Below are 72,089 nucleotides of genomic sequence, written 5' to 3'. Positions count from 1 at the left end.
CTAAATACAGCACGACCGACTCTTTTCTCCAACTATCAGCTAACATGACTCCAACCCAATGCACTTTTTGACTTAAAATCGAGCTAACTTTAAGGGATGAGTTGTCAATCCTGATACTTAGAAAAAATGTGAATAACGATTGGAAGGATTTTTAACACGAATACGTATCTCACTATTCCCGACCGGAAAGAACACCGGCCTAAAACTAAGATGGAATTTAGTGAAACATGAATTTAATCATGCTTCATTGATTTTTAAAGGTGATAAGGTGATAATGGAGGAAATTGGGGAGGAAAGGTACTTGGAAAGCAATTAGAGCAATTTTGAAAGAACAAAGAAATGTAAATGGAATCTACAGTAGGCTCATGCCTAAATTGGAAAAAAAACAATTCTATTCAATTCCAAATTGAAATCAGAATGTAAAATTGAATGTGTCCTTCCTAAGTACATTATGACCCTATTTATATACATGAAATTTACTAATTTTGCCCTTAACCACTTACACATAAAGTTAAATAAAAAATAAAATAAGATTTTTTTTATTTTTGGCTTTTACAAAGTCAAAAAAATCTGATGAGCCTTTGGCTTTCTCCACATTTTTTATTCGACTTCATTTAATTGATTGTGTTTCAATTTGGCCATTTTCTGCTCATTTTTGCCTCTTAGCATCCCAATTACATCCCTAACAAGATTAAAACATAAAAGAACTAATTTAGCAGGGATCAATTCAGAAATAAATTGAATTAAACACTAAATGTCATACAAATTAACATGTTATCCAGGAGCATCAAATTCACTAATTTTTATAATTAATCATCCAAAAACGCATTAAAAATGGAATTAAAATATGTTACTTTTATAGCTTACTAATGGTGCAAGCAGCAATCAATGAAATAAGCCACCAATGTCCACCAGGAAAGGGCTGAAATTTGTTGTGGTGCACTAACATAATCGTTAAGCACTAAACAGAAGAAAGCATGAAAAACCAAGTAGAACCCAACCTCAAGCAAGAAAAGGGGAAAGATAAAGCCCTTAGTCTTGTCACTCTAGTGACACTCCCCTCAAACTAAACAAAAATCGTTGGCAAATTTTGAACAAGGGATACCTTTGGCCCTAGGTATTGAGTCATCCATTCCTTAGTAGTGTTGTATTCATACAAGGGAGCGAGCAGACATACAAACAAGACCTCCGGGTTCGATCACGGCAGCGTTACTAGGATTTTCGTTTCTGCTACTTTGGCACGACCGCTTCCAATTAAAGTAGTTCTGGCCATTTTGAATAATAGAGAAAGAAAATGACATTTGACCTTTGAATGAAGTTGTGAACTGAAGGCAAAAATAAGCAAAGAGACTTTGGCAAAGAAAGAAATTAAGGCTCCAATGATGCAAAGACCAATTTTGGGGGAAAGTATGGAACAACCAATATTTATAAAGAAATAAGCGTCCATGGGAAGTTTCAACTTCTAAACCACTATTCCAATTATTTCATTACAGTTCGACACTATCAAGGCTAAGGTTACAGGTGTTTAAAAACACAAGAGTACCCACCAATTATACCCGCGAGCATGGGATTCCCCAATCAACTATCAGTTGACATTCACGGTAGTTAGAATCTTTAAAGTGTCTGCCACAGATAAGAGGTCTGTTGTGACTATGTTTAGGCATTTCGCCAAGCAGTATACCATGTTTGATCTAGGAAGTTAGCCACACATCATTTGTAATGGTGCTACCAGGTTAGTAAAAATTTTGAAGACGAATTTTCCATAAAGAATGGGAGAGTAGTCACACCCCAAAAATAGCGGATCCAAAAAGGTGAGTAAGGTATGTATGTAAACTATTTTGGTATACTATCATTTTATAATCCACCACCCTATTAACTTGCTGGCGAGTTAGCGTATTAGTGCATACTAGTGTTAAAGTATACATCCGTTAGCAGTATCTAAGGATTTATTTTTAGGGTATCTTCATGCGAAAAAAGAGTATGCCTAAAGGAGAGTACGACCCAGATTTTTGGCTGAGAATGAAAAGCCTACAAAGTGTATAAGAAAGTTGTAGAAAACTTAATTGTCTTTAAGACCACGCCATACACAAGTCACCGCCAAGGTATAGTACGCTTGGTTTGCATGAGCACTGTTTAAATTGGTTCTTGTAACAAGATTAGTTGAGAGTCAATTGAATTGATTGACCTTCCCCATGATTGAGAAAATAGTAACTTGAATCTTTACCGAATTTTTTTTTACCTACCCTCAGATTTGGTAAGGACATCAGGAGGACTAGGAGTATATATAAGGTGAAAGGGGAAGGGAATTTGGAGATGGTTTTTCTTTTTGCTCGATGTTATCGTTCTTCTTTCCAACCTAAATTTTCTCTTCATCTTCATTAAACTAGAGCTAAGATTTCTTTTAATCAATGGATGATTCCACCTTCTAGTAAGTCTTGTAGCTTTGTATGTTACGATTGTTGAAGAGTAAAATGTTAAAATATGTAAGACCAATAGGGTGTGAGAGGAAGGCCCTAAATGGGGGTCACATATAGTTGAAACATTAGTAAATTATCTATAATGAGGATTTTAATGGAAATTTCTTGTTCTTGTAAGCATTTGTTGTTGTTAGTTTAGGAAGAACAATTAAAACAGAAGATCCAGATCGAGGTATAGGTAGGTCCCTGGTAAGTCTCTATACCCAACTTCTGAATCTAATTTTATGATGATTCTTTGTACGGTTGATGTCTCTGTAGTTGTGCATGTCTTCTTGAGGAGTTGTTGTATGTATGTGTGTATGTGTTTTCAGTGAAGCATTTGTATATATATAAATGAAAGTTACAATGTGCTGCATGAATATGATGATGTGTGGTAAGCATGTATGGGATATTACATTTTGGAAAGTATGATTCTGTTATGGGTGTGAGTCAAATCTATATAAATGTGTCCACGACGTTAAATGAATGATGCATGAAAAAGTATGGTTGGAGAGAAGAGGGTTTGGGTAGATTGTCGAGAAAGTATTTAATATAACAATGGACCCCACTGTGGTGCTTTGATGATGTTTGTCGGAATAGTAAACACTTGAAAGGGCTAGTGTGGTAAGAAATATGGAAAGACCATAGCCATGGCACATTTTAATTCTACGTGACCCAAGGCGATGATGGGCAAACGTCAGGCAATGCTAACTTTAGACAAATCCATATCACTAAATACGACCGTTTATGTAGTGCCTTTGTGGCAAACCAAACAAGCCTTTGTGTCTAGTGATCTAAAAAGCCTATTGTATATTATTCGAGAAGCATTTGTGGCTAGTTATCTCGAAAAGCCTATGTGATGTATTATTTAGGAAGCCTATGTGATGTATTATTTGGGAAGCCTTTGTGGCTTGTTATCTGAAAAGGCTATGTGGCGTATTATTTGGAAAGCCTATAGCGTATTATTTGGGAAGCATTTGTGGCTAGTTATCTCAAAAAGCATATGTGGTGTATTATTTGGAAAGCTTTTATGGCGAGTCCTCTGGAAAGCCTATATACTAAATTTTGTAATGCCTAAGTGGCGAGTTGTTAAGTTGCCATTGTGGCGATATCTGGTTATGCCTTTGAGGCATTTTTTGAAAGAGTTCTCGGTAGTATACTCGACTGATGAATCCACCATAGTAACCCGCTAGAATAGAGAATTTGACATATTTGTAACTATAGGTAGTGTAAGTGTCTACCAAACTTGGGAATTCTCACATTATATGTCGAAGTCATCTAAGATTCTATTGAATGATCTAAAATATTGTATTCATCGAAAAAGGTTTGAGGTTTAGATCGACTTAAAAATACGGTGTGACTGGAATTCTATCAACCACCAGAACTAGTATAAGAATATGCCAAGAATAGTATCCACATGTGTATCACTTTGAGAAAATGTATCCAATTTCTATCTTCAAAAGGGATTATGAGATAGGATCCGCAATATGGTGTGAAGTTTGTGATCCGCTCATCCGACGGAATGTGTATAAGGTGGTTAAGTGTAGAGATTGGCGTATAGTTATCCGCCAAGAATTAGAAAGGTGTCAATCAAAGTCTGAAAGGAAGTCCAGAATCTTCAAGTAGAGGAATCCAACAACAATGTTAAAGGTAATATTGGTTGAGACTCACTAAATTCTGTTGAACTTACAGGCGTTTATCTTTAATGCAGGTTCTTGAAATTGAACTGTTGTGTAAGGAGGGACTAAGCCAAGAATGCTCCAAGTTATAAGTATATGAAATGTCTATACAAGACGTATTGATATGGAAAGAATTGTTGTTAGTTTTCCACACATAATATGTTTATATTGAAAATGTAAAGCTTAGTAACTCCAAGTTATAAGTATATGATAGTTATGCTTATTTAGACATACATGTTTTCTATATGTAGAATTGTTAATGCTAATATTACTTAAATTATACAAATACCACTGAGTATTTTACTCAGCGTACAGGTTTTTCTCTCGGTGTGTAAGTTGGATTAATTCAAGATTTTTGAGTATCGACCTCAACATCCAATCCACAATCCAGGCCTCAGAGTGTTCATTTGTTTCGGACTTTATTTACATTTGGCATGTACCTAATAGGTTAAGTTTTGTTGTATTAATGTTGTAGGTTATTAAATATATATAAATGAAAGTTAGATTTTACTTTGGCATGTTTGAGGAATGTATATTGTTTAACTTTATCTTATGAATTTATCATAGTTGCTCCAGTAATGAATGTGACACACTGTAGCTTTGACCCAATGATTGGGTCAAGAATAGGGTGTTACAGACCGTTTTTCCTTATAATTCTAGAAAAAAATATTTCCACATTTAGGTTTGAAAAATTAGAGGGGTTGACATTCGTCGGTGCCTCTTCCTCAATAGTTTGTCTAAATTTCCTTGGTGGTGTGATGCTATTGTTTTACTAAACAAACTACAATAATATAGCAATGTATTTTGAAATAACCAATGTAACAGTAGTGAAGAAAGAACCCTTAACCTTGTTACAACAGTTGCTTCTTGTTTCATTTGATTCTCGTTGCAAATGCTCCTGGATGTATAGCTTACTATCATGCTCATCAATTGGCTCATTTGATCTTCCAACTTAGTCAACGTAGTCCTAATTTGAATGCACTCAAATTGCACTTATCTCACTTCTATCCTCATTGATTGCATTTCCCCCTCTATGCGATCCAACCTTTGACCACATATAGTATGGTCATTCACATTGGTCCTCTCCTGAGCTTTCTGCAAATAAGGAGGTTTGTAAGTATGATTTTGCCAATTCTAAGTAGCATTACCTCCTTGGTTTCCACCCCATCTCAAGTTTGGGTGATCTTGTCATCTGGGATTATAAGTGTTTGAATATGGGTTTCCATCCCTATTCCTATGTAGTTCACTGTATTAACCGATCGTCCTGACTACTTCATTCATCATAAGTCTAGTAGATGTTGACTCTAACCGGTTAAGTTTATCCAATATTTGTTGGTACTTGTCTTCCTCATGGATAGCTTTGGCCATAGGTGTTCTCGGACCATAACTAAATATTTCGTCCGGCCATTGGCAAGACTTCATGGCCATGTTCTCTATCAGCTGACAGACACCCTTATACGTTCAGTTCATTAAGGCCCCTCCTGCAGCTCTATCTAGTCCTGACATTGAGTTCCCATCTAACCTATTGTAGAACATATGCAACCTTAATCATTCAAGCAGACCATGATGAGGGCATCTCTATACAAGCAACTTAAAATGCTCCCAAGCTTCATAAAATTTTTCTCCTTCCATCTGTTTGAAGTCGATAATGTCTCTTCTCAGTTGGACAATTTTGCTGATAGGGAAGAAATTGCCCAAAAATTTTTCCACAAGTTCGTTCCATGTAGTAATTGATCCGAGTGCCTGCGAATCTAAACAAGAAAAGGCATTATCGTTTAAGGAGAAAGGGAGTAACCGAATACGAATAGCGTCATCAATGATCCCGTTAAATTTAAAAGTGTCACAAAGTTGGATAAACTGTTTTAAATTTTGATTCAGGTTATCTGTTATCGCCCCTCTGAATTGAAGATTATTCTGAACCATTTGGATTATTGTCGACTTTATTTCAAAATTGTTCGCAGTTATTGTTGGTCTTGTGATGTTGCCTTGTATTGCATTCAAAGTTGGTAGTGCGTAGTGTCTGAGCATCCTTTTTTCACAAGCCATGGGTGGCTCTATTGGTAACAGGTGTTGTGATGGTGGCAGGTCTTGTATGGGTGGATCATTAAAAAACGGATTATCACATGGTAGATCAACCGCAACAGGCAGGTTATTTTGCATCTGCTATTATTGCTGCTATTGACGACTACTGTGTATGATTCTTTTTAGATTAGTGGCTGGCTCTACAGGTGTGCCCCTACTCCGAGTCACATACTAAGATCCACGAAGAAAGAGAAATAAGTTAGAAAGTTAAATAAATTAATAAAAATTAAAAATCATATCTATAATTTGAGAAATTTTCTAATTATCCTATTAAGCACAAAAATTAGAATAATCTAATGGCGAAGCTTCCCCAGCAACGACACCAAAAACTTGACCGCCTCCCGGAGTACTATCTTCGGGAGTGAGAATATTGTAACTAGAGATATGAATTTAAGTTGTGTCCTTAAGTATATGAGTCAGGTTGGAATATAGTTTTGTACAATGAAGTACAGGAAGTACTCCGAGGATCATGCCCAAAGCAGGCTTGACAAGATTAATACTAATTTCTATGCTAATAAGTTTAACTAGTACTCTAACCAAATTATATTACGATGATTCGTAAAGTGGTGATAAAAAAGAATTCTAAATAAAGAATATAAACTACCGATAGAAATAACTTGTGAATATTATCATATCTAATGGAAGATGCCTAACTCACTTCAGTGTTCATAGTTAACTCTTATTTCAGGTTTTATCCAATCAGCTAGTCATTAACCTAATAGGGCCTCTCAACCTTCCACTAACCTAATTAGTTGGCAAGCACTATTTATCTCTCAATGTCACAGGTCAAACTGAGTCAGGGTAAGGTTTTCACTATAAATTATACCGATTTCAGGTTCATATCTACCTACATGAATTCTCAAGATTGTCAAGGCTAGACTTTAAGTTCTTCCTTTCCCAACCAACTGATCCACTAAGAACCCTACATAGTCTTCAACTAATCTCACATCCACTTGTTTATCTTTCTAAGGGTTTAGTTTCTCATGGATTTAACAAACATCATAGATTTAAATTGAAACATGAACATATTGCAAAATCAAATAAAGAGGATAGAAAGATCCTGAATATTGTATTGAAACTTGAAGCGTAATCATTGGCAGAAAGATCCTGAATATTGTATTGAAACTTGAAGCGTAATCATTGGCAAAGTCTAATTAATTCACAATTTGAATCTCCCAAAGAACAAAACACTACCGAGAATAAAACAAATTAAAAGTAAAAACCTAAAAACTAAGAAGGAAAGTGAAAATAAAAGGGAGGTAAAAAGTCACCTAAAACGACTGACTAAACTTCATTAAATTGTGTTGTACGAACAAAAACACCTTTGCTCTTTTAAGTGGCCATGTCAAGCCAGTGTTGCAACACCCTTAATCTATGTCGTGACATCCTTGGCAGTTTACTTCTTCGTGTATTCTGGCTACTATGTTGCGACATCCAAGCTCCTTGTAGCAACATCGGGAGCAATCCACTGTCTTTTGCCCTAAATTGATGTCCTGCACACTCACCTAACATGTCAGTCTACCTTTAGGCCTAATTTGGCCCAATAGGCCATATAAAACACCAAAATTACTCATTTCATTCCCTTAGTACTAAAGATAAAAACTAAGTAAAAACATAACTAAATTTCTCTCTAACAAGCTCATTAAGTATAAAAAGAGGTTTAATATGCTATAATGAATTACGACAAATCAGACTGTAGATCGAAGCTTGTGACGATTGCACACAGTACGTCCCATGGAGGTCAACCGATTAAATAGGGCTCATTTGACCCATAGGGCTCATTTGACCCACTTGAGCTAGCATGATTCGTGGAACATATGGAAAACTAGATGGCTAATGGAATATTCCAGTAAAACTAGAGTTACCATGGTCAATGTTGTAAATCTTAAGGGATAAGATCGAATAAAGTTTAAATCCCTTAGGACTCTCGTCCTGCAATAGGTTTTAATCTTGGCCATTGATGTAATTAAAACTATAACATTGGATCTAGAGAAGTTCAACTATAAATAGCGGCCTCTCCCCTCATTTGTAATAATCCCATTCATAGTAATTGAATACTATTGAGAGCATTTACTCAAGCACTTAATGTGCTTAGTTTTTTATGGCTTTTTTGTTCACTTTTTACCTTTTCATTTGTAATTTGCTTCTGCTTTACTTTGGTGCCTTAGAGAATTTCCCTTGTGAATTTTCACTGTTCAAGAGTTAGGCTGAATTAGGTGGATTTGAAGCCAAGAAATCGCTTAAAACGCACAGTTAGTCAGACTAAAGTTCTAGCCTTGTGACATATGCACATGTCTACTTCAAATTCAATCATGTGGCAATGCAAATATAAAAAAAAATATCCAAAAAAATTAGATACACTTTTATAACTATTTGAATGATTAATATTTTTATAACTTAACTATTGCATTTATAAAAATAATTATACTTGTCATGCATATAAAGTTTTAAATCGATCTAACATATATCTCTATCATGTCAATTGATAATATCATTTTTATCTATCTATTTGGCTAAATAAACAACATTTCATTCCATGACAATTAATAAATTACAACAGGCAAGCAAGGCCTTAGGGTGGATCTCCTAACAAATTAGAAGAGTATTTAACTCCTAAAGTGGCTTTTGTCACCAAATCAGCCATAACATTACAATTACAACAAAACCGCGTAAAAGACACATACATACAAAAGGAGAGGCCTTACCAAATAGAGTGGATGATCGCTTCAACCTCCCATGGAATTGCAATTGCTCTCTTCAAAATTGTGATTAGTTTTAGGTAATTAGATTCACCAATCACAGTTTCCATTCATTCTTCGGGATAAGATCTCTTTCCATACAAATCGTTTGGTCTTACATGATTAAAGAGCTAGTAGTTAGAATTCTCTTCTTATACCATCCATCATCAAACCCTCTTTATCTAAGCCTACAACTGCTAAACCAATTTCCTTATTGTGATTATTGAAAGTTACATCACAGTTTAACTTGAGCACTTTTAGAGAGGGAAGGTTCCATTGAAGGGTAGGTATCCTTGAAGTTTAAAAGTGATTTAGGGGAGTAGAGAATATGTAAAATTTTCATTTACTTTAAGCTAAACCTAAAATGGATCCATTTTATTGCCTTAAAAAACTTCTTCTTTTTCTCTTTTTTGAATTTCTCGACATATGAAAGCCATAAGGCTAATATCATCATTTTGGTTGTGGTCGTTTAACATTTTAACAAAATACAGATCCACCGATTATGACACAATCAAATTCCTATAGGAAAAGGGTTATGTCTAAACTTGGAACAACCTTAATCAAGCTTAGCGAAAGGATAAAGGAAAAACAAGTGTTCAATTAATCCATCATATTCTTGCATCTATAGCATTTGTCCATCCTATCTTTATGTCTTTTTAGGAGATTCTCTTTTGAGGCAATGAAATTTCGACAACATCTCCAAATGAACATTTGTAATTTTGGTAGACATTTGAGCTTTTAGATATTCTTGCAAACTACTTGATTATCTTGAAATTTTCTTAAAGGATAGAAGCTTGTTGAATGCTTATCATCCTAGGTAAGTAAGGCATATCTCGACTTATTCGTATACATTACATATCTAGTGAAGCACTAAGCAATCATCAGTGCTTTCAGGTCCAATGGAAATTATGTAAAGTGATTATACATTATAAGGGTGGAACGTTATATCGAGAAGGTCATTGTTCATGAAGCATAAAGGTCTCTAGGAATTCCTTGGCATCTTATGATACTTGAAAATTTTCAACCTTTGGAACCCATTTATCATCGCTAAAATAGATGTATCGTCCATTACGGAAATTCCATCATATTCCTTTTTTAAGGCATTAAATACGTTCCCATTAACTCTTCCAATCTCAAGAAGCAACTTTTGGCGTCGAAGAATTAATGATGAAACCTATATGGAAGTTTTTTTCCTTAAGAATTCAAGCACATAGAGATGTTGGACTACCTAGATAATGTCTTGCATGTTTCACAAGCAAAATTATATTGAATTTATTGAAATCCTTAAATTCCATGCCTCTTTTTTTCCCTAAGTTTGGTTAAATTTTACCATGCAATCTAATAAGTCTTCTTATTATTGCTCCCTCATTTCCCCACCAAAACCAACTAATAAGAGAATTAAGTTTATTTTCCAAAAGAAACAATGATTTAAAAATAGTTCATGGCATACATTAATATAACATTATCCACTACTTTAATTAGCATTTTTTGTCCCATCATGGATAATAATTTGCCCTTGTATCTTTAGATTTTAAATCTTACTTTTTCGCAATAAAATGGATAGCCATTTTTAAACCTACCCTAAATGGTGGGAAGGCCTAAATAACAGGTTTCAATGATGTCAATAGATATAACGATTTTTTATTTGAAGATTTTTTTTGTATCTTTTATTGATATTTGGCAAGAACATTTTTGTTTATTTAGAAAATTTAGTTGAATTTTATGTTGCTCTTTGGAACATTAAGAGTGTTTTTAAAATTTGATCATAATTGCATAGCTTTTGAAAAAATTTGATAGTTATTAGCAAAAAACTAGGTGAGGAACTTTATGAAAATGTCAATTAATTTAGAAATAGCACAAGGATCCTTCCTTTTCAACCTTTTCAATAGTTAATGAGAAGGAATTGACAACAATCACGAAAAGAAAGGGGGAGAACGGATTACCTTTTCTTATTCCTTTTGATGGTATGAAAGTTTCTCTTATGTCTTCATTTAAAAAAAATTGCAAATTTCATCGTGGTAATGAATTCCATGATCTTATCAACTCATTCATCATTAAATCTCATTTATAAGAAAACCAAGTTTAAAAATCCCCCAATTCACTTTACCATAAGGCTTTTTGGGATCAAGTTTAACAATTATCATATGTTTCTTCTTTGTTTTCTTTTACTAATAATACCAAACAAGCTCATGATCAATAATCAAATTGTCTTAAATTTGACAATTTGGGATGAAACCTGCTTGAGCTTGCAGAATGGTATCCATTTTGTTTGCAAAAAATGCAATATTCAATCATGCACTAATCCTTTTTAGAAGCTTTCCAATGTGGAAGACGTCCTTTACCATACAAATATCATCGCCTTTAATTTCCTCAAAGAACATATGGTAGAATAAGCCTAAAAAACTGTCCAACCTAAGAGCCTTCATTATGGCAAGGTTAAACACGACTACCTTGGTTTCTTCATTTATGATCCTTGATTTAGTTTTTCATTCATCTCTGTAGTAATAACAGAACCAACACAATCCTTAATCATATTCTCAATCGTGTTTTTTTATTAGAAAAAGGTTCTAGAAATGTTTTGTAATGAATGTTTTAATGTCATCTTCATCAACAATCCAATCCCTATCATAGCTTTTAATTTGATCCATATGATTTTCCATCTGTTATTGGTGATGGTGGCACAAAAGAAAATAACATTTGGTCTCTTTGTTACATTTTAAAATGAGCAAATTTTATTACTTTACCAATTAAATCATGTAAAATTGACGAAAATCATTAATGTTGTAATTAATTGTCATTAGGTGCTCACTCTTGAAACTGAAAAATATTAAATTGCTCAATATCCATATTGAGAAGGACTAAAGAGGTCTTTTTACCCAACTATTCTCACTACTCTTCAATAAAGACAATTGTACCAATAGATGTACCAAACTCAAACTTTCATATTAAAAGCTATGCTCTTATTTGCTTGACTCTGGCTTTTCAACATTCTTCCAGATTCATTTCAAAAGTCTATAATGTTCTTATCGACTCATTAACACGCATAGTGCTTATGTCTTTAGCCACTTCAACGGTTGTCACTTAAATTGTAGACTTCTCTGGCAACAAACTTAGTATCTTTCAAACTATTTTCACCTTAAAATATTGCTCACTAAGAGCAGAAGTCTCATTATTTATGCCACAATGTTTAACATAAAATTCAGATATGGTCTTATTATTAGACATTCATAAAGATTCAAACCTGGTGGTAAGCATTTGGAGCTTTGATAGCTTGACTCTAGGAGTTCATGAGTGGTTTCTAGAATAGTCCACGTTTCACGAGCAAAAACATATTTTGAAATTCTTTTGAATTCTTGTTAATTTAACCCTTTTGAAATAACAGACAATTATTTCGAATTAAAATTCATTACTTTATGTTTTTTAAAGGTCTAGAGAGCTTCAAGCTTTGGGATATGTACAACATTTGTTTCACTGTAAGGAGGCTTTGTTCTAGTTAGAATCAATCTTCATGCTTTCTTATCAAAAGGTTTTATGAAAGTCTTCATCCATGGTTTCCTACAAACATAATTAGATCCATCCAATAGTGGTGGATGTATAATCGAACTGCCTTCCTTTATACCTCCCATTGTTCGACTACCAATTATAGGGTCTCATCAAATGATTTAAATGTGTGACTCTAATACCAATTGGAAATGCATAACTGGTAGTGAGGTGTGCTAAGAGATGTGGTACACCAATAAGAAAACATAAAAAGAATGAAAACTTGAACACATGAAGTTGTTAATGCAATTCAAACTTAACCTACGTCCATGGGGCCTTGCCTATAGATGAATTCTACTACTAAATCTCACGGTATAAGCAATGATTTAAGCTCAACCTATCCTAACCCTCGAATAATTGCAGGCTCACCCAAGTACACTTAGTATGAACTCTTCCCAACTCATTCTTCCTATTGAAGTTAAAAAAATAAAAACCAAATATAATTGTTACTTACTAATTTAACTCATTTGCTCCTTCTAAGTTGTATCAATCCCATGATAGAACCATCTATTTTTCCTTTTTCAACCCCATGACTAAACAATCTATTTATAGGCTTACAAAACTTCAACTTTAAATTTAAACAAGATAATAATATTATTTAGTTGATAATTTTAACGGTTTCAATTATCAACAAATGGCGTAATATTATCATCAAATTAAATCACCGTATTGTTGTTGAATTATCTTCACATCATCATGTAAAAAGAATCTTTAAGAAGTAATAAGTCAATATCGTTAATTAATCACGGATAATCTTCAAATGGTAACCACTTGAAGATAACACTATTAAATATGATTATCTTTAAATAATACTTAACTGAAATAGTCATCACATTATCAACCAAAGAAGTCTTGATGAAGTGTGATTTTGCGTTATTGAATTCTAGAGCTTTGTGTAGATAAATCTTCTCATTACACTAGTTGTCTTTTAGAGTAACACGTAAATTAGTGTAACTTTGTTGCTTAAATAAATTGGAATAAATCACTAGGTAAAATTTACCAACTATTTATAACAATATGCATACTTCCATAAACTATTATACCAACAATTATATATTTTGGTTTACTCAAAATTTGATATATGCTATCAAAATCAATCATATATAAAAACATTAAAAGATTAGGAAAATATTTTACAAGGATGACAAAAACGTAAATATCAAAGAGAGAAAGACTTTTGCTTGTTTTGATAAATGCAAAAATCCAACATGCATGCATACATATAATATATGCACTTTCCTTTTTATACTTTGCTACATATTCAACTCTTCACGGGGTCAAATGAGACAAAAACAGTGTGTGCCTCCATGTGCCTCTTCGTCCAATGGCTGCTTCAAGAGTTTCATTTAGTAAGAAATAAATATCCAACTGTATTAAATTGAATTCTGTTAAAATACAAATCAATTGTCGGTTTATAAAGCACTGAAACTTCCCTCTTTTTCTTTTTTTTTTCTTTTTTATTCAATGCTAAATGCAGTGGTGGTTTGGAATTGTAACTTAGACATGGAATTGTTGAAATTGGGTTGAATAGCCAGTCTAGAATTATCCATATGTACACATGGTTATGTATAGTAGATTAAGGATTGAAAATATATATTTATAAAAGTAGTTGAAATGATAAAAATATTAAAATATTATGATGTTTTGGTGTTCAAATCCCATCAAGTATTATTTTTAAATTTTATATGCTTTGAAATGAAAAAATTGAATTAGAACTCTTAAATTCTATGTATATTAGTAAAAGTGGAAGAAAATATTAGTAGCATTCAATTTGTTTGTTTATTTCTAACTTTTAAATAAAATACGAGTTCCATAAAATGCAAAAGAAAGAGGACAATTGATAGTTGAAGTATAAAGTGCCATATTATATCATAAAGTTTGTGAAAAGTAGGTATCGAAGATCATAGCGTACAATTTAGAGGTTGAGCAAAAAATGGAACATGGGATCCACAAATGTTTTTAACATATTGGGCACCAATCCAACAATTATCATGTTTTTTTTTTAATTAAAAAAAATAGTTTTAACCTTTTGATTAGCACTCAATTTCAAATAATTGAAGTGAAAATATCATAATAAATGGTAAATAGTTTAGGGATAAGAAGGCGCATGCAGCAACAAGAGTTGATGTGTTGAACAAATGAGTGGGTAAAGGAGGTATTGGTGGATACAACATTGTGGGGGGTCACTCACTCTGGCCCTTTTCTTCCATTGCTGTCGCTCTTCCCTCTTCAACCAAATTCTCACAATCTTTTTCTTTATTCTCCACCTATTGTTAACTCCTATCACTATTTAACTCCATTCCATTAATTTAATTTTTTCCAATTAACAAAGCAAAATAAATTGGGACAAGCAAATGGCCCTTCACAATCTACTTATGTCAAAATTATAATTTAAATCTTTTAAATTATTAATAATTTAGTTTAAACATTTTAATACAAATTTTTACTTATTTTATAATTTTATCTCAACCTTTCTAAATAAAATTTTTGGTTAATTATAACCAAAATCTCTTTATATTAATCCACACAACACTACCTTCTTTTTCTAATGATTTTTAAAAAATTTAATAGTATAAAACTATATATTTATAATTTCATGTATGAATTTGATACATATAATTGTTTAGGTCATGTATAAAATAATTATATATAACTTATTAACATATATATGATTTTAGTTTGTATTTCTAATACATATACTAAAAAATTAAAATATTATAATGAATAAATTAGTAACTTTAAAATTGGTAGGTTATCACAAATGCCTCACTCTACCTTAGGCACTTAAAATAAAAATCTCATTTAAAATAAGATGATATAAATTTTATTAAGTGACTCTCGTCTTGATAAAAATATTATAGAGATATTTGTATTAAGAGTTAGATAGTATTTTATTATTTTATTTAAAAATAGATAAATTAGTTCTTTTACACTAGAGCGAAAAATAAATACATCATTTTAGTTAGAAACTTTTTCATTTTACTATCAAAACTAGTTATTGTATGTTAAAATGGGATATACATTACGATCACATATAATTGTTTGATTATTCGTATTTTAATAATAAAAGATAAAATTTTAATAAAATTCTAATTTATTATTTGATCTATTGTACAAAAATAATTTACTTTTTTAAATAAAAATTAAATACAATCTTATTATTAATACAATATCCTCTATTATATTTTGCCCTCATCCTCGTTATAAAAAACCTTTTCTATGGAGTCTAATAATTTTTATATTTTCAAGTATTATATATAAATAAGTTATAATAAACTAATAATATTTTTATCAGGAAAGAAAAAGCCAAGTAAGCATTAATATATTTAGAGATAAAAAACAAAGCGAATTTCATAATGCAATGGCAGAAAAAGAGGGAATCTACTCTAATCCATCCATCTACAAAGCAGAAGCATATTTTCTTCTTCTAAATTCTAATATATATTATATATAAAAGATAAAAAGAAGAAGAGCAAAGGGCAAAGCGAAGCAATGGAGTTAAAAGGAAAAACCCTTCCCAGGAGCTAAGGTGAGGAGTCAGAAGAGAGTGCTTTAGTTAGTAGATTCCTGTGGGAAGGTGGCAGGGGGGGTGGGGGTTGATGAAAGCTAAAAAAGGGGTGAGGGTTTAGCTTGTGTATGGTTTATATGATAATATCACTTTGTTTAATGTGTAGGCAAGTCAGTGTTCCACGTGCTCCTGGGGACTCTCTCCCCCCTCCCCCTCTTCAATGCCATATTTTTTTTCCCCACTCAATTACACACTCTGACTCTCTGTTTCCCTTCTTTTGTTTGCATCTTCCTCTTCCCATTTCTCTCTCTTTTCTTGGCAGGGAAAAAAGTGAGTGACTTGTGGGAAAGCAAAAATAAAGGCCATATCTTTGATGTGAAAAGAGAGCAATACCAGTTACAAGGAACAAAGATTTTGTAGATATTTTTTCCTTCACAGTTAGTTTAACATAATGGAAGGAATCAAAGGTGGAGGAGGAGGTAGAGTTGGTGTTGGTGTTGAAGAAGATATGGGAGATGGTATGCAATGCAGTAATCATCCTTATAGAAATAACCCTGGTGGGATCTGTGCTTTTTGCCTTCAAGAGAAGCTAGGCAAGTTGGTTTCTTCTTCTTTTCCTTTACCTATTCGTGCTTCACCTTCTTCTTCTTCTTCCCCGCCTTCTTTTAGATCTGATACTGGTGCCATTGCTACTAGTTGTGGCGGAAATGGTGGCGTTAGTGGTGGTGGTGGTGGTGTCGCCACTTTTTCCGCTTCTTCACTGTCTATGTCTGTTCGTCCCATAACAAAAACTAGGCTTGATAATGGTAATAATAACAGTCATTATGAAGAATGTTATACAAGGCGGGCCAGGATCCCTTTCCTTTTGGCAAAGAAGAAGAAGAAGATCATGGTGGCATCATCAGATCATCATCACCACCACCACCACCACCACCATCATGCTAATATTGCTTTAAAGAGAAGCAAGTCAACTACAGCTCCCAGGAGAGGCCGGTTCTTGGATGGTGAAGTAGATAATGGTGGAGGCTTCAGTCCCAGAAAAAGAAGTGGTTTTTGGTCATTTCTCTATCTTTCTTCCAAGACCCATAGTTCCAAAAAACCAGACAAGGTTGCTTCTATAGCACCACCGGCAGCCACTGTCTCAACAGCAACAACAATGGGGGGACCTTCATCCTCAAGTGCGGTCGTGAATGTAAAACCAAAGGAGAAAAGCTTGGGTTCATCATTGTCGAGAAAAGGAGGCATTGTGGTAGTAGAAGAGGATGACAGCCCCAACAGTGAAGCCACTGCCTCAGCTGCATCATCATTTGAGCGCAAGGTTTCGAGATCCAGGTCCGTAGGCTGCGGAAGCCGGAGTTTCTCCGGTGATTTCTTCGAAAGGATCTCAACCGGGTTGGGAGATTGCACTCTCAGACGAGTTGAATCCCAAAGAGAAGGCAAACCAAAATCCTCCGCCGTCGGCGCCGCCTCATCATCATCAGCAATGAAAGAAAGGGTAAAATGCGGTGGCATATTCGGTGGTTTCATAATCACATCATCATCGTCTTCCTCCTCCTCATCTTCATACTGGTTATCGTCATCAGCGGAGGAGCATAACGGGAATGGGAAAGCAACAGGAGCAGCGCTGATCCATGGGAGGAGCAGGAGTTGGGGATGGGCATTTGCAAGCCCCATGAGAGCATTCACCAAACCATCCTCTGGTAAGAAAGATGCTACCACCGTCATTAGAGAATCAAATAACAAAAACACAACTCCCAATCTGGCTGCCATTCCTTCCTTATTAGCTGTTAGAAGCTAAAAATTATTCCAGTTAATACGCATTACATTGGCTTAATTATTATTACCTGTTTATTTCCATGTTTATTATCATCTGTTCTTAAGAGACTCTATTCCTTTAGTAATGTTACACCCCTTAATCCCTTCCTTAATTGTTACTACTACTGCATCACATATATCTGCAATTAATTATATTTTGGACTCTTTATAGTTTATAATTTCTAATTCCTTAAATAATGTGTATTGTTTGTTAACGTTTGTAGTGTTGATTTGGAAGTAGTGTAAGAAACGTTTTTGCCCTCATCACATGCATTCACATGGCTGTATGTCGGTCTTAAGACATATGCTTACCCCTTAAACAACCCCATTGACCGTTTGATTTTTCTGATCCTCAAACTACTTTAAGAAAACAATTAATATGTAATTCCAACCCTTTTATATTTATTTTATTACCAATCTCACCTGACAACACATCAAATGCTGGGATTCAGTTAATAAACTTAATTTCTTACATGTTTTTCTGCTTGCTACTTTTCACATTGTTAGAGCTATCTTAGGGATATTAATTTGGGCTATATTACCAATGACTTGTGAGAACAGCATGTAGCAGTGTGATGAGGGTGTTGCACTGTTGGCTATGGGATATGATGCAAACATAATGGATAATATGGTAGGGAGGAATTTAGGCTTTGCAATGGCCAGTCCAAAGATAAAAAGATTTAATATTTCTAGAAGAATAAAAGAATATATGTAATATTTTTTTCATTTGTGTACTTGTTAGAATTGAAAAGTAAGAGGAATTGCTTCTTATTTTCTTTTTATCACTCCAATTTGAATGATTTTTTATTATTAAGAATCTTCATTTTTTTCCCACTCAATTAAACACACCTAGCTAAAAAACAAAAGGACAACCTTTCTGTAATGTACTTCATACCCCCTCCCCTCCCTCTCTATTTGGGGTCCAAATCTGCCAAACTCTCGTACGAAATCAATAGGGCTTTGACGTTCAAGGAAACTTGAGAGAGGAGAAGACAAATGATTACATGGTTGAGTAACGTGAGCACCTATTATGATAAATTTTGACTAATCTCTTTATGAATCTTTTTTTTCCTCTTATCTAATTCAATTTTATACCGCCCTGAATTATTAAAGATTGTCCAAATTCTGGGTCATATAGTAAAAAGTTACAAATATTTAAGGTAAATTATATCATTAATCACTATATTATGAATAAATATTTGTATTGCTTACTCAATAAAAAAAGTTACAATTTGATTATTAAATTATTAAAAGGTTTTCATTTAAGTGATTGGATTGTTAAAATCGATGTTATATGTATGATTTTCTCTATTCGCACTGTTTACTCCAACCAAAAGCTCTTTTTCTCCTTTTCTTCTATAATTTATTTTTTTCATGAAACAACTTTAGATGTTACGAATCCGCAAACCAAAATTCAAATAACTTTTTTCTCCGATCTCAAACACTAATCGTCAAATCAACTTGAATTTAAAGTATGTTCTACTCGTCGATAGGTACTGACTCATTGTACCGATCATCCAATCGTTGCTTGGAGCTTGTTGGTAGAATTTTTCTAAAAAAATTTAACAGTCTAATAATTTAAATAAAAAATTTTAAATAGTTTAGTGATTTAAATAAAAATTTTCGAATAATTTAATGACCAAATTATATTTTTTAGTTAAATGACCAAAATAAAACGTACTCATAATTTAATGACTAATATTATAGTTTACCCAAATATTTAAACAGAGACGTAAATATCTTTCAACTTGATGGATCCAATTCGCCCCACCACTGTGGATGTGTTATTTAGTAAAGAAATTAGGTTTCGGATAGATTTTTAATTTTATAAGATTTATTAATATTTAGAATTGAATTGTTAATCAATTAAGTTAGACTATAGATTCAACCAATTTAATTAAAAATATTAAAAATTTATAATTATGGATTCTTCTTAATTTGTGTTGCATGGAACTGTTCATTGAAGCTTTTAAATTTTTCCTAAGCATATATACTGTTATATAAACATCTTAAATGGAACTTGGATAGCTATAGGACTCTAAACTTATGATATTGTGGGAAGGGAGGGGAGGAAATATCTTGGGAAGCGATGATAAGACATAAGGACCTGAGGGCAGGACTGCAGGGAAATATGAGAAAGGCTGCGGTGGCACTGTTAATGGAATCACTACATTAAATTTGTGGACCATCCGTACATAGGACATGAATGAACATCACCACTTCTTTAACCCACCATGATTTAGGGATGCTTCCTTGTGCTTTTAGATGAGATGAGATGAGATGAGATTTATAAAGAGAGTCGGTTGGTAGCTAGCTTTTGAGAGGTTGAGGGCATTGGGAAGGTGCAATTCTCTTTAAATGTAATAGGCTCTTCCTCACCCCTATTCCCCAAACTTCCTTTTTCATGTCTCCTTTTCATCTTCATCTGTACTTCCTCAAGGTTGAGTAGTTATTATCATCTACTCTCTCGTGATTACATCTAACTGTTCATGAGTCTGAATTAATTTGTAAACTTATTTTAAAAAAAAAAAACTTACTCAAACCCGAGGTGGATCGACCCGGTTCATTAGTGCATTTTATTGTTAAAAAAATACAATATTAAAAATGTTTTTATATCAATATTTATATTTTTATAATAAAATTTAAAAAATATCTCTTATTATTTAGATTGAATTCAGATATCGCCGAGACATAAAAATTCTTATTCATGTAGAACCAATCCAAGATGAGTCTACGAGCTGGGTGGGTTGTCTTACTCCCTTTCAACACAACCCTTTACTCATGCAAATCCCGCACCTGGCCCATGCGCTGTGTGGTCGGTCGACCTTCGCGCTGGAGGTTGTGTGTCTACTTCACTCCTACTCTTTCTTTTTAATTTCTCCCCTTTTTACTATTTTTTGTCTTGAACTTGGTGGGTATGTCGCTTGCCGTCGGTCTCCTCCTTAATGAAGGCCCTTCAACAAGACCTTTTGGTATCCCCTCGCCATATCTTGTCTTCGACTTCTCTTGGCCATGGGTCATTGGCCCTTTTTCCTCAAGGTTTGAAGTATTTATTGTGGTCTTGCACCTTTTTGTTGCTTTGATGCCCTTCTCTAGTTTTGTTGCAGGTTTTGACTCTGGATTCTATGAGAAAGCTAGAATGAATCTTTGCATTAAGGGGAACTTGGTTCACGAGAATGATTGACGCTCTTACAAACAAGTATTGATCCATCACGAGTTGTTGTACTGGAGGTTGCTCTCTATCAATAATTTTTTGCTATCATAGGGAGCTTTTTAACTTAACATCATGATTTCTATAATCACATTCCTAACTAAAATCACTTCTCAAAGGAATGAGAAAAAAGTGAAAACCAAGGCACCTTCTTAGAAGAACCATCGTGATCCATTTGGGTAGCAGGCCTTCAATATAGTTGATCCACATGGCCACCAATGGGAGCAAAAATTTTCACTCGTCAAACGCACTGTTATCCCTCTCGTCGTTTCTTTTTCCTCTTCTTTTTTTTTTTGTCATTTGTCTTCTCTTACTTTGTCTTTTGTCCTTATTGTTGTCTTTTAAAATTTTACATTCATTTATTATTTAAGATGTTAAAATAATTTAATGATAACTTAAACAATTACTTTAAATAAAATATTGAGATTAATACAAAAATTATTCATGAATTTTGATATAATTTGTAATATTATATATTAACTTTAATTTGGTGCATTTATATACATTGAATTTTAGATTTTGTGGAGTCCGCCTCACATTTTGAATGAAATAGAGTTGACGTCACCACGAGGAAGAGCTGACTTCTTGACGACGTGACACACGACGTGGCGACGTGTTCCCTACTAAACCGAGTTTCTTCTCCTATTTAAATTCTGTTATCTTTTTCCAATCGAACTCTAATAACTTTAGGGATATTTTAAATATATTAGCCCACAAATTTCAACCTATAAATAGGATTTTAGCAACCGTGGGGAGATTGATTCAACAATACAACAAAAGAGAGTTTGAGAGAATTTTGTGCTTTAGCCAGAGAGCTTTGTATTTTTCGGGATTTGAGGACTTGTTTTGATTTTTTTTTTCATTTCCTACTTTTATTCGATTATATTCAATCTTAGTAAAGTTTTCTTTGCCCGTGATTTTTTATCCTCTTTAGAAGAGTTTTTCCACGTAAATATTTATGTCCAATTTTCTCTATTTGTTCTTGTTCGTTACTTAATTCAGGTTTATCCCCAACAAACTAGTATCAGAGCTTGGTTTGAATTTGACATTCAACCCGTTTAGAGATGGCGACAATGAGATACGATATCGAAAAGTTTGATGGGATCACAAATTTCAGTTTATGGTAAGTTTGGATGACGATATCGAAAAGTTTGATGGGAAAGCAACAGTTTTGTGATCCTCCTTCACACTAGAAGTTTTATATGAAGGGGGATGCTATTGTTGTGTTCTTTTCCCCTTTCATATAAAACTTTTAGGGAAACCCTAATTTATGGTAGAGAGAGACTCTCGTTTGAAGACGTAAAGGGAAACTTATTGAGTAAGGATAAAACTGACAACTAGTTAGGTTCAAAGAACAAATTAGATGGGCATGCCTCAGTTCTAGTTGTAAAAGGAATACAACAGTATAAGGATTTGGGTCAAAGAAGATCTAGGTCGAAATCAAGGTCAAGGAACTGAGACAATACCTATGGCTACTACAAAAAGATAGGTCACATTAAGGCAGAATGTTAGAAACTCCAAAACAAAAACAAGAAGGCTGCCAAAAATAATGAGAAAGGGAAGCAAAATGTTGATATAGCCGACGCCAGTGTTGCTGAGGACAAATGAGATGATTTGTTGTTCATGTCTACGATTGATAGGTTTAAGCTTACGTCTGAGTGGATCCTAGATTTATGGTGTTCTTATCATATGTGTCCCAAGAAGGATTGGTTCTCCAAATATAGTCCAGTTGAAGGTGGAGTTATGCTTATGTGGAACAATTCACCTTGTAAGATAATTTGTATCGACACGGTTCAGATCAGGATGCATAACAGAATTATGAGGACCCTATCAAATGTTAGGCATGTGCCTGATTTGAAAAAGAATCCCATCTCCTAAGGTATCTTAAACTCGAATGGTTATAGGATCGTCATCAAGTCAAACGGTGTCAAAGTATTTCATAGAGCTCTTATTTTGATAAAATGACAGAAAACGGACAACCTGTACATTTATGGAGCTCTTGTTCAATATATTTCATGGAACTCTTGTTCAACGGTGAACGATGCGATAACATTTATAGAAGTAGAGACAAAATTGTCGCCACATCACAACGAAGACTCCCATGTCGTCGCGACAACACGATGAAATCCCTTCTTTATAGATTCTGAATCAACTCAGTTGTGGGACGTGACTCGATCATATGAGTGAAAAAGGTATGATTGTTTTGAGTAAAAGAGGTCTTCTCACAGACACTGGAGTTAAAAAGTTAGATTTCTGCGAGCACTGTATTTATGGGAAGTAAACACAAGTTAGTCTCGATTCGATAGTGCACAGGACAAAATGGACCATTAGCTATATTTATTTCGATTTATGGGGTCCGGCTCTAGTCGTCTTTAAAGGAGGTAGCAAATATCTTCTAACTTTTATTGACGAGCACTCTAGGAAAGTTGGGGTTTATTTTGTTGAAGCACAAGAATGAAAAACCTTACTAGAAAAACAGATTGGGAAGTCCGTAAAGCGATTAAGAATGGATAATTATCTTGAGTTCTGTTTAGCTGATTAATGCAATTGAGAATGAATTGAAAGACATCGCATAGTTGTTGGTACCCCACAATAGAATGGTGTTGTCGAAAGGATGAATAGAACTTTACTTGAGAAAGCCCGATATATACTTTCCAACGTAGGCTTAGAAAAAGGTGTTTTGGGTATAAGCCACTAACCTAGAAAGCTACTTGGTGAACTGGTCTCCACATCAAGCTTTGGATGGAAAGGTTCCTGAAGAGATATAGTCGGGAGATCCTCCAAATTACTTTAACCTTAGAGAATTTGGTTGTCGTGCTTATGTACAAGTTAGTCAGGGAAATTTTAAACTAAGGATTGTGATATGTATTTTTTTTTATTTTGTTGTCTGTGTTAAAGGCTTTAAGTTATGGTGCCTAGAAACAAACAAAACAATTATGAGTGGAGATGTAACGTTTGATGAAACTATGATGTTTCATCCGGGAAAGAAGCCATTTGTTTTTAATGACAAAACAAAACAAAATGTCCTAGGCAAGGTAGAGTCGAAGCCAAAAAGAGATGGTGGCGTTGCAACGTCACAAACAACAATGTCACGACGACACGACAAACAGAGTTGACGTTGTAACGAGGGATTTCGCGGCGTCGCACTGTCACGAAAAAATTGTAATATAAGTGAACCTGAAGTTGTTTCAAATCTGTAAAAGGGTACTGAAGTCACTTTAGATCAGTTAAAGGCTCCATTCGACTCTCAAAACTCTTACATCTCAACTACAAAATTATAAGTTAGCCCAGGACAGGAAAATACGAGAAATTAAGCCACCATAAAAATATTGTCACAAAAAATTAGTGGCATACGCTCTAAGTGTTGCGGAGAGCATTGATTCAATCGATCTCTCCAATTACTCTGAGGCAGTTCAGGCTCTTGATTCGAGCAAGTGGCTTGTCATTATGGAAGAGGAAATGGAATCTCTTCACAAGAACAAAACTTGGAAACTCATGAAACCAACCACCAAAAAGAAGATAATTTGTTGCAACTAGGTGTTCAAAAGGAAGGATTGGGTCTAGGTGACACCAGATATAAAGTGAGGTTGGTGACACCAGTGAAGGGAGTTGACTTTCACGATGTGTTTTCTCATGTTGTGAAGCATACGTCTACTCAGGCATTGTTAGCTCTTTTTGCATTATACAACCTTGAATTAGAGCAGTTAGATGTGAAAATTGTATTCTTTCATGGCAACCTAGAGGAGGATATTTATATGCAACAACCTAAAGGCTTTAGGATCGATGGCAAAGAAGACCATATTTGCCTTCTACAGAAATCTTTGTACAGCCTGAAGTAGTCTCTTTGTCAATGGTATAAGAAGTTTGATTCATTTAAGTCAAACATTGGTTTTGTATGAAGTATGATAGTTGTGTATACTTGCATCGTCTTGATGATGGATTGTTTATATATTTGCTGCTTTATGTTGATGATATGCTAATTGTGGCTAAGGATTCATCTGAAATTGATCGGTTAAAAACCATGATTTATTCTAAATTCAAGATGAAGGACCTTGGTGTAGCTAAAAAAATCTAAGGGATAGAAATTTCCAGAGATAGAAGCTTCAGAAGATGTTTTTGTCTCAGCAGAGATACATCGAAAGAATTCTCAAGTAGTTTAGAATGCAAAACTCCAAAACCGGTTAGTACTCCCTTAGCTGCACACTTCAAACTTTCAGCTTCAAAGTGACCACAAACTGAAGATGAAGAAAAGTATATGTCCTCAATTCCTTATTCCAATACAGTCAGAAGCTTAATGTACGCAATGGTTTGCACATGTCCCGATATTTCACATGCTATTAGTGTTGTAAGTAGATACATGACTAAACCCGGTAAATTACATTGGCAAGCAGTTAAGTGGATTCTCAAATACTTGAGGGGACATCAAATACTTGTTTAGAGTTCAAAAGAAGTTCAGAGGGTCTAGTGGGCTTCGTAGACTCAAATTATGCAGGAGATCTAGACAAAAGAAGATCCCTCACGGGATATCTATTTGTTTTTGGTAAATGCGTCATTAGTTGGAAAGCCACGTTTCAAGCCACTGTGGCTATATCGACTATCGAAGCTAGATATATGGCAATCAAAGAAGCTATGAAAGAAATCATTTGGTTGAGAGGCTTATTCGGGGAGTTGTTTAATAAACACAATGCGACTGTTGTATATTGCGATAGTCAAAGTGCTATACATCTCACTAAGGATCAAATGCATCACGAAAGGACAAAGAACATGGATATTCGATATCACTTTGTTTAGGAGGTGGTTGCTCAAAGATATGTTCAGATTTATAAGTTCGACATAGAAAATAATCCAGTCGGTATGATGACCAAAAGCCTTCCAGTTTCTAAGTTCAAACATTGTTTACACTTGGTCAGTATCCTGGAAAGAATGAGTTAGGCCCATGAAAAGGCTCGACAAATAATGCGTTGTGAAAATACGAATCAAGGTGGAGATTTGTGAAGTGTGCCTTGCATTTTGGATGAAATAGAGTCGACATCGCCACGAGAAAGAGCTGACGTCTCGACGACGCGACACATGTCTCGATAATAAGAAATCGATGTCCCGATGATGCGACATGTGACGTCTCGACGAGCTGATTAACGACATCATGACGTAGCGACATGTTCCCTACTAAACCGAGTTTCTTCTCCTAGTTAAACTCTACTATCTTTTTCCAATCGAACTCTAATAACTCCAGGGGTATTTTCATCATATTAGCCTACGAATTTCAACCTATAAATAGGACTTTTAGCAATTCTAGAGAGATTAATTAAACAACACAGCAAAAGAGAGTTTAAAAAAATTTTGTGTTTTAACCAAAGAGTTTCGTATTTTTCGAAATTTGAGGGCTTGTTTTAATTTTTCTTCATATTATACTCTTACTCAATTTTTTGCCATTTTAATGAAATTTTCTTTACCCATGATTTTTTATCTTCTTTAGAAGAATTTTTCCACGTCAATATTTGTGTCCAATATTTTCTATTCGTACTTTTTGTTGCCAACAATTTTGGTTCAATTTTCACATTTCACTAATTCCATTATCTATGTGGCATAATTTTTCTTAAATCATGTCTAAATTATTAACATGACATTTTATTAGGTTGAAAAACAATCCAATAAACTTAAATTATTTTCACCTATATTAAAAATTAAACAAAAAGGTTTTTATTTCCTTAGAAAATTTGGTTTTCTTAAATTTGTTTGCTTGCTTTTTAAGCTTACAAAATACCATGTCAATAATTTAAATGTAACTTAACAATAAAATGCTCTAAATAGGATTAGCAAAATGAAAAAACTAAATCAAAATTAAAGTTAATATATACAAATATACTAAATTAAAGTTGATACATAACATATATAATTTTAATATTTATTCTTAAAATATTTAATTACTAATTTCATAATTATTCAATCTTAATGTTATAATAATATAATTTATATATAAACTAACTTAGAAAAAAGTAAAATGGTAATTTAGTTAATTTTCTGCTTTAGCTTAAAGTTCAGCACACTACACTCTTTATACGAAAAAACTACCGACTATTAAGATAAAAGATTTTGAACTCAAAACCAAAACAAAATACAAAGGCACCCAAACATCTGCAAAACATTATGGCTCTGCTCTGCTACGGTGATCACATGCGGTGGCAAGTTTCTACTGTGATCTAACCCTGTGATTCAACAACATCTCCCGGAGCTCCGCCGCATCGATCTCAGCCCCACAATTCTCCGGCCGGTAATACCCCGTAACAGGGTCAGGCGCCCAAGCTGAAGAATAAGCCCTTGTCTCCGACGACGACGACTCTTTCATCGCATCTCTTCGTTCCACTTTCCCCATCGCCCCAGGCCTACCAAAGCTAGCCGTAACTGCCGCCGGCGGTGCACCCGAGTAACCTCTCCTTTAAAGACAACCCCAAATCATTATCAATAACCAAAAAAAAAAAATTAAGCCAAAAACCATATACAAAGGATTTTGAAAAAAACACACACACGGTTACCTTGATATGGAGACATAAAGACCATCAAAAACAGAAGCACCAAGGAGCTTAAAGGAAGAAACAGAGCGAGCCATATTTATTTTTACTTGCTTATATATGGAGTTGTAGGGTAAAAAGGATGTATAAAATTTATATAATATATAACGATATTATTAGCTACTGCAGAAGCTGTTCTGAAGAACAATAACTCCCACAGTAGCTTAGCTAGCAAAAAGCGATGCGGCTCTGCTTTTCTTGTTTTCCTGCTCTTTGTATTGATGAAGAAGATGAAGGTTAGGGTTTGAAGGGGTTATGTATTTATAGTGTAAGAGAGAGGTAATGATGTGGGCTGGGTTGGGCCTTATTAGCTGAGTCGTGGAGTCATTTTCTTGGGAGCGGACACGCGTTTCATCCAACTTCAAGGTGATGGCATTGTTTGGACCAATGGAATTAAGGTTAAAACGATAAGGATCTAAATGTCGATTTTCGTCGTTTTAAAGCAAACAAAAAGCACTTTAATGTTATCTTTAGATATTCTTTGCTGATTGTTATAGTAATAGTAGCCCTACCTCATTATTGTTTTAAAACTGCTTTTAATATATTTTTATAGTTTAATTCTTAAATATTTATATGGGATATATAATAATTTTTTTATTAAAATTTATTTCAAATATATAATATTATATATATTTAATTTTTATAATTTTTTAAATATTTAGAATATAATTTATATATTTAAATTAAATTATTCAATCAATTCATATTAATTGCTTAAAAATATTTAAATTTTATATTTAATAACCAAAATATTAATAATACATTTTTTTATATATTGTCAATCATCCATTTTACAGTTGAAGTATAGTCTTGTTAGAATCGGGGTGTTATTTAAGTAAAACTTTCCTAATAATATCGACTCCAATATTCGAACTTAATTCAAACTCTTGGGGGAAAAAAGTCACTCCCACTTCTTCTAGCTATCGGTTGATATTTTCTTATATTTTTACTGAAATATCATAATATTAATAAACTTAACTTCTTTTAAATACATTTTTTTTACTTTACAACATCATCTCTCAAATTGACATTTTATTTCTCAAAAATACTTTTTGACAATAACACTAAACACTTACACTACGTTTGGGTTACTGTAATAGAATAGAGTTGTAATCAGTAATTCAATTGTTTGGTTTAATGGAATAGAATAGAACTTAATAGTATTCTTGTGTTTGGTTGAATGAAATAGATGTTGTAATAGTATAAGGAAAAAAGAAGAAGTTGAAATGACCAAAGTATCCTTAGCGTAATTTTTTAGGTTGATGATTATTGTTATTAAATATAATTTAATAATAATAACAAATAATTTAATCATATTTTAATATAATTATTATTAAATATAATTTAATAAAAATAAAATATATAATTTAATAACATTCTTAATATAATTATTATTAAAATATGAATTAATAAAATAATAATATATAGCCTACTTTATTATTTTTAAACTACAATGCATATTTAATGTGTTAAAATATCATTAGCGAAACAAATAATTTAATTATCCTCTAAATTAAAAAGCAAAATATTAGAAGTAATAAATAGCTTGAGAATTATATTTTACATCCAAACACAATATTCACACATTAACTAAAAGTTACATGATGCTATTAGCTATATGTCATAATCTATATGTTAAATTTTACAACATCAAAAAGTTACAACAGTCTGTGGCATTCTATCATGTCATTATATCATCCAAATATTACATATATAAAAAGTTACCAAAACATCACCAACACAACGATGATTTTTAATAGGTAGAAATAAATCTTCTCACTCATTCCAATAGCAAAGAAGAAGGTAGACTTAAAAATGAGCACTTATGTTGGATAGTTTGGATTTTTGCTTAACGCAAGAAAGAGATCATACTCAGTTAATACTTCTGCTTCACCTAAGGCTAGATATAATTTTTGGACATTTTCTTGAATTAGCATTTTTTTCTTCTCTTGAATTAGTACTTCAGAGGCAATGGTCCTACTTAGTTCAAGGTCAATAGTCCGTATGTTTTCCCCTAATAATGTGGCAGCATCAATAAGTGAAGCACAAGAAATTTGTTCACTTACATCAAAATTCTTCTTTGAAAATGTGGAATCATCTTAGTTTGGCTTCAATAGTTGCGATTGTGTAGCTGAGACATCCATCTCATCCAAGCAAACATCAGCTTCGTATTTATGGTCATTGCTTTCTTCTTCAAGATTCTTTGAAGTAGCTACATCCTCAGCATCTATTTTTTCAACAATATCAGCAGTTGTTTGGGCATCTTTCCTAATGACTCACTCTTTTGCGTATATGGAAGTAAGTTAGTTATAATAAGGGAAACTACGATGTCTGAATTGACAAGCTTCTTTACGACTCTATAAAAAAGAAGGAATCCACATTAGATATAAGTTTGGTTAAAACAAGATAATAAAGATAAGAAATAATTCTTACACTTATATATGAGTTCCACACAACATGTAACACCCCAAAAAAATCTCTTATATTTATTTTTGTGTTTTTGTGACACAAATATTTGTTTGCTTCAGTGGTTAACTGTTCTAGGTGTATGTATGTGGTCCCAAGTTCAAGCCTTAACTTGGGAAAAATTTTGGTATTTTTATGAATAAACCCTTAACTGGGTTCAATAGGCTTATATTTTAAAGTTTGTAAATTTATATCAAAATGGGCCTGCTGGTCTGGTGGTTAAGTGGAGTGTCAGTGTGCTGGGGGTCTTGAGTTCGAATTCTTGTGCAAACAAGGATTTTATTTTGCTGCTGCCTGTGCCATGAGTGAGTTTGTGATAGACTAAAATTCTGATAGTGGAGAGGTTGATGGAGATAATTAAGGGATTTTGGATAGGAAGAGAGTGGTGGATGATTTTGGGGTGTTTGAGTTGTAATGGGGGAGTGTGGGAGCAGATTGAGGGGTTACCTGATTTAGTTCAGATTTTTTTCTCTTTTTGAAAATTTATTTTTCTCTCTTCAATTCCAAAATTCTGATCTTTTTTTCAGTTTTATCTTGCATATGGCTGAAATTTTATGTTCTTCCTCTTCGGCTTTGTTTTTCTTTTTCTTTCACTTTTGTCGAAATTCTACTTGAATCCTCTATTTTCTTTTTCTTTTTCCATTTTATTGTAATTATCGTTCCCTTCTTACAACAAGTATTGCATTGGTGCGGTTTTAGTAGGTAATTTTTTTCTTTCTCTTGTATTTGTATATCGCTTGAGTGGGAATCTAAAGTTTTCTTTGGAATTGATGGTTTAGACGAAGGTTGTGGAGTAGTAAGTTCGTTCTTGGATTGAGAAGTGGTTATAAAGGTCCTCTGTCGGTGGTAAGTCAAGTTTGGGCTCCTTAATCGATGAATCCGTTAGTTTTAAATCTTTTAATGGGTAATCGAGGTTGTGTACAATGATTTTTTTAGGGCTTCGGTGTGCTTAGGAGTGCTTACACGTCGAAAGTAATACAGGTGTGTAAACACAACTTTGGAAGTGAAAATCGACGAAAAGTCAAAAAAAAGTGATTGTCAACGCCACTCCAGTATGCGGCCACCCGTGTGATTGAACATGGTCGTGTGATCGACAAGGCTAGCCGTAAGCGATTCATGGGCCAGGCTGAATTGGGTCGTATAGGCCACATGGGTGTATGGGCCCTATATGAGTGAACCACACAGGCGTATGAGAATATTGGGCCAGGCCGTGTGATCCATATGGCCAATGCCATTTTGGGCTGTATGGGCTACACGGGCGTGCGGGCCCACATGGGCTTGCAACATGAGCCCGTAGGCCCATTTCGACTGTGGACCTGCTGTAGGGTCGGTAAGCTTACCTAGACCTCTAATTGACTGAAATGATTGTGTGGCTGATACATTTACATGTTATTGAGTATGATGATATTTTATTGAATTGACATTATCTGCATTGTTACCATGATATAACATGTCATAACTATTTATTGCATTGCATTGGGTTGATGATTGATATTGATTGGAGGAAGTGTACTGAAAGGCTTTTAGCCTAACTAATTGGCAGTTAGCTGCAACTACTGTCTAGTGCCGCATTCGGTACTACTTGGAGTGTAGGGTTAGGTGGGTTGATTATATCCCCACATGAAGTGTGGGGTTGGACGGAGATGGAGTGTAGAGGCTGGTTGGGTAGGATCTTATAACTGCATAACTGTCACTGTTACTGTACTGTGATGGGCTAAGGCCCTAATGCTTACTAATACTAAAATGGGCTTAGGCCCAAACTAAGATTATCCGTTATTGTCTGTTTGTTTGCATGAGGAATTACACACTGAGTTTACATAAACTCAACCCTTTTGTTTAAACTGTACATGTAATCCCCAGACATAGGCGGTTCGGTGCGGCGGAGGACTCAGCAGTGGCTACACTACCTATTTTATTTGACTTAGTACTTAATAATAATTTTGTTTTTATTTTGGGGTATTTTACTGTAATAATGGCCTATTTAGATTTTTACTTTTAAATTGGGGTTTTTATTTTGTTTTGACTTACAACTGCTAGTAGTAGGGATAATCAAGTTTTCAAAACCAATCAAACGTTTTAACAAAATACGTACAAATATGCAAACTGTTTTGAAAAGCTACCATAACGTACAATATTTTGCAAACTAATGAATGAATAGAAAATCACTATTTTAGGATTAATAAAGGACAACGACGAGATCTAAACGGAAATTTTTTAAGCAAAGTTATGGTTTTTTAACACGAGCATTAGTTTTCAAACACACTATCATGTGACATCGTCAGATTCGACCATAACGTCTAGGCCAGGTTTGGGATGTTACATTTAGTGGTATCATAGCCAGGTTGCAAAACTCGGCTATGGATTTGGGTTTAAAACTTGGTTTTTAGAGCACTGATTTTTGAATGATTTAAAATTTTTTTACTGAATGTGTGGCACATCAAGTCTCTGATGCCAATCCTGTAAGTCCTCTGAACTGATATCTGTTTAAAAATTGAAAGTGCTATATATAGTATATACTGAGACTACTATAGATAGACTGTACTGAAAACACTCAGGTTAGAGTATACTGATACTGTAGTAAAATTGTTAAATTCTGGTAGACACTGCGTGGTACGAAAACAAACTCTGAACTACTAAAATTGTTTTCATAAAACATCTGCTAATAACTATTGAACTGTAAACTGGTTCATAAAACTTTTAATACAGATAAGTGCAACTAGCCGATGAACACACAAGGTACTCGCGGATGAGGTACTAAAGGTCGAGGTAGAGGCTGTAGAGGGGCTCGAGCTGAGTCCTCTTCACTGGGCAGTATGCCAAATCTAGACACTAGCGAGACGTCGGTGTCGCCTGTTACTGAGACTGGGTCACAAGACTAAGGGGTTAAGGACGACGCACTATCTCAAGCCATGTTAAAGATTTTAGAGAGGGTCATTGGGCCCAATACTGGAGCTGAAGGCTACGGGTCGGTTACGAAATGATTCCGGTCTAACGGAGCTGAGCTTTTCAAAAGTATTGCTGGAGTTGCCCTTAATGTGGCAGAATACTGGATAGAGGCCACAGAAAGAATTATGGACGACCTAGACTGCACCTCTGAGCAAAAATTAAGGGTGTTGTATCGCTGCTACGAGATGAGGCTTATCAGTGGTGGCTCACTGTTAAGGAGGGCACTCAACCCGATTGACTGACCTGAGAGTTCTTTAAGACTGCTTTCCAGGGAAAGTATGTGGGTGCCAGTTATGTGGATGCCCGTAGGTGAGAGTTCTTGAATCTGACTTAGGGTGATAGATCAGTGGCCGAGTATGAGACCAAATTTCTACGATTAAGCCACTATGCGCGTGGTATGGTGGCGACTGAGTATGAGAGATGCATTTGATTCGAGGACGACCTCAAGGATAATCTAAGGGTACTGATAGCTCTACAGAGAGAGCGAGACTTTGTAGCATTGGTTGATAAGGCGATGATCACCGAGGAAGTGAAGGGCGTTGAGTGTCAGGATAGAGAGAGAAGTAGGAATAAAAAGGAGTCGGAGCCCTCGAGTTTCGTTTAGAGGCCTAAGAAAAAGGCCAGAATTGATGGGCCGATCAGAGTTAGGGCCCCTATTGTTGCTACTGGACAGCCACCGTGTACTAATTGTGGTAGACACCATCAGGTCGAGTGTTGGAAAAGAACTAGGGCTTGTTTGAGGTGTGGTTCAATAGAGAACCGTATTAGAGATTACCCGCGAAGGTTCGATTAGATGCAAGCTTCTGGCATGGGTATTGCACCACAGAGAGTAGTACAGCAGCCACCGAGAGACCGTGGTCACGTCAGAGGTGGTAATAGTTTGAGCCGTGGTTAGAGAGCATCGGATAGAGGTGCTAATCAGACTGAGGTGAGGCAACTGACTTTAGCTTATGCTGCACGTCGTCAAGAGGATGGGGATGCTCCAGATGTCACCACAGGTACGTTCTTTATCCATAATGTACCTTATACTACATTGATAGATATATGATCCACTCATTCTTATGTTGCCTATTTTGTTACTGAAAATTTGGGGATTCTGGTTGAGAATACATCGAGTGAAATTACTGTATTGAATCTATTGGGGCAATCCGTCCGGGTTAACAAGTTATTCAGAGATGTCCCTTTAGAGGTACAAGGGGTTATCTTTTTAGCTGATCTTATGAAAATGTTGTTTAGAGAATTTGATCTGATACTAGGCATGGATTGGTTAGTTAAACACTGAGTGAGCTTGAATTATTCCACTAAACAGGTTGTACTGAGAACTGAGGATGACAACGAGGTAGTTGTAATTGGGGAACGCCAAAACTACTTATCGAATGTGATTTCTGCGTTGAGGGCTGAAAAATTAGTTCGTAAGGGATGTGAGGTGTATCTAGCTTATATTAGTGTTTTAGATTCTAGGGATTCTTCAGTTATAGGTATCAGGATGGTTAAGGAGTTTCCAGACATTTTTCCTGAAGAGCTACCTAGGTTACCTCCGAATCAGGAAGTAGAGTTTGAGATTGAGCTATTTCCTAGTACAGCTCCAATGTCCATCGCTCCTTATAGAATGGCACCAAAAGAGCTTGTGGAGCTTAAGGCCTAAATCCAAGAGCTATTGGATCGTGGGTTCATCTGCCCTAGTCTGTCTACGTGGGGAGCACCAGTCTGTTTGTGAAAAAGAATGATGGATCTATGCGTATATGTATTGATTACTCGTAACTGAACAAGTTGAACATAAAGAATATGTACCCCCTACCGAGGATAGAAGATCTGCTTGATCAGTTCTGAGGTGCTTCTGTTTTCTCTAATATTGATTTACGGTCAATGTAACATCAGTTAAGAGTTAAAGAGGCTTACGTGCATAAGATGACATTTAGGACTTGCTAAGGTCACTACGAGTTCCTAGTAATGTCATTTGGACTGACGAATGTACCGATAGCTTTTATGGATCTGATGAACTAAGTGTTCCAGCCCTATCTAGATCGGTTCATAGTGGTATTTATTGATGATATACTAGTGTATTCGAAAACTAAGGATGAACACGATGAACACCTCAGAATGGTTCTACAGATTCTGCGAGAGAAACAACTGTGCGCTAAATTCAGTAAATATGAGTTCTGGTTACGTGAAGTAACGTTTTTAGGACATGTAGTTTCTACTGAGGGGATTAGAATCGATCCTCAAAAGATTGAGGCTGTCTTGGATTGGAAGCAACCTAAGACTATATCTGAAATTCGTATTTTTCTGGGACTGGCAGGGTATTATCAATGATTCGTGGAGGGGTTTCCTCTAATTGTCATATCTTTCACCAAGTTGTTGCGTAAGGGTGTGCCGTTTAACTGGACTGATTCGTAACATGAGAGCTTTGAGAAGCCCAAGACTATACTGACTAAGGACCCTATTTTAATACAGCCAGAGTCTGGAAAGGAGTTTACTGTGTATAGCGATGCATCACATGTTTGTTTGGGATGTGTATTGATGCAAGAGGGTAAGGTGGTAGCGTACGCATCTCGTCAGCTTAAGACTCATGAGGTAAATTATCCAACACATGACTTGGAATTGGCCACAGTGATTTTTGCACTAAAAATCTTGAAGTCTTATCTGTATGGTGAGAAGTGTATCATTTACACTAATCACAAGAGTCTCAGGTACCTCCTCACTCAGAAGGAGCTGAATCTTAGGCAGCGTAGGTGGATTGAGCTACTTAAGGACTATGATTGTACTGTTGAATACCACCCTGGTAAGGCTAATGTGGCGGCCGATGCACTGAGCCGTAGAGCTATGACTGACCTGAGGGCGATGCTTGCTCACCTCAGTTTATTTGATGATGGTGGTCTGTTGGCCGAACTTCAAGTTACACTAACATGGGTAGAGCAAATTAAGAGTAAACAGATAGAGGATGAGTCGCTGGGGCTTCGTTTCCGACAAGTTAAGAATGGGAATATCGAAGATTTTAGACTGAATAGTGAAAGGGTACTTTGTTTTCGTGGGAGAATCTGTGTACTGAAGGATACTGAATTGAGGTAGTTGATACTGAATGAGGCACATAGTAGCCCATATGCTATGCATCCTGGCGAAAATAAGATGTACTGCGACCTTCGTGAGTTATATTAGTGACCAGGTCTTAAGCGTGAGATTACAGATTTTGTGGGTAAATGTCTGACTTACCAGCAGGTTAAGGCTGAGTATCAGTAACCTTCGAGTTTGTTGCAATCAGTCAAGATTCCACTTTGGAAGTGAGAGAGAGTGACTATGGACTTCGTTAGTTGGTGACCCCTCACACCTATTAAGAAGGATTCTATATGGGTCATCGTAGATTGATTAACCAAATCCGCCCACTTCATATCGGTTCGTATTGACTACTCTCTGCAAAAGCTGGCTAAATTATGTGTCTGAGATAGTAAGACTGCATGGGGTACCGGTTTCAATAATATTTGATAGGGATCCTCGCTTCACGTCTCGATTCTAAAAAAAGCTACATGAAGCTCTAGGTACAAGATTAGACTTCAGTACTGCGTTTCATCCTTAGACAGACAGTCAGACAGAGAGAGTGATTTAGATACTGGAGGATATGTTGAAAAGTTGTGTGATTGACTTCTGAGGCAGTTGGGAGGATTACCTATCACTAGAAGAATTTACTTATAACAACAGCTATCAGTCTAGCATTTAGATGGCACCCTACAATGCATTATATGGTCGTAGGTGTCGCACACCTTCATGTTAGAATAAGTTGGGCGAGCGACGTGTTCTAGGCCCTAAACTAGTTTTAGATACCGAGGATAAAGTTAGATTTATTAAAGATTGACTAAAAGCAACATTTGATAAGCAAAAGTCGTATGCAGGACTGAAACGTCGAGAGATAGAGTATTATGTGGGGGACTTCATTTTTCTCAAGGTCTCACCATTAAAGAAAGTATTGAGGTTTGGTCGCAAGAGCAAGCTGAGCCTTAGATTTATTGAGCCTTATCGCATTCTGAAACGAGTAGGGCCAATGGCATATCAGTTGGAATTACCTCCAGAGTTGGATCGAATACACAATGTTTTTCACGTCTCGATGTTGAGGCGCTACCACTCTGATCCCATGCATATTGTTCTTGTTGAGAAGACCGAGGTCAAGCCAAATCTGACCTTTGAGGAGGAGCTAATTCAGATATTGGAGCAAGATGTAAAGGTTTTAAGAAGAAAATCCATCCAATTGGTTAAGGTTCTTTGGTGTAATCATAGATCTAAGGAGGTCACATGGGAGCTTGAGGATGCGATACGACAATAGTATCCTCATCTGTTTTGATCAGGTAAAATTTTGAGGTTGAAAATTTTCTTTTAAGAGGGTAGAGTTGTAACGCCCCAAAAAAATCTCTTATATTTATTTTTGTGACACAAATATTTGCCTACTTCAATGGTTAAGTGTTCTAAGTGTGTATGTGGTCCCAAGTTGAAGCTTTAACTTGAGAAAAATTTTGGTATTCTTATGAATAAAGCCTTAAATGGGTTCAATAGGCTTATATTTTAAAGTTTGTAAATTTATATCAGAATGGGACTACTGGTCTGGTGGTTAAGTAGAGTGTCAGTGTGCTAGGGGTCTTGAGTTTGAATCCTTGTGCAAACAAGGGGTTTTGTTTTGCTACCTGTGCTGTGTGTGAGTTTGTGATGGACTAAAATTCTGATAGTGGAGAGGTTGATGGAGATAATTAAGGGATTTTGGATAGGGAGAGAATGGTGGACGGTTTTAGGGTGTTTGAGTTGTAATGGGAGAGTGTGGGAGCAGATTGAGTAATTGAGGGGTTTTGTGATTTAATTCAGATTTTTTTCTCTTTTTGAAAATTTATTTTTCTCTTCCCAATTCTAAAATTCTGATTTTTTTTCAGTTTCATCTTGCATATTGCCGAAATTCTCTGTTCTTCCTCTTCGGCTTTTTTTCTTTCACTTTTGTCGAAATTCTCCTTAAATCCTTTTTTTTTCCTTTTTCTGTTTTATTGTAATTATCGTTCCCTTCTTAAAATAAGTATTGCGTTGGTGCGGTTTCGGTAGGTAATTCTTTTCCTTCTCTTGTATTTGTATGTTGTTTGAGTAGGAATCTAAAGTTTTCTCTGGAATTGATGGTTTAGGCAAAAGTTCTGGAGTAGTAAGTTTGTTCTTGGATTGAGAAGTAGTTATAAAGGTCATCTGTCGGTGGTAAGTCAAGTTTGGGCAATTCCTTAATCGATGAATTCGTTAGTTTTAAATCTTTTAATGGGTAATCGAGGTTGTGTACAATGATTTTTTTTAGGGCTTCGGTGCACTTGGGAGTGCTTTCACTTCGAAAGTAATACAGGTGTGTAAACACAACTTTGGAAGCGAAAATCGACGAAAACCCGAAAAGAAGTGATTGTCGACGCCACTCCGATATGCGGCCACCCGTGTAGTAGGCCGTGTGATCGAACATGGGCGTGTGATCAACGAGGCTAACCGTGAGCGATTCATGGGCTGGGCCGAATTAGACCATGTGGGCCACACGAGCTTGTAGGCCCCCACAGACGAACCACACAGGCGCGTGAAAATATTGGGCCAGACCGTGTGATCCACACGGCTAAGGCCATTTTTGGCCGTGTGGGCCTACATGAGCTTGAAACATGGGCTTGAGTCAACTGTGGACCTACTGTAGGGTCGATAAGCTTACCTAAACCCCTAATTGACTGAAATGACTGTGGCTGATATATAGACGGAGATGGAGTGTAGAGGCTGGCTGGGTAGGATCTTATAACTGCATAACTATCACTGTTACTGTACTGTGATGGGCCAATACCCTCATGCTTACTAATACTGAAATGGGCTTAGGCCCAAACTAATATTATTTGTTATTGTCTGTTTGTTTGCATGGGAAATTACACACTAACTTTACATAAACTCAACCCTTCTGTTTAATCTGTACAGGTAATCCCAGACATAGGCGGTTCGGTGCGACGGAGGACTCAACGGTGGCCACACGGCCTATTTTATTTGACTTAGTACTTAATAATAATTTTTATTTTATTTTGGGGGTATTTTACTATAATAATGGCCTCTTTGGATTTTTACTTTTAAATTGGGGTTTTTATTTTGTTTTGACTTACAACTGCTAGCAGTAGGGATAATCAAGTTTTCAAAACCAATCAAACATTTTAACAAAATACGCACAAATATGCAAACTGTTTTAGAAAGCTACCGCAACGTATAATATTTTGCAAACTAACGATTGAATAGAAAATCACTATTTTAGGATTAATAAAGGACAACGACGAGATCTAAATGGAAAATGTTTTAAGCAAAGTTACGATTTTTTTAACACGAGCATTAGTTTTCAAACACACTATCATGTGACATTGTCATATTCGACCATAACATCTAGGCCGAGTTTGGGATGTTACACAACATCTTCAGCAACAACCATCTACATATGTTTGTCCTAACCAAAGCCTTTATTTTCTTTTCCTCTAACCATATCGTAAATGATTGCCCATTCTTTTTTCAATATCCTAATCCTAGATTCAAGATTAAATAATCGACCTTTAATCCTGTATCTACATTAAAAGTTCTAACATTACGCAAGTCAGCCATACAGGCAACCAACGCAACATCTTTTTCTGAAACCCATTTCGTTTTGGTTATTCGAGAATTTTGAGATGAAGTTGTAATTGGTTGTGAAAAGCCTAACATAACTATCTTAAGAAAAAATGCAAATTAAAATTAGGTTTGATATTATGAATCAAAAGGTAAACGCTTTATAAAATTATAAGACATGATGAATTAGAAGTGTTAGGGATCGACCCGATTAAGCAACAAGTAACAAAAAATAGTGGAATAAATTGAGAAATTGAACACACAAATTTAACATGGAAAAACTCCTCCAAAGAGGATAAAAAACCATGTGCAAAGATAATTTTACTATAATGGCAAAAGAATGAAGAGTACAAAAGATGGAGATAGAAACTAAACCCCGAAAAACCCGAAAACAAAGAACCCTCAAAACGTAAACACAAAATTCTCTAAATGTGTTATGAGTTCTAATCTCTAATGGGTGTTTTTACTAAGTTTGTAAAAGAGCCTATTTATAGGCTAAATTCATATGTTAAATAATAATAAAATAATCTAAACTAATCGGTGTTTGATGAAATAAATAAACAGAGTTTAACTAAAAGATTATTTCTTAAATTTGACTGAAAATAGGAGTCATCTTGAACAAGAAGAAAATAAATTAAAGATGTAATTCAACAAGTTCAAGACAATAAATAATGACAATGCAAACAACAACAAAGTTTCAGTAAAATAGATACATGAAATAATATAAATAAATTAACCTTATGTGTTTTAATAAATCTAACTAATTTCTAGATACTTGTCATTTCTAAAACATTTGATTGACTATTTCCATCCTCCCAATAGCCAATACATCCGATGGATGAATATTTACGATATTCGGTTCATCATCCTCTATCACATTATTAGGAAATCCTTCTCCCGACTCTACTTCAATAGGATCAAGACTCTTATAGATTCGAATAAACTTATGGAGCAAACAACATGCAATAATGATTCTATTATGCACCTTCATAGGATAAAATGATGGACTCCTAAATATTTTCCATCTAAGTTTTAATAACCCAAAGCATCTTTCAATAACATTGCACGTTGAAGCATGTTTCATATTGAAAAATTATTTTGGAGTACTTGGTTCGTGACCCTAGCGCCATTCATTCAAAATATATCTTTGTCCCCTAAAAGGCACAAGAAAGCCATCACAATTTGTGTAACCAACATCTAGATAATAACAACCAATAAAAAAGAAAAAAAAACTATTTATCATGAATAACTTTCCCAAAAAAAGTATGATCTTAAAAATTAATTCAAATTCCTCCAATTCTGCACTTTACCATGAGGAAATTTTAGTCCATGTCTCCTACTAATGGCATCTCGAAAAACTTATCCATTAGCAACAGAACCTTCCCAACCAGGAAGAACATAAACAAATTGCATATCAAATGTACAAACACCTAACATATTTACTTATATGTCACCTTTTCGCGTTCGATGTTTAGGTTTATCAACTTTTGGAACCCTTATCTTAATTTGGGTCCTATGTAAAGCACCTAAGCAATTCTACAAAAATAGTTTAAAATTTTCGAGTTAGGATACTATATTTAAATCTAAATTAAGTGAATCATGTACAAGCTATATATGGAATCCACTCCAATATCTTGAACCATTTCCACATTGGGTCTGTAGAATTAGCAGTAATTGGCTTTGCCTTTTTAAATAACACATCTGGTAAGCATATGACAACATTTAAAACATTGTGAAATGATCTGCTAACAATTTTCCCAGATCTATTAAAGTGATGTTTGATAACTCGATTTTTAAGGTGATGAGAAATGATATGTAAGAACATTGCCACTTGCTCATCAACAAGCATGTTCCTTAACGAGTTTAATCCTCCTAAAGTTTTTAATATCTCACATAGTTTTTTTTTTTAAATGTAAATCTATTCATTCTAACTTGTTCAATACAGGTTTCGTCACTAGCATGTACAAGTCTTTTCACATAATTTTGTTGTGCATAAATATATAAAATATATGATCTAATCATTGGTCTATAAGTATGCAGGCTAAAGACGACACCCAACATAGCTAAAAATCAACTCGCAACTGTGCACATTTGCAACCATACTTGTAATGCAAGACCAATTCTTTTTCATCTCTCACTTTGTACTATTAAAGGCAAATACACCATTACTATAACATAAATTGATGCATTATATTTTAATTATGAATAAAGAAGTTTGAAACATTAAGAAAACATTATGGAATTATAAACATAAAAACAATATGCAAAATAAAGTTAGTCGGACTTAAACAATTCTAAAATTTTCAATTAGCAAGCAAAGTTTCAATTGGCAGTAATCAGTTCATTTTTTACTTCTGCAATATGACGTTAAAATGTTTGGAAATGAAGTTATGCATGTCCAACTACATTTTCATTTTCATTTCCCAACATGTAATGTGGATCATATTAAATTTAGCACTTTCAATTCATTTCCATTTTCATTCAATGAACACCAATTTACAGATGTAATTAAGTTAGTCTTACAGACCAATTGCAGATAATTGAACACAACAACATGACATATTTGGCAATCAGTTCATTTCTAGTTTATAACATTGGCAATAATTGAACACAAAACAAATTGGCACCTAGCAATCAATTCAAGCAATTACAGAAATGCAAATTACAACCAAACAATCAAACCAATAACTTCTTCTAAATTTTAAATTTATTCCAAACAATCCATTATCTCATTATATTTACAGTCATTTTAACCATATCAAACTTCTGTTAAATATAATTTATAGTCATTTGATTAGTATGTGAAAGTTTTGGAAACTAACTTCTGCTAAATCAAAATAACCATTTAAAATTTTGCTAAATCTAAATTATAGCCAAATAATCAAACCAATACATTGAACAAAAGACAAATTTAACCATATCGAAATAAAAGTGCAAATACCCAAATCTAGTTTCTCAATTTACATTCAAAAGACAAGTTTTTCTGAAAAACAACAGTAGAAATCGTAGACTTCCAAATTGCTTATTTGTAAAATAAAAATAAAATGACAAATTAATATAATTCCAGAATAACCAATAAATCAGTTGCGAAATTTTTACAGATTAAGAAATCATACAAAAAACAATGAAGCAACTGTTGAAGGAAGTAAACAACAAACTAAAACCATATTTAATTTGCCAAATTTGGAAACATAAAAGGAAATTTTAGTAGAAGACAACAAATAAATCTTAAAACAAATCAATTTTTTCTGGAAATTTTGAATTTTTTAATTTGGGAAAAAATAACATTGCCAGATTAATGAAAACTTAAGGGAAAACAAAAAGCAAAAGACTTGATAAAAGTAATTTTTTATTTCTACAAATTTTTGGTTCATTTGGGAAACAAAAAAAAAAACATTGGCAGAGTAACAGTCGAGGAAAAAGAAAGACCATAAAAAACAAATTTATTTTTTAAATCTTCACATTTCTTTGTTAATCTAGAAAAAAAAAAGATCATACCCAAATTAAGCCAAATTCAGGGGAAAAAATCCTAAAAAAAAAAACTTTTAAAGAGAGATGAAGATATGGAACAAATAATATGAAAAATTTAACATAACTTACCTTTCAATCAGAATGAACAATTGGAAGCAAGCAAACGAGCCTCTACAAGTGGTTGATTTCAAACGCAAGTTTCAATTTCGGGAAAGTAATTGAGGAAAGTGAGCGAGCGAACGAGATGAAGAGGGGATATTTTGGTCCAGTCTTGATTTCATTTTCATTCCATCCTGAATGGAATCCCTATTCTTAGCTTATGTCACGAAATGGCTATTATGGGTCGTCCCGTAATAGCGTCCGTTTCCATTTACGGGCCAATTAGCTAACTCCCGTAACCAAACAAAGTAATAACTTGGGCCCACCGAATAGACAAGTAAAGTTATAGGATTACACCCAACTAAACATGATGTTAAATCTTAAACCGAATTTTTCAAAAGTATTTTTCATAACACTTTTTAAAAGCATTTCTCAATAGCAACAAAGAAATAACCCTTGTTTTTAGATTGAACTTTTATTTATTTATTATTTGCAATTGCTATATATTATTTTTATTTTATTATCTTTATGAGTTTGTTATTTCATAATTTTTATTAAAATGATATTATTTTGTATTTGCAATAAAATACTTTATGGAAATGCCTACCATGCTTTAATTTAATGGTAAAGTTGAAATATTGATTTATTTAAGTTTGTGATTTATTTCCTTTACTAATTTTTGATAAAATTTTATTGATTTGCGAATCATACTTTGTTTTTAAATGCAAATTATCTAAGTTCAATTATTATATTGAAAATAAAATAAAATACTTTTAAACATATATACTTTATGTTTTATTAGGTGAATTAATTAATTAAAATTAAAATAACTATATGTTAGTATATCAAATTACTTAAAACCAAAATCTCGCAACATGAGTAAAGAGATAGGAACGAAAGCAAGATTGAATTATATATTTTACACCTTTTACTCTGGCATTTATTGGAGAGTTATTCTTGATTGTATTATGAGATATTGGAGAGAGTGATTGTGTCAATTTGGGTTCGACTTTTGGGTTGCAATCATCCATCATTGTAAGGATCGATTAGGCTTAAGCCAATAGTTGTATCGGATAAATTATTGAAAAAATCATTCTTTGAGTGAGACTCCATAGGCATAGGATTGGTGAATCTAAACCGTGCTAACAAATATCACTTGCATACTTATTTGTTTCAGTTTTCACTTACTCCGCTCATAAGATTTTTTCCTATTCTTTGTTCCAATAGAAGATAGAATAAAACTATTTTAAACTACTGCAAACCGAAGTATTTTTAATTGGTATTAGATCTTGAATTTAGATATACTTGAAGGGATCTTGACTATGGTTTGCAATAATGAAATTTAAAAACAAAGGTCACTCTATTTTACTTCATATTTGGTGATTGAAGCACATTATTCAAGTAGTCGTAATGATATTCCTTTCAATAGCTTAAAGAAAGCTTACCAGTCAATGATGGATAATTGGAATCGATTATGTCAATTAAATCGAGCCTTAGAGGACGAAGATGTTAGACTTAAAGGTGAAAATAAGAAAGTTGTAGAGACACTTAAAGGTGAAAATAGAAAGTTGTAGAGACAATCAAAGAAAAATATGATGTGATTGCTAATCTTAATAAGGCTAATGGAATGCTTGACGAAACTATTAAGGAAAAGAATGAGATGATTGCTAAAATTGATGCAACTTTGCAAGCAAATGAGTAAGAGTTAAATGATGCCAAATTCATTCTAAAAAAAATATGAAAGCTAAAGTAATGAGATCTCAATTGTTGAAAGATTCAAGCCTAGTCATTGTGAATTTGGTAAGGAACTTATCTCCTATGAATTTTGTTAAATTGTTTGTCGTTATTTCTTATTTAGAGTAGGTAAAATTAAGAATAAAAAAAAACATGTTTGTTTCTATTGTGGTAAGGCTAAACAAATTAGATCTCATCGTTACTAGTTGATAAATGATCAAATATGGAGAAATATAAGCAACATTCAATCCAATGTTACAACAATTGATAGAATAACACCTAGATAACTGTAACACCCTATACCTGACTCGATTTACCAGTTTCGAATATAAGATGTCACCATACTTACATACTTAGCAAAATTTTACAATTTACGAAATCCATACTGAATGTACCTCTTATTTATTTAAAATCCTTTCTAAGACAATAAGTTTGAATAAAACATTTATCGTTTGTCACAGACTTTCAAAGGTAGTATAAAACCTTACAACATAGATGTTTGATTTAACAAACATATTTGTAGCGAGTATTACTAATTGTCATTTGAAAAACATATTTCTAAGAATGTCCCTTTGTATGCATAATATTGCCTCCGATCTACCACCATAGCGCATCCCTGGCTTGGTCCCTCTCGACGTACTGGTTCGATTCTTAGACGTGTTTACTAAAACACTTATATAAGTTCAAAGGAACTTAGTACGCCTCACTCATTAATATCTTTTAACGGTGTTGTAAAATTTCTTAACTCAAGGGTTTGGTTTCCTTCGAAGACCTTGGCGGATACTTTTCTAATTCTTGGTTAGCAGATAACCATACGTCAATCTTTGCACTTAACCATCTTATACTCATTTCACGCAACTGGTGGATCACATACCTCACACTAGGGGTGAGAAAAATCCGATTTGATTCGAAAAATTCGATAAAAAATTCAAAATTTGAATTAAATAGTTCAAGTTATTTGAGTTAATCAAGTTATTCGGATCAAATCCAATAAAAAATTAAGTTTTTCGGTTTAACTAGAATATGAATTATACAATTTGAGTTATCTAAAAATTCGAATAAGAAAAGGCAAAACTAAGTTGTTTTGATAAATATTTACTTTTTTTAAAAGTTAAAAGTCATAATCATTATGTTAAAAGGCAAAACTATATTGTTTTGATAAATGTTTACCTATTAAGTTAAAAGACAAAATCATTATATTATTTATGTAGTTAAATAATCTTGTACTTTGTCTACTAGTTAAATAATCGGTCCATGTAAATGCAACATTGAGTATAAAATAATAGGATTTGTTAACTCGACTTGACTCGAAATTTTTTGACTCGATTTGACTCGACTCGACCGAATACTCACCCCTACCTCACACCATATTTCGAATCCCATTACATAATTTCTTTGCAAATAATAGTTGGTTACACTTCCTAGAATGATACTCAGCGGATGCTACTCTTAATGTCTTCCTTCACAGAATCCAATAATTATTATAATACCAGTTACATCGTATTTTCAAATCAGTCAAGACAACCGAACTTACTTGAAGAATTTAACATTTAATTCAAGTGGTAGAATCCTAGATGACTTCAATATCGAACTTAAGAAATTCGAAGTTTGGCGGACACTTGCACCACCAACATTCCACATACCCCAAGTTCCCACAACAACTTTCCAAAGAATTTGCCACAAAGGCTTTTCAAATGATACGCCACAAAGGTTTTCCAGAGAATTTTCCACAAAGGTTTTCCAAATGATACGCCATAAAAGCTTGCTAGTGAATTCTCGAGTTTACAATCCTAATGGACCTCGTGTTTAATGTCTCAACGGATTACATCTTTGTCATGCTAGCCTTTGTATTTACTGTCCTAGTAGACCAACACAATGGATGCCGTGGAGCCTCACTCACATGGTCTTACACCATCTCACCATCTTGGCGTGTTACCAAATGATGCCATGGGTCTTACACATATCGTATTCGCCTACAAGGTTAGGTCCTGATCTGCCAGTCTGATTTGTAATAAAAATGCCCTATCGGAGGTATCACAAATAAAGGTTCTTTCTATATTTTCATATGACGCAGATTTGTCAGTACTAGAATCATATAATAGGAAGGTATTAGACAATGACCATACTCGCGCCTACAATACAACTTATCACACCTACCCAGATTCCATGAGCCAACTCATTACGGTAAAGACACTTATGTAAATCTCATTCATCACAATATTAGCCCTCTTGTTAAAGGTGTAACACCTCGTCCCCTTAATTAAAACTTGATGCAAAAATACGATAGGAGAATAGAGTAAGAGGGAGTAATTGTACTATGATATTTGCTTTATTTTTAAAAATTTCTACTTATACACTGGTTGATTTATGGTTGACTTAAATTATCCTTGATTTATGACATTAAGGCTATATTTTTGGAAGGATAAATCTTTGATAAAAAAAGATATTTATTATTTTGAATAGAGCAACATTATTTAATTAGATCATTGTCATTTATTTAACTGGATTTATTTTGAGACAATGATGAGACTAATGAAAACATTGAATGTTCGAAGGACCAAACTAAAGTAAATAGGGATGTTTGAAACTTTGTTATAATAGACACTGGAACAAAATAAAAGTGATAGAGAGAGAAGATGGTAGCAACAAATGTTTATGCTAAATTGGTTGTTTGTTTCTACTTTTTATTAGAAAAAATTCGATTTGAAAACGATTTTCTTGCACAAATTTTTTTTTTTTGAAAATTAACCAATTTGTGATATTTATAGCAATAAAAACTAGACCGAAATCGTACCTGTGTTTTTGGATAGACGGATTCTTGTCGTTCTCATCTTTTAACCAAATGATCTTCTCGACTATTTTCGTACCACGAATTGTTTCGAGTGTGGGCTCGAACCAATTGAATCAAAACACATAATTAGAAATTCTTTTCTTTTGTGTGAAAAGAAAATCTCTTCTTAAATAGAAACTGGTAAAATTGTTGTTTCGAAAAAATATATTTAATAGTTGAGAATAAAAGTCTCTATTTTTTGGCAGAGTAGTAATATCTTCAAGTTGTGTAAATAGCTATATCGATGTCATCTAGTTATAAGGAGAAAACGTTGAATCTTTGTTGAATTGTAAAGATTTATTTCAGCTAGAAAAAACAACTTCCTACTTAGAGTGGGAGTAGGGTGGATGAAATCCCTTAGTATTCCTATTAGGGTTGCCATCTACTTCATATTCCATGACGGATTTTTGGGCCTCTCTCACATCAGGTCCAATTATGAGTACTTCCTAGACTTTTTGACCTAGTACTTTGTAATTTGATCCAACCCAATTCTATTTTTATATTTCTCAAAATAAAATTTAATATATTTATGCTAAATAATGTTCCCATCTCAATTTTACAACTAGTAAAATTATGACGATTTTACCCCTAATAAAATTTCTGAAAAATTATATTTAATACTTCACAATTCAACTTGTTCACTATGATTGAATGGTTTATTTTCATTTTCAGACTTTAAAATAGCTCAAAAACATAAACTCATTCTCATGATCATTTGTAAGTAATTCATTTACATTTGCAAATGAATCATTTCTCATTTCCATTTCCATTTTCATTTTCATTTCCATTTTGAGAAAACCACATTCATTTCCAAATGATTTTATTTCTCCATTTCAGAGAAAATCATAATTATTTCTGAATGTTTTTCATTTCTCTATTTCTATTCGTTCTGTTCATTTTGATTCAAACACGCAATTCATTTCTGATTTCAACAAGTTAGTGGAGGGACTGATTGGACATATGCAATTGAGGCTTAAAATGATTTTTTAATTAAGTTCCAACTTTTTGCCTATTAATTATAAACTCATTTAGTCATGAAGTCGTTCCACTATAGTGTCGTGATTGAACTCTCCCCAACAACTTGCCATTACGAAAGCAACTACTCAGTGCTCGTCCAATGACCTTGTCATAAGTGTGTTACCCTCACAGGATATCCTTAATCTCTTTGGGATAATATTCGTTCTCCCAATATGATTCTATTTTATCTCATGGTAACCATTACATCTTCCCCCATGAAAAGTCAATTACTATCAAATAGTAATCAAGTCATTCATCACAAAGACGAATGACTCGTGGCCATGTTTACTTTTCATCAACCATGAAATGCCAATGCAAGGTTATAATTTACCCATGTCTTAGTTATGAATTCCATTGTTGTGAATGACTCTATATACTATAGAAGTCGTACACCAAACGCACCAGCTTTCGGTTTATTTTCTATTTGAAATCAAGCTTTTACTTACATCAAAATGTATGAGTCATGGTCCGTTATCCACTCAGGACTTAGCTATGTCACACAATGAATGTCACAAGTGAATAAATCCATAAACGGTTTCAGAATCTATTCATCTTGGGTCTTGTCCAATTTACTGTCAATCCAGTTAGTCACATCTATGTCTTTATCTTTTAAGAATCATCCGCTCAGATGCCCAAGATAAAGCATCTCTCCAATTGGACTTGATAGACGACATATTAGTTTTTCAATCGATTTGCTCAGTTCTGATTAAACTAAGGACATGTTTAGGTTTGTCTACTAATACAAGTTTTCTTTCCGTATTAGGATCGGACCACATAATATCGCTTAGTATCGGTTTAAACATTAGACAACCAATGAGCAATATTTTCTTCCATTTTTCTTTGCGTGCAAAAACCATATGTTAAAAATTATATAAAGTATATTAATGTAATCAATGAATTTGTTTTATTAACCAATTTATTCGAAAAAGTACAAGTTTACACACAAATATACTACACCCAGAGCACCAAATCCAACACTTTTGCTGGTTGACTATTTTGGTGCATTTAATTTGCTCATAGTTTAATTTTTAAACTTGAAGTTGGTTATGGTTATGCTTGGTTTTATTCTTAAACCTTGTTACTATATTGGATGTTTATGCACTTTGATGAGATAATCTAGAGAAGACTATATGGTGAGGAAGAGTCTCTTTGGCATTTTTTCCAAAAAGAGGGAGATCAAGATTGATAGCAAATATACTTTGTTCAAGTTGTTTTATGTTATTGCTTACTAGATTTATGCATGATGATGATTTGATGATTCAAGGTGAAAGAGGGAGTTTTAAAGCATGAAACTTGATGAAGAACTTTCTTAAAGGGAGTTATAATCTAGTTCCCTTGTTTATGTGTGTTAATCATTTGTTGCATGGTTTTGTCGCAATGCTAAAAGGGGATATTGTTAGAAACTTTGACTTCCTATTTCTATTGTTCCATGTCTGGCTCGAACAAAAGTTAGAACAACATGTTTAAAGTAATGAAAGTATCTCTTGTATTGTTGGCAATTTTGACTCGTATAAAAGTAATATTGGTTATTTATATTAAGCAGCAAGTGGAGGATGTGCTAGAAATGTTTTTATGAACAAGGAAACTAGATTTAAACAAGTTAAAAGAAATTTTATGCAGCGGCATAACTAAAGGAATTAAAAGAGTTAGACTTTGAATAGGATTCTATCTTGCTTTCCTAAGGGATAAGGAGCTAATCAGATTGAGATTGACTTTAAATGGGTGACTATTTTGCTAAAGGGCTGATCAGATTTCCTTCAAGTAGGATTGATTTGTTGAAGACTACTAAGTTGAATAAAATTATACAAAAACCTATTTATAGGATGTTATATCGCATAGTAGGGGTGTGCTTTTTGTGGGTGTTTTTCTTAAGAAAATTTAAAGCTAATTATCATGCGTTCAAACACCTTTTGCTTAGGCAATTATTGGAGAGTTATTCTTGATTGTATTATGAGATTTTGAAGAGAGTGATTCTGACCATTTGGATTTAACTTTGAGGTTGCAATTATTCTTCATTATAGGGGTGGATTAGGATTAAGCAGGGGCATAGCAAGGGGGTTGGTAGGCCCCCTAAAATCTATAATTTTCCATTTAGGCCCTTTAAAATTTTAAATTAATAAAGGTAAAATTGCACTTTGTCCTCTCTAAAAATGATAAAAAATTTAGTCTTTTAAAAATTATAAAGATATAAGGTATTAAAATGGTGAAATTGTAAATTTACCATCGTAAAAATTACAATTTAATTTCGGTCCCCCCTAAAAAAAATCTGACTTCGCCCCTGGGCATAAGCCAATAGTTCTACTAGATAAATTGTTGAACAGAATCATTCTCTGAGTGAGACTTCGTGTATGTAGGATTGGTGAATCCAAATTGCCTTAACTAAGATCATTATTACGCTTTTTATTTATTTTAGTTTTCGCTTTCTTATAAGATTTTTATCCTATTCTCTATTTCAATAGAAGATAGAACAAAATTATTTTGAACTATTGCAAATCAAAGTATTTTCACCCCTATTGATTTTTGATACTATCTAAAATACTCCTATTAACTCCTAAAGTTAATATATAAAAGAAAATAGTAAAAGTCAAAATAGAATTAAATTGTCGAGTATTTAATAAAATATTTTTCCTAAATCAATTTTTTACCAAAATTTTAGAGATTTACATAATATATTATTTTTTCATATCTAACAATAATACGTGGAATATTCAATATATAGAATATTTACTTACCATAAAAAAATAATAGTGTATAACTTTATTTTTTAAAAACAGCATCAACATATTACTTAGGGTAAACTACACTCATGGTCACTTTTGTTTATGTCAGATTACATTTTAGTCACTTATATTTGAAATGTTACGTTTTAGTCACCTACGTTTTGACTTTGTAACGTTTTAGTCACTGAGTCGTTAATTGTCGTTAACAGTGTAATTAGTTAAATTATCATTTCAAACAAAAAAAATTAGGTTAAATTATACAATTGGTCCCCATATTTTTTCGTTTTGAGCAATTTAATTTTTTTATTTTCCATTCTTTTCTGCTTCTCTCTCTGTTTTCCTACCTTCTCCATTTCTTTTAACGTATCAGGAAGTCGAATTGGCAATAAAGAAAGAAGCAAGAAGTCGAAAGTCATCATTGCTTATAACCAAAATCCATAACACATACCATATGCTAACTATCAAAACCCTCTACCATCACCCATCACCCATCATCTTCATTTCATCAACTAACACATTCGCCACTACCATGACCTCATTTCCAAAACATCTCAAAAAATTCCCAACTTTTGGACAACCCAAGATTGAATCTCCATCTAAGGGCGAAGCCAGAAATTTTTTTTAGGAGGGATCGAAATTAAATTGTAATTTTTACGATAGCAAAAGTACAATTTCACCATTTTAATAGTCTATATATTTATAATTTTTAAGGATTAAATCAAATTTTTATCATTTTAGGGGGCAAAGTGTAATTTTACCTTTACTAATTTAAACTTTTAAAAATTTTAAAGGGCCTAAATAGAAAATTTTCCATTTTAGGGGGGCTGGGGCCAGCTACACCCTTTGTCTCCATCATTGGCCATTAGATTGACTCGATTTTCTGATATATGCTCCTCCTCACTAATACCTCATTCCTGACTGTTAGGATCGACAAGAAAGTTGCCGGAATACCTCGAACCCCTTGACTTGAATCTAACCCCTCTTTTTCTCCATTTCTCTCTATTTTTTTACACTTTTTTTCTTTGTTTCAAGCCTAATCTTTGGCTCTCTGTGATTTTTTAGGGCTTATTAATTGTTGTTTACTTAGATTCTTGATTGATTTGAACGCGGGTTTATTTGGTGAGGAGATGATATTGTTAGGTTTGTTATGAATGAGGTCATGGTAGTGGTGAAGGTGTTAGTGGATGAAATGAAGACGATGGGTGGTGGTGGAGGGTTTTGATAGTTAGCATATGGTATGTGTTTATGAGTTTTGGTTATAGGCAATGACAACTTTCGACTTTCTGGTTCTTTCTTCATTGCCAATTCAACTTCTTGATACATTAAAAGAAATGGAGAAAGTAGGAAAACAGAGAGAGAAGCAGAAAATAATAGAAAAAAAGGAAAGTTAAAAGATCATTGTTGAAACCGTTTTTTGAAAACAAAATTTTAGTTGTCGACTTAAAAAAACAAAAACTGGAGTCACCACCGATCCTTGATTAAGGTGTGATCGGCTCACCTTAAAAATGATTTTGGTCTACGAAATTTGAGAAAATGAGTTCGGGAGTCAGTTACGCACGAGGAAGGATTAGCACCCTCGTAACGCCCAAAATCGGTACCAAATTGATTCTTTAATGCCTTGGTGTCGAAAATTTGAAAAGATTTTAAGAGGAAACTTTTTATCCCATGAATGAATCAAAATAATAAGACATTCTTATTTCAAAGAAATAAAACACCACACCCAGTGAGTTAGGGCACAATATTTTTAAATCTTCAAAATACCTGAATATTGCCTTTTGCTTTTGAAAATTCTTATTTCGAGTAGTCAAAATATCAGGACCAGTAAGTTAGGACCCAACATTTTTGAATTCCCGAGAATAAGCTTTTATTTAAAATTTGCGAATTTAATGCAAAATGAATACTTAGCGTTCTAAATTAAATCAAGAATAATCGCAATCCAGTAAGTTAGGACACGGTCTTTCTCGAGAATCATGTACACCAAGTATTTTGAAAATTTATAAAATATGATGATTTTAATGTTTTGACGAAACCAAAATACATATTTTCTAAAAGGTATGCTAAAAAATTAATGTATAACATGAAACAAATACTTTAATTTAAATATATATGTACATGTATTTACAAAATATATATATACAGACACAATATACAAGTAAATTTGAGAATCACAGATGCATATATTTAATACACATATACAAGTATACATATAAAAGGAAGGAATGGAATATATCAAAAAAAAACTAATAAAAAATACATGTATATATGTGTTTGAAAATCGTGAAAATAAGATAAAAATATAAAAATATGTATTTGTGTATATATTTAAAAAATAATAAAATGTATAATTATATATATACATATAAAATATAAGGTATACAAAAGTTAAAAAGATAAAAGATAAAATAAAAAGAAATAAAAAGATTTATGAAGGATAATACAAAAGGTATAAGTATACATATTTACAAAAGTAAAAAAGATTTTTGAAATTAATATATATATATATATATATATAGAAGTTAGGAAATAAAATAAAATAAAAATAAAATAAAACATATGTATAAAATATATATAGGTAGACGTGTTCTGTAAAACATGCATATATATATATATTATATAAAAACACAATGCATGCGAATGAATATGGAGATAATAATAGTAATAATGATAATATATAATATAATAATAAATAAGAAAGTTTTAAAAAAATGGATTAAATTGAACAAAAGACGAAAAAACAGGGGCAAATTCGAAATAAATTAAATTAAAAAAGGACCAATCTTGAATGCGCAGGAAACAATGGAGGACCTAAAGGGAAATTAATCCCACTCTCCTAAACGCTGCGCAGCACTGGATTAAATCGAAACAAAATTGAAATATGCGGCTAAATTTTAAAAAAATAACAAAATGGTCTTGATTGAAGCGCGTCGCAACCAGGAGGGACTAGTAACGCAAATCTCTCATTTCAAGTTAATATGCACGGACGCCCCTCCCAAAACCAAACGGCGCCTGCTTTGTCCATTCTTAAAATTAAAAAAAAAATAATTTAAACCTATTTCTATTTTCTCTGAAGCAAAAAAGAACATATGTTCTTTTAGGGCTTCTCCAAACCCTTGAGCGCCGCCGGTCAGCTTTATACCCACGGCCTTCGTCGATGCCCGGTCTCCAATCTCGACGGAGAGGGCACCAACTCGGCAATTTCAGCGAAAAGGTAAGTTTCCTCTTCTGTTTGCTTCTTTTATTTCTTTAAAAAAGCATAAAACGCAAAAGAAAAAAAAATAAAAATAAAACTATAGGAACCCGATTCACCTTAAGAAAAAAACTTTGTATTCTCTGTTTTTCTTTCGATTTCTTTTCTCTGTGCTTTTTTACATTGCCAAAAATTCCCCTTTTATCTTTTTTACAATCGGTTTATATAACCGAAATAAAACATCAAAATATCAAAAAAAAAAATCAAAAGAATCCTTATTTTCTTGTTATTGTTGCGATGAATACTGATGTTGGATCCGCTTTTCTCGCAGGTACGACGATCGTGGAGGCGCGATTTGTGCGGAGAGGGTGAGCTGCGGCGGCTACTGGCAAATGCTGCTATGGTTCTCTTTTTTTGAGGGGGGTTAAGGCTAGGGTTTAATTTGGGCTTTGTAAAAATTGGGCTGTGTCCCATTATTTATTCCACACGGGCCTGGGCCAATTTGGGCCTACTACAATCATAAAACAAAAAATTAAATTGCTCAAAGCGAAAAAAATATGGGGACCAATTGTATAATTTAACCTAAATTTTTGTTTGAAATGATGATTTTTAATGTGTCACGTCAGCTTACTAGTACACCGTTAACAACAATTAATAGCTCAGTGACTAACATGTTACAACATGATAACGTAAGTGACTAAAATGTAATATTTCAAACATAAGTGACTTAAATGTAATCCAAAGTAAACAAAAATAACCATAGGTGTAGTTTATCCTATTACTTATTTAATAGAAACTCAACTAAAGGATTTGATTACGATAAATGTATTGGCGGCGAATGCAATCAAATGAGATTTACTCCTTATAAAACCGACAATAGTATTAGCTTTTTTTTCTTTTGTGTTTTTATAACTCAAACTAAATGTGAGAAGTAGAAGTGGTGCAGCAAAATTTAATTTTGTTATTTGAATAAAAACTTTGCTTTAGTATATATAGGATGTTTCCACATTTATGAAAAGTTGCAATTACTAACATTACAAATTATGGAGTTCAGAAATGATGAATCTCAAGTGGCAAGAGTCGTCAAAATGCTATCTTGTCGATGGAACCATAACCACCCCCACTCTTTGGAAATGATAGATCAGCAGAAGAACCATCGGATAGGAAAAGCCCAACCAAAAAAGGGCAGATGGTTGCTAGAGCAAGCCCATCGAGAGAAGATAAAGGTCAAATCAAGGCCACAAATTATTATTCCAAATCAAACCTCTTCATGTTGAAAAAACTATCGATGATCGTCAAAGGAGGTGGAAGTAAGGACGATGAGAACCACAGGGGTGGCAATTGCTCGCCATACCGCCAACCAACCGACTGCCTTGGACGAATGGAAGTTGTTGCTAAAAACGGAAGCCAATTTGAAGGTGGGTTGGAGAGATTGGGCTTAACAAGTTAATCGGTGATAAATTGAATTAAATGTTTCAAAATTAAATACAAAATTTTATAACCATTATAATTTATTTGGTATATTAATATAAATTAAATATAGAATATAATTATATTGTTTGTAATTCTAAATATATATTGGTTTCATAAATTATTATTTTTATCATAATAAACTATTTTATTTTAATTTTATTAAGGTTATATTTGATAAACTAAAAATTAAGTATTGAGAAAATAAGTATAAAAATTTAAGTGTTGAGTTTAAGTTATAAAATCTGTTTGGCATATTATTTAAAATTAAATATTGAGTATAATTATATTATTTTATAAAGGATAATATAATCTTAAATGAAATAAAATAAAATAAAATAAAAATCATTGAATTTATTCTAGTAGGTTATAAGTAAGAAGTAGGTTTTACTTTTTTGTAAAAGAAATTTATTTAGTATTTTTATTGTGAGTTATCAAACCTGTTTAAAAATTAAATTTCAGTTGTTTGAATATTTTCAATATTTTATCAAACATGGCCTAATATAATATTTTATATTGGTTATGATAATTGTAGATAAAAATTAAATATAATAAATTTTTATTTATTTAAAAATAAAGAGATAATTTATATTAAATTTTAAAATAAAATCAATTTAACATTTTAATATTAAATGTTAACATTTTAAAAAAAAGTATTAATTGAAATTTTAATATAATTATCTTGAAAGTTGTCGTTTTCAATATAATAAGTATTATCAAACACAACTTTATTTATTTATCGAAACATAGCAAGATTACATTGGGACTTTACTTACATGACAAAATGTAAGTTTTATTAAGAATTACAGACATTGTTATAGCCCCACGTTTGTATCAATTATAAGCCAACAATAATTATTCGACAAAGAGCGACGCTATAGCCACATTCAACATTCAAAACGACCACCTTATTTATCACTTGTTCAATGGATGTTCTTGTTCTAGTTTTCGAGTTTTATCATGCTCGTAAAAACCCGAACCCGGTAGGGATGATGTTGGTGATGTTCAAGAGTCCAGCAACGGTGCTTCCGACGACTTGTAAGGTTGAAGACAATCCCCCGATGGATGGAAGGGAGGTATTGCAATTGGAGAGAGGAGTTTTTACGGCTAAGTTGCAATTGTTGATCAATGAAGGGACAAGGAATTGCAATGGATCTAATAATATGGAGAATATGCCAGATCCATTTGTTGTTGAACTCGAAACCACGTTTCCACCACACTGAAGTTGCACCAATGCATCTAAAACACATTTATACCAAATACATATATAACTCAGCATTTGTAATCATTTTCTCGGGAAAATATGATGATATAAAAGTAGAAGCTTACAAGGGAAAACTGGGGTTGCAGTGCCGTTTACACCCATGTTGCCATCGACAGTGCAAAATACAGTTCCTTGGATCCTAATCAAGCCAAGGAGGCCGCTAATGAGGCCACCTAGTTGAGCTTCAGCAATTGGAGGTATCAATGCCATTGCAGCAACCAAGAGACAAACCAACATAAGTGTTTTCAAGGCCATGAAGTTTTGGGTTAATTAACCGACTTAATATCAATGAAAATGATTCATTCTTGCAGCTGTGATGTTCGACAACCCTAGTTATTTATAGGCAACTTAGAGGGCAAGTTGGTGCTAAAATCTTCCACACAAGTTGGGGACCTTCACCATCAGCACCATGCACGCCACCATTGTAGGCTTCACCTACGTGGGGGCTAAACCTTGCCCCCTAGACTTTGGCATAGCTTAACATTGTTGTTGGAAAAAAAAAACTCACTTAGAAAAGAAAAAGCAATTGAGAAGTGATGTGAGATTTTCTAATATAGGCATTACTATGAAAAAAATACGGCGAGAAGATAAAATGGGTAATAAAGGACATCATTTTTAAAAAAATATTGTTAGATTATAAATAATCTATATCTATTATTTTAATTCTAAAATGAGTTGAATTCACTGAACATTAATTTAATTAAGAAAAATTTTAAAGCATATCTTTAAAAAAATAATTAATATTATTATAAGAAATATTTTTTCTAATTCTAATTCTATATGGAATCTATAAAATATAATTTAAAACCAGAATAAATTTTAAAAAACTATATATATATTAAGATTTGAACGCAGGACAATAAATTTTCTATACCTTCAATTTTATTATCTCAATCAAAGTTTAAGTAATATTTTATACAACATTTTGTAAATATATTTTCACAAATATAATGGGTGTGCTATAATTTAACAGTTACTGAAAGTAATATGTATGAAAATTAATTAGAGAAAAGAATAAAATTACTTCATCTAATAATATTATTATTTTAATAATTCTACAATTTTTGAAAATTTGATTATTTAATGATATGGATTATCATCAAATATCAATGGAAAGTAAAAATTTTACAAGTCGGGTTAGAATGATAATAAGTGTCCTATTTATTTATTTATTTATTTTCATAATAATAAATTTAGTTCCCTAATGTTCACTTTTTCCATTTTAGCACTGACTCTATTTTGATTGCCCTCAACCTTCAAATTTTAGTCAAATTATTATTTTTTGCAGAGAAAATTTGACTAAAATTATTACATTTTAATGACATTGGTGCGGCAAATTCATATGACGATCTATGTGTACTTTATATAAATACAAAAATACATAAAATGTTTGAAAATTAAAAAATTCATAAAAATTACAAATTTTCAGATCACGTTGTTAAAATTTTAACAATCCAATCAATTTTTAATTTAAAAATAACAATTTAAATAAAATTTGAAAGTTGAAAACTAAATTGGTCCAAAAAGAAAAGAATTAAGGTTAAAATGAAACGATAGAAATTAAATTTATTATTATGCATTTTTCTTTAGATTTTAAAATATATCCTATAATGCACTTGTCATGTTTGTAAAATTTTAATTTACATAAATAATATTATATCAAGTAATTGCCATTAATAGTATTGTTATTACAAAAAAATAATTACCCTTAATGATAGAACTATTGGAAAGTAAAATTTTCACAAATGGAATTAAAATGGTGATAAATTTATTATTCAAGAGACAATGGCGATATCTGAAACAAGGTTTCAGCTCATTTAGCATTCAAAATTTTCATTTCCTAATGTACTTTACAGCTTTCCCTTATTGTTTGGAAACTGTGTTTTTTTTAATAATAATAAAATCCAGTTGTCCCATCCAAAAATATATATGAGAGTTATGAAAATTTTGACTTCGGCCGATGGAACATAAATCCAAAATTGTTTCTACCCCTAACAAAATTACATCTTTAATAGCCTTTTCTCTTTATTTAAGTATATATTTATAATTTTTATTTGTTGCCGTCTCTTTCAACAATGTTATATATTTTTCATTCCACTTAACGCTTATTGGTTATTTAAAACCACAATTTAAGAGAACTTAAAAAGAGAAAAAAAAAGCTTTGTTTAACTATGTGTATAATATATATATATATATATATCAACATAATAAACACACCTTCATTCCTTGGCTTATCTTTTTTTCTTTTACCAATGCAAAAGCAGTGTGAGGACTCTCTATTCTGTATGTAGTGAAGTTGCAGAAGCTAAGAGAAGTTTGGCCTTTGTATCCCGATTGATTGAAAAAGTTTATAGATTGGTCCATGTGTAGCTATCATTTTTTCCTCTGAAATCTCTAGTTTTCCTTGTGGGTTAGGGCAGAATATTGAGATGGCGACAAGCATCGAATAAGTTGCTTAATTTGGCAATAATCTTAGTTTCAACCATTAGACTAAAGAGAAGCTAGCCAAGTGGTCCATTACAGAACCCCCCACTTGTGTTCCATTGCTTTGAAATGCGGATTCATGAAATATCATGGCTGCTAATGACACAAAATCCTATTGAATCTCCATATTTGATCAAGAGATAAGGAGTCAACGGTAGGCAGAGTGGCTCACATATAACCAATGGGATAGAATACTGAATTTATGATTAGCCCTTTAGTACAACATAAACAGAAATTCCATTATACTGAACCACATAAACAGGAATTCCAATGCATTGGCTAAATGGTACAACATGGACACCACATCCGTTCAAGCTTTTCTAAATTCTACCGCAACTAAGGCACAATGCATTAAAATTTACCCTTATTCTGTAGAAACAAGACCATATTGTAAACAGAATTCTAGATAATACGCATTAACACCATCATCATCGGATAAGTTTCTCACTTAACATACTTTGCAAACCACTCCAGCATATCTTGATGAGCTTCATTAGCGCATGACACAGCTGTTGTATCATTGACATCGTATCTGACCGTCCATCCATGGGCACATTTAGGAAATATCTTCACAAATCTATCAACCTGCAAGAGAAAGATAATGTTTTGTAACAAAGATAAAAGTGTGCATGTTCCATACAGAACATTATTTAACATTAAGGAAACTCTGGTGAAGAGTATATGTAGCCAGACACAGGGTCACTTGCACCCCTTGGGTTGAACGTAAAGAGGGAACCCGGAAAAAGCCATACTCAAAAGACCGAGTAATTGGCATAGTATTTTGATTAGTTGATAAGCGTGACTATTTGGCATGCAAGGCAATAAGAGAAAAGGCACGTGTGACTCTAATATGGTATTTAAGTCACAAACAAGTACAAAAGATGAGAAATGTGGGACTTATAACACCTCATCCAAATAGGAACCTGGCAAAATAAGCATAGGACAGGCTACTGAATGGAACAAACAAGAAACATAACATTGATATCAAGTTAAAGAAAATGCAATTTTTCACCAGTCTTAGGTTCATTCAATAAAGATAACAGACAGTATGACACCAGGCATTGGGCCTTCATACCTCACTCGCTTTTAATATCTCATCAAACTGTTTTACAAGTTCTGGGGGAGACAAATTGTCAATCTCAGCTCCCAATATCGCGATGGGCACCTTCACACCTGCAAGAATTTACACATAATCAAATATTACTAAGCTAAACTTGCCCCTACCACAGACACCACACAAAAGCATGATAATGGGTGAAAATACCCTCTTAAGGAATCAACTAATAACTGCAACCAAACCCAAAACTTCAATTTTTGCATATCATAGAGATAGTTTCATGATATAGATAATGTGGAAAAACACTAAAGTAATCACCATACAAGGCCGTGAGTTTCTCTTCTGGAGACAGTTGCATAATTTTGCTAATTGTCTTAGGACACCTAATATTCTGATAGTGAATTGATGGATAGTCATAAATTCACATTATTGAAAATAATTAAAAGTTTGAGAGGAAGTTTTTAATTCACAAATTAATACTGACTAAAAGTCATTTCACAACTCACTTCATCTTGAAAATAGAAGTTTTTTTCACCTTTGTGAATTAGAATTAAATCACCTTCTAAGGCAATGATCTAATCACTCTCAATGCACTAAGATCACTGCCACATAACATCATTCAATTTTTCTCAAGTTCGGTGATTTAATCACAATTTGTAGATCACCATGATTTTACAGGTGCACCCCATACCAAACACCACCTTATACTGAAAGAACACTCTTTTTTTACTAAAATCGTACAAACCCTTTCCTTTAAACTAGAATAAATCCTAATGCAAGAACCTAAGCAGAACATTCACAGAGAATTCAACCAGAAGTTCTGCCCCATAGCTTAGAGGACATCACCTTAAAGTCATTAAGTCCAAATCAATTTCTAATGAAAGGAACAAATCATAACCGAAATATTTAAAAGAAAAAAAAAACACTAGAATCTTACTCTTGATATCGTCCACAGTCACAAATGAAGGATGCAACATCACAGCTGCTTGGATAAGGGCAACCTTTGCCAGTTCAACCACAACTTTAGCTGAGGAAATCAAAAGATTTAGTTTTAGCCATCTAGTGATAAAGTGATTTTGCAGAATGAATGAAAAGATACTATTATTGAAGTCATAAGTGCAGAACATGCTTGTATACACAGTAAATATCTGCTACGAAACCACTTTAAGTACAGTGCATAAATTAACACTCACCACCCCAGCAGAACCCAGCAGCTCCAATTGATGAAACCCCTTTACTTTTCAAAGCATCAATTATGAGCTTTGCATCCTCAAAACCTTTATCCTAAACAAGCAATTAAAATGCATAAGGGCATAAAACTTCGAAAGTGATGCATCATCAAGCATTAGATGCTTTTCAAGGTAAAATAGATATAGCCAAAAGGAAAAATTACTGTAATAGTGAACAAAAGCGGAATGAACTGAAGAAATTCATAATCAAACCTACATCTAGTTATAAAGGGACTAAAGCCAGTCTAGAAATTAGAGAGTCCATAATACAATACAACTGGAATAAAAAAGGGAAAAAACAAAGATTGAAGAACATGTCTTTTATTATAAAAATTGATAACCAATTTCAATTATTTGTCAAAAGGCCACTAACCGGTCCATGATCCTTTATCCAAGCAGGAAAAGGTCTATCAGGTTTATCACGGACAAAGGGTTCTCCATAAAAGAAGTCAGGAGCCACCACATAGAACCCAGCAGCTGCAACCTTGTCTGCGAGCTTTCTATAGAATCAAAAGCAACTTAAATTAGGTCCCAGAAGCTGGTACAGTTCAACTCAAGATGGTACATAGAACAAACTATGTAATTAAATTAAATTGGTTCACACAACCACCCTATGACAGACTAACCATTACAACACAATCTCAAACAAATAATTCAACCGTGTCAAAAATTAGTTAGAGGGATGCCAAATCTTAATTTGCTAAGCTGTAATTTTCAAAATGTTACAATCACAGGTTACCCCGTGTTTTAAGCCAAGAATAACTATTATTTAATAGGAGAAAACACCTTGGTATAAAAATCCATTAAGCTATTGAATAAAATGAAGCAAGATAAGCCATCTACTATAATTTTCCTTGGTATGTTACAATCATAGGTTATTAATCAAATTCTTAGGTGGTAATTTCATGGTGTGTCATGCTGACTATTGACCTTGGAAGCATATATAAGAAGCTTTTCATGAGGCTAGTAACTGGGGTACATGCTTTTGATATGGGTGAGGACACTTTTTGATGGTAGTAACCTACCTGCTGAATTACCATTTATTTATGAACGGTTCCTTGATAAGCTTGGTGGAGAATTTCTTTTGCTATACAGACTTTCCAGATTGACAATCTGCTGGCTTTATACTAGACTTGGCGGGGCAAAGGAAATTTGATTTGGGGTGTTTTAGTTAAGTTTAAGACATGTTCCACTTTAGTTGTTTTCTATATTAGTGTTGTGTTTTAGTGGTTCGTTCTTTTTGCTCTTTGCTTATGCTAGCACTGTGACTAGCTTTTAACTTTTGTATTCCTTTTGAAATCTTAATAAACATCTTTTAACATCTCAATGTTTATATGCATGTGCGAGAATCGAAAAATAACATCTTCAAGAGTAAAAACTTGACTTCCTAGTACTCATAGAAGAGATAATGAAGGCAAAACATCGGCAAAAAAGAAGCAGTTTCACTAGCAGAATTAGGCTTACCTCAAGTTTGGAGCCTCATATCCTGCAAAGCCATGAAAATGAACAGTGATATTAGCAGATGATCAAGACGATGGTAATCATTATCATGATCCTGATGACAACAATATCTATACTTAATGGAACAGTGAGAAGCAATTGCAAAACAATGCTCAATGAAAGTAAATGTATAGTAATCCAAAATTATATTACAGATATAATACGCTTATATCATAAACAATACAAAACCCAGAGATAATATGTTGAAAAACATCCATAATCAGTACAAAATTATATTAACCCCCAGCATCCTACTGAACTAGTTTCAGAGTCAATATTAGCTTAAATCTATAATCAAATACAAAACCCATATATAATATATTGAAAAACAGACTGCAAAGTGCAAACGAATCCAAAAAAAACTAAAGGAACCTTGAAGTTGCTGGATTCCTAAACAGACAAGTTGCTCACAAATTTCACACAAAACCCAAACCGAAAATGAGGGAAAACTCACATTAAAGACCGAAGCAGAAAGATAAAGGAAAGAAAAAATGAAAAGGCTATGCATAAGTACCGTGAATATCAGAGACAAGAAGAATAGTAAGGTTGGATTGAATAGAGCCAGAAACATAAGTGTTGAAGCCAGCAAGTTTCTCAACATGACCAGCTCCACTTGCAGGGTCCAATATTGGCGGGTTCGAACAGCACTGAGGACCTGACATTGTCTTTCCTCTCTTTTTCTTCTAACCAAAAAACACTCTCTCTTGCTTTGTTTGAACAAATGGTGCTTCTACTGTATAAAAACAAAGACCAACAGTGAAGTTGGAAGAAGAAGACGGGGTTTTGGGGAGAATAATAAAAAGGCTTTATTTAAATAAAAATAGGTTACGTGTTACATTCCAATTGCATGCCATCTTTGGATAAACTAACATAAAATTTATAATTTAAGACTGATAGAAAACTTTTAAGAATCAATAATTTAAGGATTAATTTATGGGATAAAGAAATTATTTTGGTCCTGAATTTTTATCAATATTAAAATTGGAATTTGACAATTTTTTCAATTTGGTCTTTAAATTTAGTTTCTATTAAGTTATGATGATGTGAAACTATAATTGTGCCACATCATTATTTGAATTTTTTAAAAAATTACAATTTCCTATAAAATTTTAATCTTTTCGTATTTTTGGTTTATGTTATAGCGACATATCATCATATCTTAATACAATTCAATTTCAAGAATCAAATTGAAAAAATATTAAGTTTCAAGATTAATATGAACCCAACAAGTTCAAGGATCGAGTTAGAAGAAATTATCAACTTCAAAGACTAAATATTGCTTTATCACTTATTTTATGAGGTTAAAATATGCAATAAGTCCCTATACTATTCACAAATTTAAAATTTGGTATTTGTACTTTTATTTCAAAATAATGTCCAATTGTTGCCTCTTTTTTAATTTATTGGTATGACATTTTGAAATAAAACAAATATTTACTTGGTAGACATGTAACTAAAAATTAATGTTGTAATAAACCTGAATTTAACATAATAATTTCAACAAGGTCAATAATTAGACTTAAATTTCAAAATATGAAAAATAGAGAGACTAAATTCTTAAAAATAGAACTACAAGACTAAATTCTAAATTTATGAAAATTAGCACATTTTAACCAATTTATTAATAAAGGCTAATAAAAATGTGGCATTTGCAATGGGGTGGGTAGAAATGATTGTCAGTCGAAGATAATAATTTTGTCATTTTCTAATTCCATATATCTCGCCGGATAATAATAATATCAAAACGTTTGTTTTATATTTCTTAAATTTTAACAAGTTATTAGAATTTTATCTTTATTTTTATCGTAATTCTTTTATTTTTATTTTATTCTTTTCAGTTTTTATAAAAATTTCCTGTTATTTTTAATTTTACTAGATATTTTTACTATATATTTTTAACTTTTAACTGTCTTATTTATAGATGATAGACTCATTTAAATTCCAATTTGATTTTTTTACCATATTCATCGAAATCCTGTTTCTAATAATAATTAAACTTTCAGAGTTTCCAGCTAAAGTTTAAATTTCTTTTATCAAGGTTTAATTTCCCTTTAAAACTTTAAAATAGATAAATTTTAACTTCAATTTTTGAAAGAGTTGAAATGTTTTTCTTTAATAGAAATATTCAATAATGTATAACAACCCTCATAGCAATTCAAATGTATATGATACCATTTTTGAATTTTTATAATTTTTTATTTTGTAGTTGTTTGTTATAATTTTTAGATTATTCATTGACGTGATATATTAAATAAATAATATTATATCAATTAAAATAGACATAAATAGTTATCATGTCAATATAAAAAATTAATATTTTAATAAATGTTTTGTTAAAAAATAATTTAACTTTTTAAACCTTAATGATCAATTTAACTTAAAATAATAAAATTAAATTCATAAAATATATAAACTTTTAAAACTAATTCAAAATATTCAAATATGGAAAGAAATTAAAAAATTCAAAATATTTAACTCCAAGATTCGTCAAGATTGATTGAAAATAATTTACATCACCTATGACATCACCCATATACTTTTTCCTTTAAAGAAAATATATTATTTTTTTGTGGTAGAGGCATGCAGCCGGTTGATCTTTCTATGAATTAAAAATAAAAATACAATAAAATAAACTTTTATATCTAACCGGGCAAAATAAAGCCTATAGGCCTTTTTTTAATTAATTAAGCTTTTAGGTTCGTTTTAAAATTAATTAGGAAATAGGTCTATTTAAATGTAAAGTGCGTATTCCGACAACGATAAAAAATGTAATTCAATGGTAAAAAACTAAATAAATACTTCCAATGGTTAATTTTTTTTACCCTATAAATACCACCAAATTTCATTTTTTTTTTCATTCACATCCATCTCTTAAGTCTCTCAAACTCTCTCAAGTCTCCCATTTTAAATTTTTCGATATTTTAATTTAAATTTTTTTAATTATCTCGTTTTTATTCGTTTAAATTGATTTCTCATGAATGGTCGCCTCTTTAATCCGCTTCGACAACAAGCATATTTTCATCTCCCAATTAGCAATGATAAGCTGAAAATTTAAATTTCATTAATGTTAAATTTATTTTTTTAATTTTAAATTATTTTTGTTGTATAAATAGGCGGATGCTTGTATTTTGAAGGGCTTCATTCATAATATAGAAAAGCCTATAATCCTTAAAATTCGTGGCCACTTGCAAACAAATGGACTGCAAGATCGATTTGACACTAATTAGCACGTTGGTGGAAAGATGGAGGCTCGAAACACACAATTTTCACCTTCCATGCAGCAAGTGTACAATCACACTCGAAGACATAGCACTACAACTCGGTCTGCTAGTGGATGGGCCAATCATCACGGGATCAGCAATTGTTCCAAGCAAAGTGGGCCTCTACCAATCACTGTTGGGGAAGGTATTGGACAAGTTCGAAGGTGGTCAGATATTAACGAATTGGTTGAAGGATAATTTCAACGAGTTCCCTGAACACCTTGAAGATCAAACAAAAAAGGTCATAGCACAATAAGCCCAAACATACATCACGAGGTTAATCGGGGGCATTTTAATGCCTAGCAAATCTCGTAATTTGGTGCACGTAAGGTGGTTACTACATCTAGTGGACTTCAATGAGTATGGGAAACTAAGTTAGGGATCTATCGTATTGTCCACGTTATACCGAGAGATGTGTTGGGCCATGATACTGAGTGTGCATCGATCGGTGGTTGTTTGCTCTTGCTGCAGTCGTGGGCTTGGTGTCGACTACCTTTTTTACGTCCTAAGGTGACCGACCCGTATATGTTCCCGTTGGTGACGAGGTAAACATCATTTATTAACAAATACGTAGTCTATACAGAAACATTTTTATTATATGTTTCGACTAACATATCACTTGCATAGGTGGAATCATGGGCCGAGCTATGTGGGACTGCTTAAGGAGTTAGAAGATATTAGGTTATTGTTAGATCAATGCTCAGAAGCCGAAGTTAGTTACTTATTCTTTTGAACCTATATTAATTACGTAATAATTCGTAAAAAAATTCATACATTACGATATTTACGATTTTGCTTTTTAGTTTGAATGGATGTCATACACTGACACCGATGTTATATCTTGCATCCTACTGGAAGTGTTGAAAATTCAGCAGATGTGAGATGCTAATGTGCCATTGGTAGTTTACACAATGGTGGAAATGCACAAATCGGACTAAGTGTTGCGGCAGTTCGGGTGGAGGCAACAACTTTCGCCACCACCACGAGACCTAAAAGACCTGCATAAGGTGGACATGTGGTCAGCTGATTAACGTCACAGCAATAATGTGCAAGCGTACACTGTCGATGCAAGTATAGTAGACAGATATGAGTCTGTCAGATATCGATCCCACGAGAATGGTTGTCTTTTGTCTATCAATGTCAGTGCAATAAATGGATAGAAACGAGATAAATTGTGAGAGTAGTTGTCAAAGTAATAACTTGAAAACAATAAGATAGAAGATGATAATGACAAACTGGGATCCCCAACATGAATATTCAACAAAATGCTAAGTTCTCACAAGGTATAAAAAGTTAGGTGATTGTCAATGCAAGAAATTGCAATGAATATCTTACCAAGCTTAACTTCTATATTTAATCAAAGACTTAACATGCACATTAGCTACACCTTCCGATGATGGCTATGGAACATTATTAAGAACAAGTGGATTAAATTCCTCTAATCCTCAAGCAACTTCTGTTGTCATACTTGTTAGCTTGAACTATCGCTGCACTTTCCAGTGCTAGTGACCGCAATAATACTTCCGTGCTAAAAACATTTGAACCCAAAGATTAAACAGTAGAAGTAAGATTGAATAAAATAACATTTAACCCAGAAATCATGTGTACTTCCGTACTAACACGAAATAGAAAGTAATCACCAGCATTTAGAAAAGAAAAATAAAAGAAACAAGTAGAGAATACTATTCCTAGAGAACTCGACTTGAATCTCTCTATTCCCTCTTATGTCGCACTCAGGGCTCTTCGATAGGAGCTAGTCTGTATCACCTATACGTCGGTTCACCTAAAAGAGACTTAAGCTGCCATAGCTGAAAGCTTCAAGGGATAGGTTGAATAAGATAATTCGAAAAACTCTCACTCTCTTATTTTTTTATGTGACTATATTTATTTTTCTCAAATAGCCCAGGTGTCCTTTCATCAGAATCATGCTGCCTCTATACGTACAAGTGAGTTGTACCAGACTTGACAGCTCATGCATTTTTATTCTTTTCCAGACAACTGTCTGGTGCGGCGACAATTCTGGGCTCAATTTGAAAATACTCATGCATCTACATCAGTACCAAAACATGACAAAATTAAGGATAAATAAGCTAAGATCCACTAAATTATAAAATATAAATTACTGAACTAAAAATGCTAAAATATGTGCTCAAGGTGACTAGATGGGAATATATCAACCAATAAGTAGGGAGAAAACATGTGTTCTTTCTAGTACTATCACACCTCTAAACTTGAGTTTTTACTTGTCCTCAAGTAAAATAGAAACTGGCAAGGCTACACAAGAGTTCACTAAGGTAAATGAGCATTCTAGCAACTTGAATCACCTAAAATCCCAATGAATGATTCGCATTCAGATGACAGAATATTGTATCGACAATACATAAGTATGAAAGAATAAGATTTCATCTTTATCAAAACTAGCATCATGCTTCAAATCCTAAATTCTATCTACCAATACAATATTTATTGTACAATATGTCTTTTTTTGTGTGAATAAGGGATGTCGTTGAATTACTGTACCCTTGTTCCTAAGAAGTAACGATGATGTGAAACAAACCCCTAGAGAGTACGTAATTGCACTAACACACACTCGTGCAGCGACAACCTTTGGCCAGTTTCACTTTTCTAACGCTTGCATTGGAGTGTTCCTTTTTTAACATTTCACAATACACCCACTTTAGAGTGTCTCTTATTTATAACTATATATATACATATGAGTAGCTATAAAAGGTAAATTTATTCAAGATTCAAGGAATGCTACTAGTCATCCATTACTAATGCAGCCTAAATCATTCATCAAAGAATTGAAGATACAACATTCAGTCAAATTTATCCGACTCATTCATTGATAGTTCACATGATTCAAGAATTAAGCATCGAATGTAATAAAAATTTTCAATAGATTTGTATTAATCACAAATAAACCTTGCATGCTTTATTAATAAAAAAATTTAAAATGTGGGTATATTTCCAAACCCCATATGCATTCCCCCAAACTTAAAGTTTACATTGTCCTCAATGCACTTAACATTAAAATGCGATGACAATAACAATGCAACGACAATGTTTATTAACAAAATGAAAATTACAGCTACATGTAATGCATGAATACTACAGTTAAAACTTAAAATAAACTAACTTAGTTTTTCTCGACCATCAATGTGGTTGCACGATGTTTCTTCATCCTCCTCTTTTTCTCTTCCTTCTTACGCTTTTTATCTTTGGAGCTTTTTCTCTTCTTTTCTTTGGGCTTCACACGGTCCTCAGATCGCTCCTCAATTTCTAGCGCTGCCCCGGCATCATCGGTTGCTTTTTGTGTAAGAGGAGTCACCTTGAGTGGTCTGATATAGACCACTATCGCCAATGAATTGTGGTGCTCCTCACTTGTTACCTTTGCAGCTTCCGCCGGTCTAGCTCCATCTCGCTCTAGATTATTAGTAGTTGTATCCACAAACCCGGATACATTGATAATATCCTCAACAGATTCTTTCTCAGTAACTTCGGTCTCAGTATTTTTTTCCTTGACCTTCTCATTTACAACTTTAATACGGACGTCTTCCTCTTCCACAATAACTTCCTCCTCAACAGCGGACTCCTCTTGAACAGCAATGACGTCACCCTCGATTAAGCTATCAATCTTTCGCATGCAATCCTGAACATCCCTTGAGTCCTCTTCCTTCTCAACATTAGAGACATGCACAATGGGAGAGAATTCAACCAATCTGTCTCAGTCCCCTAGATCATCTTCCTCGGATGAGGGTTCATCCTCTCAGATGATCAGTGGGAACACTAAAAATTTTAGGAGTGGGACGAGCTTAATTGACGTAATGTAGCTACAATAGAATTGTTATAGGCCCTGGTATAAACGTAGAACAAATTTTATGATTTGTCCTTATCCTCATCTACTTATTGCTGATGGAATTGGCCAACCTCTCGATATCTTTCATTTTGCGTAGCAATGATGTTTCTGCAGTCAAGTTTGTTCCCTTGCTTTCTGCTTTGGTTTTGCCATTCTTTGTCTTGCTGGTCTCTGCCTCCTTCATTTTTGGTGAATCTTTACCATGAGTTACTTTTTCAAAAGACGCTTCATTGATCAGGCCCTTATTTTCCAAGACCACTTCATCATCACGGGGCACAATCCCTTTTTGCTGGCACAGTAGCATCACCAATGATGGGAAAAAGCAAAATTCTAGTTTGCCTTTCTACCCTTGACAATTGAATGTATCAGGCATATTCTATCGAGGTTGATTGTGGTGCTGTAAGTAGAGGGCAGTAGCCTGCAGTTGACAAAATAAAACCAGATCTTGCTTTGCAATGTCAGGAAGCGGCATTGCATCATATAATTCTTTTGATGTGAACCCATCCACAGTGCTCCTTTGACATATAAATCTTTCACTAACATATCCCTTTTTTCATCTATGATATCCTCAATAAACTTGGAATGTTCATTGAAATCCACTTTAGTGTTGTACAGCTCATTGATTTTTGTAGCATCCCAAGGGATTAAACCTTATTGAACAAAGATAAACTCCAACTCATGGTCATAAAGGTTAGCGTAAAACTCATGTACCAATGAAGAAGAATAGCTTCAAAGATGTGTGCAAAAAGTCTCTCACTTCAACTTAAAGATGGTTTTGAAGAATTTTTTGCCCAAGTCTTGCTGTTGCGAAAGGAGAATGCCCTGTTATGGGTGGAAGTTTTGCTTTAAAATGTTGTTTTGAAATCATTCTTTAGCAGCTTTCGTTAAAAAGATCACCGGTTCCTTTTTGCCCATTGGCATGGAGGATTTCAACTCACGAATTGCAGTTGCAAAGGATGAGTGTTCTTCAACAGGCTTGGTGGCTTTCTTGACTGATCCTCTCGTACTTGCCATATTTTGTTTGTTTGGTAGAGTGAAGATGGTTTAAAGGTGAAAAAGTACGAACTTGGGAAGAGAAAGTGAATAAAAACAACTGCTTAGGTGTTTTACAGTCGGCACAGTGAAGAGAGGTTTATAGTGAGTGAAATAAAAAGATGGAAATGCATGATTTTTCTTAAGGGAAATAAATCTGGCGGGAATAATTACGTCCAATGAGAATTGTGCCCGCTCAGACATATTAGATGACTAAGTGACTCTTGATCAAACGATGGGATCTAAAA

At 33.4% G+C, this 72,089-nt stretch overlaps 4 protein-coding genes, 2 long non-coding RNA genes and 1 other non-coding gene across 7 annotated transcripts; 3 read left to right on the top strand and 4 right to left on the bottom strand.

The window, feature by feature from the left end:
• The first annotated feature begins 5,693 nt into the window (after nt 1–5,693).
• On the top strand, nt 5,694–5,800 carry LOC128034191 (small nucleolar RNA R71). The gene has a single exon (XR_008190323.1). It is a non-coding gene; the product is annotated as a small nucleolar RNA R71 (small nucleolar RNA).
• A 10,087-nt stretch (nt 5,801–15,887) lies between these two features.
• Nucleotides 15,888–17,931, top strand: LOC105776641 (hypothetical protein). Its single transcript, XM_012599428.2, has one exon. The coding sequence runs from the start codon at nt 16,455–16,457 to the stop codon at nt 17,799–17,801; it is 1,347 nt and encodes a 448-aa protein (XP_012454882.1). The 5' UTR covers nt 15,888–16,454; the 3' UTR covers nt 17,802–17,931.
• Nucleotides 17,932–27,037: 9,106 nt separating this feature from the next.
• Nucleotides 27,038–27,839, bottom strand: LOC105776642 (late embryogenesis abundant protein Lea5-D). The gene is made up of 2 exons (XM_012599429.2): nt 27,563–27,839; nt 27,038–27,463 (listed from the first exon to the last, which is right to left on the bottom strand). The coding sequence occupies exons 1-2, from the start codon at nt 27,634–27,636 to the stop codon at nt 27,220–27,222; spliced, it is 318 nt and encodes a 105-aa protein (XP_012454883.1). The 5' UTR covers nt 27,637–27,839; the 3' UTR covers nt 27,038–27,219.
• A 1,345-nt stretch (nt 27,840–29,184) lies between these two features.
• LOC105776643 (uncharacterized) lies at nt 29,185–43,424 on the bottom strand. Its single transcript, XR_008189934.1, has 2 exons — nt 43,229–43,424; nt 29,185–29,955 (listed from the first exon to the last, which is right to left on the bottom strand). It is a non-coding gene; the product is annotated as an uncharacterized LOC105776643 (long non-coding RNA).
• Nucleotides 43,425–54,510: 11,086 nt separating this feature from the next.
• Nucleotides 54,511–55,311, top strand: LOC128034069 (uncharacterized). Its single transcript, XR_008190133.1, has 2 exons — nt 54,511–54,707; nt 55,018–55,311. It is a non-coding gene; the product is annotated as an uncharacterized LOC128034069 (long non-coding RNA).
• A 1,556-nt stretch (nt 55,312–56,867) lies between these two features.
• On the bottom strand, nt 56,868–57,713 carry LOC105777643 (phylloplanin). The gene is made up of 2 exons (XM_012600997.2): nt 57,486–57,713; nt 56,868–57,395 (listed from the first exon to the last, which is right to left on the bottom strand). Exons 1-2 carry the CDS (start codon nt 57,673–57,675, stop codon nt 57,115–57,117), a joined length of 471 nt encoding a protein of 156 aa, XP_012456451.1. The 5' UTR covers nt 57,676–57,713; the 3' UTR covers nt 56,868–57,114.
• Nucleotides 57,714–60,079: 2,366 nt separating this feature from the next.
• On the bottom strand, nt 60,080–64,477 carry LOC105777642 (endo-1,3;1,4-beta-D-glucanase). Its single transcript, XM_012600995.2, has 7 exons — nt 64,205–64,477; nt 63,655–63,676; nt 62,564–62,690; nt 62,155–62,245; nt 61,899–61,988; nt 60,980–61,077; nt 60,080–60,489 (listed from the first exon to the last, which is right to left on the bottom strand). The coding sequence occupies exons 1-7, from the start codon at nt 64,350–64,352 to the stop codon at nt 60,349–60,351; spliced, it is 717 nt and encodes a 238-aa protein (XP_012456449.1). The 5' UTR covers nt 64,353–64,477; the 3' UTR covers nt 60,080–60,348.
• Between the last annotated feature and the right edge of the window lie 7,612 nt (nt 64,478–72,089).

This window comes from Gossypium raimondii, chromosome 10, assembly GCF_025698545.1.
Source record: "Gossypium raimondii isolate GPD5lz chromosome 10, ASM2569854v1, whole genome shotgun sequence".
In the NCBI taxonomy this organism is placed as follows: domain Eukaryota; kingdom Viridiplantae; phylum Streptophyta; class Magnoliopsida; order Malvales; family Malvaceae; genus Gossypium; species Gossypium raimondii.
This window is presented reverse-complemented; position numbering and strand designations above follow the sequence as displayed.

What these genes read in the sequence shown, in the direction of transcription:
- LOC105777642 (XM_012600995.2), bottom strand. Translation starts at nt 64,352, where the DNA reads ATGTCAGGTCCTCAGTGCTGTTCGAACCCGCCAATATTGGACCCTGCA. An exon ending in TCTTGTCTCTGATATTCACG is followed by an intron (nt 63,677 to 64,204) that starts GTACTTATGCAT and finishes ATGGCTTTGCAG; the next exon opens with GATATGAGGCTCCAAACTTG. An exon ending in TGCTGGGTTCTGCTGGGGTG is followed by an intron (nt 61,989 to 62,154) that starts GTGAGTGTTAAT and finishes TGATTTCCTCAG; the next exon opens with CTAAAGTTGTGGTTGAACTG.
- LOC105777643 (XM_012600997.2), bottom strand. Translation starts at nt 57,675, where the DNA reads ATGGCCTTGAAAACACTTATGTTGGTTTGTCTCTTGGTTGCTGCAATG. An exon ending in TGCAACCCCAGTTTTCCCTT is followed by an intron (nt 57,396 to 57,485) that starts GTAAGCTTCTAC and finishes AATGTGTTTTAG; the next exon opens with ATGCATTGGTGCAACTTCAG.
- LOC105776642 (XM_012599429.2), bottom strand. Translation starts at nt 27,636, where the DNA reads ATGGCTCGCTCTGTTTCTTCCTTTAAGCTCCTTGGTGCTTCTGTTTTT. An exon ending in CTTTATGTCTCCATATCAAG is followed by an intron (nt 27,464 to 27,562) that starts GTAACCGTGTGT and finishes TTGTCTTTAAAG; the next exon opens with GAGAGGTTACTCGGGTGCAC.
- LOC105776641 (XM_012599428.2), top strand. Translation starts at nt 16,455, where the DNA reads ATGGAAGGAATCAAAGGTGGAGGAGGAGGTAGAGTTGGTGTTGGTGTT.